We start from the raw sequence: 71667 nt of genomic DNA, 5'->3' as shown, positions 1-71667 counted from the left end.
GCTGAGCAGAGAGCCCAACGTGGGGCTCAGTCCCAGGATCCTGGGATCATGACCTGAGCCGAAGGCAGACACTTAGCCACCTAGCCAAATGAAATTTTAATTAAGGCATTTCAGTAAGTTAGTGACAGAAAAATACTGTATGATATCACTTACATGTGGAATCTAGAAAAGCACTGAACTCGTAAAAGAAAGGAATAGAATAGTGATTACCAGGGACTCAGGGGAAGGAGGAATTGGGGATACTGTTTAAAGGTACAAAGTTGCAACTAACAAATAAATATGTCCTGGAGATCTGATGCATAGCATAGCGATTATAGTTAAGGATACCGTATTATGAACTTCAAAGTTGCTAAGAGGGTAGACCTTTGTTCTCACCCCCAAAAAGAAATAATAATTATGTGAAGTGACAGCAGTGTTAGCTAACACTGTGGTGGTAAACATATTACAATATATAATATCAAATCAACATGATGTACGCCTTGAACTTATATAACGTTATATGTCAATTACATCTCAATTTTTAAGAAGACATTTTAACCTAAAAAAGTATTTTATTCACTTCATTCAGAAACAAACAATAGCAAGAATCTAAGTGTAAGTCAATTTACAAGTCAATATAAAAAAATTCATGAAAAAGGACATAATTAAAAGCCACACATTAAACTTGATGAATTTTTTCCACATCGTAACCATTGCTCTGGCAATTCAATATTCACTCTCCTACATCACTGGTTGTCTCCTCTCCACTAGAGCATTCCATCGACAGGCAAATATGCTCTCACTTCTTGTCTTTAAAAAAATAAGTTAAAAACCTCTCCTGAACCCACATGCCCCTCTAAATATTTTCTCTTATAGCAAAACTCCGGGAAGGGGTTGTCCATCTTGCTGTTTCCAGCTCATCCTCTCTCATTCTCTCTTGAAGCAATCAAATCAGCTTCCCACCTGACAGCTCTTACTCATGCCAGTGATGATCTCCACATCTTACTTGATCTTATCCTACATATCTGCAGCATGTGATACAGTTAATTACGCCCTCTTCCTGGAAACACTTCACCTTGCTTATTGGACCCCACTCTCTCTTCCCCTTTTCACTGGTGGCTCTTCTTATGCTCCTTTGCTGGTTTTTCCTCACCTTTCCTCAATCTAAACATTGGAATTTCCTAGATCTCAAGCCTTAGATCTCTTCTGTTCTGTAGTTTACTCCATTGGTCAACCATCACTGTGCTAAAAAATCATCTGTGTGCTCAGACTCTTGGTTTTCCATCTCCAGTCCTGACTTTGTCCTTTCATATCAGACTTGCATATACAATTGCCAGGTTGAAACCTTAACCTGGACGTCTAAAGGGAAGGTCTTCCTTAAGATGTGCAATGTTGGTTTCCTAATTTGTATCCCAGACTCTATCTCTAAATGGCAAGTCCATGTCTCTGGTTGCTCAAGTCGAAAATGGGAGTCACGGGCACCTGGGTGGCTCAGTTGATTAGGGGACTGCCTCCAGCTCAGGTCATGATGCCGGAGTCCTGGGATTGAGTTGGCATCAGGCTCCCAGTTCCATGGGGAGTGTGCATCTCCCTCTGACCTTCTCCCCTCTCATGCTCTCTCTCACACACTCTCTCTCAAACAAATAAATAAAATCTTTAAAAAAAGAAGTGGGAGTCACTCCTGATGCTTGTCTTTCTCTCATCCTCCCACAGTCTGGCAACAAATCCTGTCACCTCGAAATCTAAAACCTATCTATCAGGTTCACCATACAATATTCTATAAAATAAGTGTATTTATTTACCTCTATCTTCTCTCAACTAAATATTCATAAGCCATGGTGGAGGGGACATAAACTTCATTTTATTAAGCGTTACATCTCCTATTTCTGGAATAGTATCTCGCTACATCTCCTATTTCTGGAATAGTATCTGGCACATCATAGGTGCTCAATAAATAATGGCTGAATGAATAAATGAAAAGGTAAGTGAATTAAGTGTGGATTATCTTGGGTGATGATGCAAGTCCCATTTTCTGCCAAAATTCCTTCTTTCTATTGTGGGCTGTGACAGAGCTCTTTACTAAACATATGTAAAAACCTTTCCCCAACCTTCACTAATTTCCATAGCTACTGTTATCTTTGACTAGTCCATAAATTTACAACATATGTTATTTTTAACCGGAAATCCAGAACTCAATCCTACTGTAAATTAAAAAATAAAAGAGTTGCCCCAATTCTCAAAACTTCTATGCAGGAAGACCATCCAGATATTGACCTCTTTTCAGGCACAAAAGAAAATTTACAAATACCATAGAGAGGATCAATACAGGACAAGAAGAATGGAAAAATTAGCTGTCTACTATCACGTCATCCAATATTTTCCTTTTTGTGTGTCTCTAGAGCTAAGAAAAGCTGTTTCCTAATAACCCTTATAGAAATGTCAGAATAACCAGGTATGTTTGAAAAAGTATGGTATTCTTAATATTCCATCAAAACAAAACAAAAAAATGGCAAAAGCATGCAAGTATGAGAGAGTAAGAGAGGGTGACAGGAGAGTATGTGCCAGTATGCACTTACATTTATTAAATTTTTATTATTAGAAAGTTTCTAGATTATTTTTCCTCAGGAAAACTAGCTTTATGAGCAAAAGAAAACACAAAGTTTCAAAGCATAAGGTCTTACGAGTCACAAGAATGGACATAGTGAGGTCTTTCTTTTTAGGAAGTAGATTTTAGAATAGAAAGGATCCATGAGATCAAAGTATGGTACTTTCAGTGGAGACCTTGGAATATTTCCCAAACACAACCCACTATCCACTTCAGAAATTAATTTACTACTTGACTTCTTGAGATTCTCTTCCCCTTAGCTTCTAATCCTAGCCAAAAATATCTTGTTCACATATTTCTCCAAATTTAATAAAGCTATTAAATCATAAATGATTGTTAAATGATATCTAAGCACAATTTTTTTTCATGAGATTCTCTTCCCCTTAGCTTCTAATCCTAGCCAAAAATATCTTGGAGAAATTTAATAAAGCTATTAAATCATAAATGATTGCTAAATGATATCTAAGCACAATTTTTTTCCTTTTGTTTTTTTTTTAAAAGATTTTATTTATTCATTTGACAGGCAGAGATCACAAGTAGGCAGAGAGGCAGGCAGAGAGAGAGGAAGGGAAGCAGGTTCCCTGCTGAGCAGAGAGCCCAATGCGGGGCTCGATCCCAGGACACTGAGATCATGACCTGAGCCGAAGGCAGAGGCTTTAACCCAATGAGCACCCAGGTGCCCCTTTTGTTTTTTAACATATAATGTATTATTAGCCCCAGGGGTACAGGTCTGTGAGTCATCAGGGTTACACACTTCACAGCACTCACCGTAGCACATACGCTCCCCAATGTCCATAACCCAACCACCTTCTCCATACTCCCTCCCCCTGGCAACCCTCAGTTTGTTTTGTGCGATTAAGAGTCTCTTATGGCTTGTCTCCCTCCTGATCCCATCTTGTTTCATTTTTTCCTTCCCTACCCCTCAAGCCCCCCACTTTGCCTCTTAAATTTCTCACATCAGGGAGATCATATGATAATTGTCTTTCTCTGATTGACTTATTTCACTCAGCATAATACCCTCTAGTTCCATCCATGTTATTGCAAGATTTCGTTTCTTTTGATGGCTGCATAGTATTCCATTGTATATATATACCACATCTTCTTCATCCATTCATCTGTTGATGGACATCTAGGTTCTTTCCATAGTTTGGCTATTGTGGACATTGCTACTATAAACATTTGGGTGCACGTGCCCCTTCAGATCACTACATTTGTATCTTTAGGAAAAATACCCAGTAGTGCGATTGCTAGGTTGTGCGTTAGCTCTATTTTCAACTTTTTGAGGAACCTCCATGCTGTTTTCCAGAGTGGCTGCACCAGCTTGCATTCCTACCAACAGTGTAGGAGGGGTCCCCTTTCTCTGCATTCCCCCAGCATCTGTTGTTTCCTGACTTGTTAATTTTAGCCATTCTGACTGGTGTGAGGTGGTATCTCATTGCGGTTTTGATTTGTATTTCTCTGATGCTGAGTGATGTGGAGCACTTTTTCATGTGTCTGTTGGCCATCTGGATGTCTTCTTTACAGAAATGTCTGGTCTGTTCATGTCCTCTGCCCATTTCTTGATTGGATTATTTGGTCTTTGGGTATTGAGTTTGATAAGTTCTTTATAGATTTTGGATACTAGCCCTTTATCTGATATATCATTTGCAAATATCTTCTCCCATTCTGTCAGTTGACTTTTGGATTTGTTGACTGTTTCCTTTGCTGTGCAAAAGCTTTTGATCTTGATGAAGTCCCAATAGTTCCTTTTTGCCCTTGCTTCCCTTGCCTTTGGCAATGTTTCTAGGAAGAAGTTGCTGCAGCTGAGGTGGAAGAGATTGTTTCCTGTGTTCTCCTCAAGGATTTTGAATGGATTCCTTTCTCGCCTTGAGGTCTTTCATCCATTTGGAGTGTATTTTTGTGTTTGGTGTAAGGAAATGGTCCAGTTTCATTTTTCTGCATGTGGCTGTCCAATTTTCCCAACACCTTTGTTGAAGAGACTGTCTTTTTTCCATTGGGCATTCTTTCCTGCTTTGTTGAAGATTAGTTGACCATAGAGTTGAGGGTCTATTTCTGCGCATTCTATTGTGTTCCACTGATCTATGTGTCTGTTTTTGTGCTAGTACCATACTGTCTTGATGATGGAAGCTTTGTAATAGAGCTTAAAGCCTGGAATTGTGATGCCACCAACTTTGGCATTCTTTTTCAACATTTCTCTGGCTATTTGAGGTCTTTTCTGGTTCCATACAAATTTTAGGATTATTTGTTCCATTTCTTTGAAAAAAAATGGATGATATTTTGATAGGGATTGCATTAAACGTGTTGATTGATTTTCACAATATTTGCTCTTCCAATCCATGAGCATGGAACATTTTTCCATTTCTTTATGTCTTCCTCAATTTCTAGTTTATAGAACTATAGTATTCTGAGTACAGATTCTTTGCCTCTTTAGTTAAGTTTATTCCTAGGTATCTTATGGTTTTGGGTATAATTGTAAATGGGATCAACTCCTTAATTTCTCTTTCTTCTGTCTTGATGTTGGTGTACAGAAATGCAACTGATTTCTGTGCACTGATTTTATATCCTGACACTTTGCTGAATTCCTGTATAAGATTTAGCAGATTTGGAGTGGAGCCTTTTGGGTTTTCCACATAAAGTATCATATCATCTGCAAAGAGTGATAGTTTGACTTTTTCTTTGTCTATTTGGATGCCTTTAATTTCTTTTTTGTTGTCTGATTCCTGAGGCTAGGACTTCTAGTACTATGCTGAATAGCAGTGGTGATAATGGACATCCCTGCCGTCTTCCTAATCTTAGTGGAAAAGCTCTCAGTTTTTCTCCATTGAGAATGATATTCGCTGTGGGTTTTTTCATAGATGGCTTTGATGATATTGAAGTATTACACTCTATCCCTACACTGTGAATAATTTTCATCAAGAAAGGGTGCTACACTTTGTCATTTGCTTTTTCAGCATCTATTGAGAGTATCATATGGTTATTGTTCTTTCTTTTATTAATGTATTGTATCACATTGATTGATTTGTGGATGTTGAACCAATCTCGTAGCCCAGGAATAAATCCCACTTGGTTGTGGTGAATAATCCTTTTAACGTACTGTTCAATCCTATTGGCTAGTATTTTGGTGAGAATTTTTGCATCTGTGTTCATCAAGGATATAGGTCTGTAATTCTCTTTTTTGATGGGGTCTTTGTTTGGTTTTGGGATCAAGGTAATGCTTGCCTCATGAAATGAGTTTGGATGTTTTCCTTCCATTCTACTTCTTGGAACAGTTTCAGGAGAATAGGAATTAATTCTTTAAATGTTTGGTAGAATTCCCCTGGGAAGCTGTCTGGCCCTGGGCTTTTGTTTGTTTGGAGATTTTTGATGCCTGCTTCAATCTCCTTACTGGTTATGGGTCTGTTCAGGTTTTCTATTTCTTCCTGGTTCAGTTTTGATAGTTTATACATCTCTAGGAATGCATCCATTTCTTCCAGATTGTCAAATTTGCTGGTGTATAGTTCTCAAAATATGTTTTTATAATTGTTAGTATTTCTTTGATGTTGGTTGTGATCTCTCCCCTTTTATTCATGATTTTATTTATTTGGGTCCTTTCTCTTTTCTTTTTCTTTTTTTTTTTTTTTTAGATTTTATTTATTTGACAGACAGAGATCACAAGTAGGGAGAGAGGCAGGCAGAGAGAGAGAGAGGAGGAAGCAGGCTCCCCGCCAAGCAGAGAGCCCGATGCGGGGCTCGATCCCAGGACCCTGGGATCATGACCTGAGCGAAAGGCAGAGGCTTTAACCCACTGAGCCACCCAGGCACCCCTCTCTTTTCTTTTTGATAAGTCTGGCCAGGGGCTTATCAATCTTATTAATTCTTTCAAAGAACCATAAACACAAATTTTTTAAACAAATGCCAAGATAAATAAAACAATACCATATGCCACATATGTCATAATTCAGGATTCATCATTTTGCTGTAGTGAACATGCACATTGTAGAGAATTACAGCATTTTTACACAAACAGTGAGTATAGTTAAAATATCTGTGGGGGTCTTGACATGGAATGCAATTCACCTGGGGTCCCGGGATATCCTCCAGATAAGGAAAAGTGGTTTTCCCTGGTAAATTTCCATCCATTAAGTACATCTTCTGGAGTCACAATAATTTGAGCATTCTGTTCAAAAAGAGTGAAATCAAAATTATTTCTTCATATGTAACATAGACAATTCAACACTCCAATCTTCTACTAGCTCTTTTTTCCATCCCATAAATTCTGATTAGCAGAAATAAAAAGAATACCTATCCAGCTGCCTGATTAATCACTCCCTCTAGAAATCTATATTCTTATCCATAAGGAGCAGGTCGTTGTACTGAAAAACAAGAGTTTCTGTGTTGTTTTAGATTTTGTTTGTTTATTTATTTATTTATTTATGGGGGAAGGGGCAGAGGGAGAGAGAGAATCTCAAGCAGACTCCCCACTGAGCACAGAGCCCAACACAGTGCTCACTCTCATGACCTAAGCTGAAATCAAGAGTCAGACATTTAACTGGCTGAGCCACCAGGCACCCCATGAATGTTTCTGTTTTATTTGGCAATATAACAGCATGTTCATATAGTTCAGCTATAAAAGTATCCAGAGCACTCACATGCAGAGTGATGAGGGCAAAAATTGGCACAGAGATTTGAAGAGAAAGTGATCGTGGCCAAGATCTGGTGAGTTCTAAAAGAGAAAGTACCATTAACTTAGTATTTATAGAGAGGGAAACATTTATATAACATAAAATTTATATAACATAAAAAGTACACCAGCTAGTTGGCTCTTATTTTATAATCTTATGAATATTGTGCCTGACCACTTTTGTGAAAAAAATATTGCAGTTCAATAAATACAATCAGAAAGGATTACAAGAATTGTACAAAATGTACTGTTGATAAGATTTGATATCAAGTTCCAAAAAAAACAAAACTCAAAAAATAAAATTCTACCCTTTTATTGATAGAAAAAAAAAACGAAATGAACTCTTGTGAGGAACATCATAATACAAAAAAACATTTCATTTATGAAATTACAAAAACTAGGTAACAAATTTCTTTGTTCTATTACATGATTTACATCATGTTTATTTTTATTTTTTAAAGATTTTATTTATTCATTTGAGAGAGATACAGAGACAGAGAGAGAGGAGAGCACAAGAGGGGGAGAGGCAGAGGGAGAGGGAGAACCAGACTACCCACTGAGCAGGAAGCCCTATGTGGGGCTCGATTCCAGGACCCTGGGATCATGACCTGAGCCTAAGGTAGATGCTTAACCATCTGATCCACCCAGGCGCCCCAACATCATGTTACTTTTAGAAGAGGAGAATGATTTTAAGATATTTGCTACTAGGAAAATGCACTACAATATAATATCAGGAACAAAATTCACCCAAATTGACACTAACTTACCTATAAAAGACTAAGAATGTGTGCCCCATAAAAGCAAGGTTTTGTGCCTGGTTTATTCACTGCTGAATCCCTAGTGTCCAAAGCACTGATTGAGAGATGTTTCTCTCTGGTGTTAAGCCAGAGAAAAATCAAGGCCATTGCTTAACCAGCTCCAGTCCTCAGGGACCTGAGCTTATTTCTCCTTCCCTCCCATTCCTCCTTCCCTTCCTCCCTCCCTTCTTCCTGCCCTCCCTTCCTTCCTTTGTCACTCCTTCCTTCTGAAGTAGATTCAAGGAAGAAGTATCTCAGGCTGGTGATCATAAAAATAATCTCTATTATAACCCAGATAATATATAACTTTCATTTTGTTAAAGACAAATTAATCACATAAAAGGCTTTTAAGAATACACATACATTGTGTGACCTCTGATGCCTTCCTAAGACATCCATATTCTCCCTTCCCTGATCCCAATCCTACATGCAAGAGATTTTTCTAGTTGTTTTTGCTTTTTTTTTTGTTGTTGTTGTTGTTTGTTTGTTTTTAATTTGGACCTTTTAAATTTTTTTAAAGATTTTATTTATTTATTTGACAAGCAGAGATCACAAGTAAGCAAAGGCAGGCAGAGGAGGGTGGGGGGGGAGCAGGCTCCCTGCCGAGCAGAGAGCCCAACTCGGGGCTTGATCCCAGAACCCTGGGACCATGACCTGAGCCAAAGGCAGAGGCCCTAACCCACTGAGCCACCCAGGCGCCCTTAATTTGGATCTTTTAGTGAAAGTCATTCAAATAGTTTTATTTTTTCCATTTTATTTTATTTTATTTCTTTTCAATGTTCCAGCACTCATCGTCTATGCACCACACCCAGTGCTCCATGCAACACATGCCCTCCATAATACCACCAGCCGGCCCCCCGGCCCCCCTCCCCTCCAAAACCCTCAGTTTGTTTCTCAGAGTCCACAGTCTCCCATGGTTTATTTCCCCCTCCAATTTCCCCAACTCACTTCTCCACTCCATCTCCCAATGTCCTCTGTGTTATTCCTTACACTCCACAAGTAAGTGAAATCATATGATACTTGATTCTCTGTGCTTGAATTATTTAACTCAGCATAATCTCTTCCAGTCCTGTCCATGTTGATACAAAAGTTGGGTATTCACCCTTTCTGATGGAGGCACAATACTCCACTGTATATACAGACCATATCCTCATTATCCATCTGTCCATTGAAGGGCATCTTGGTTCTTTCCACAGATTGGCGACTGTGGCCATTGCTGCTATGAGCATAGGGGTACAGATGGCCCTTCTTTTCACTACATCTGTATCTTTGGGGTAAATACCCAGTAGTGCAATTGCAGGGTCATAGGGAAGCTCTATTTTTAATTTCTTGAGGAATCTCCACACTGTTTTCCAAAGTGGCTGCACCAACTTGCATTCCCACCAACAGTGTCAGAGTGTTCCCCTTTCTCCGCATCCTCTTCAACACATATTGTGAACTATCTTGTTAATTTTGGCTGTTCTAACTGGTGTAATTTGGTATCTCAATGTGGTTTTGATTTGAATTTTCCTGATGGCTAATAATGATGAACATTTTTTCATGTGTCTGTTAGTCATTTGTAAGTCTTCTTTGGAGAAGTATCTGTTCATGTCTTCTGCCCATTTTTTGATGTGATTATCTGTTTTGTGTGTGTTGAGTTTGAGGAGTTCTTTATAGATCTTGGATATCAGCCCTTTGTATGTAGTGTCATTTGCGAATATCTTTCATGTCATAAAACTAATCAAAGAGATTACCGTCTATGTTCTCCTTTAAGATATTGATGGACTCCTGCTTCACATTGAGGTCTTTTATCCATTTCAAGTTTATCTTTGTGTATGGTGTAAGAGAATGGTCAAGTTTCATTCTTCTACATGTAGCTGTCCAATTTTCCCAGCACCATTTATTGAAGAGACTGTCTATTTTCCACTGTATATTTTTTTCCTGCTTTGTCGAAGATTACTTGACCATAGAGTTGAGGGTCCATATCTGGGCTCTCTACTCTGTTCCACTGGTCCACATGTCTGTTTTTGTGCCAATATCATGCTATCTTGGTGATCACATCTTTGTAGTAAAGCTTGAAATCAGGCAATGTGATGCCACCAGTTTTGTTTTTCTTTTTCAACATTTCCTTAGCAATTCGGGGTCTCTTCTGGTTCCATACAAATTTTAGGATTGTTTGTTCAGCTTTTTGGAAAATGCCAGTGGAATTTTGATCGTGATGGCATTGAAAGTATAAATTGCTCCAGGCAGTGTAGACATTTTAACAATATTTATTCTTCATATCCATGAGCATGGAATGGTCTTCCATCTTTTTGTGTCTTCTTCAATTTCTTTCATAAATGTTTTGTAGTTCCTTGAGTACAGATCCTTTACCTCTTTAGTTAGGTTTATTCCCAGGTATCTTATGGTTCTTGGTGCTATAGCGGAACCAGCATTTGTGTCCTAGAGGCAGAAAGACTCCCCAAGATCACAGAATTTAGAAAGACCTCGAGACTCCTGATTATTAAACTGGTGAATCATAATTTTAGACAGGAGCTCTTGAGAGCAGCTAGGGGGAAGAGATTCCTTACCTACAGAGGAAAGTCCATCAGAATAAGATCAGACCTGTCCACAGAAACCTGGAAAGCCAGAAAAGGCTGGCAAGACATATTCAGGAGACTAAATGAAAAGAACTTGCAGCCAAGAATACTTTATCCAGCAAGGCTGACATTCAAAATGAATGGAGAGATAAAGAGCTTCCAAGACTGGCAAGGTTTAAGAGTATGTGACCACCAAGATGGCACTACAAGAAATATTAAGGGGGAGTATATAAGAGAAGAAAGAACATATAAGAGAAGAAAGATACAGCATCCATTCCTGATTAAAATGATTCAAAGTATAGGGATAGAGGGAACATTCCTCAACTTCATAAAATCTAACTATGAAAAACCCACAGTGAATATCATCCTCAGTGGGGAAAAGCTGACAGGCTTCTCTTTGAGATCAGGAACACAATAAGGATGTCCACTCTCATCCCTCTTGTTCAACATAGTACTAGAAGTCCTAGCAACAGCAATCAGACAACAAGGAGAAATAAAAGGTATTCGAATTGGCAATGAAGAATTCAAACTCTTTCTCTTCATGACATGATACTTTATATGGAAAACCCAAAAGACTCCACCCCCAAACTACTAGAACTCAGCAATTCAATAATGTGGCAGGATACAAAATCAATGTACAGAAATCAGTTGTTTCCTATACACTAACAATGAAAATATAGAAATATAGAAAGGGAAATTAGGGAATCGATTCCATTTACTATAGCACCAAATAGTTTTAGACAGTATAGTAGAGTATCAACAAGTAATAAAATTATTCTGTGCTTTCCCTCATACTGAGATAGGACAGGACTCAACTGTCGTTCCTTTTTGTTAATTATTGTGATCCCATCATAATCTTACAGAGGACCTTGATGTGTCTTTGCCTTTCAGAATAACCTTGCGAATGTGTTAGAGCTGGCATGATTACCTCAACTCGTAGGTGACTAACAAAAGGTTCAAAGAAGGGGAGTGTGAAGCAGAAACCATGTCTGTTCTTATTACCGGTGTAAAACCTCGGCCAGTTGAACACTGTTCTAAGAGACAATCAGATGCACAATTAGAAACAAATATTTGAGCTATGACAGTTTTTTATAGTGACTCTTTTACCAAATAATTTTGAATCAGTTGTAACTTTTCACCCTTGTAACTAACTCCATTAATCACAAAACGGTCAATTAGAAAGTAGGCACTATTCACGATAAATTATGATTCATCAGTGTTCCCTGTGACAGGTAATATTTTATAACTGAACTAAACTAAAGAAGTTAAGCCTTACTGAATCGAGTTCTTGGTGAAGGAAAGTTCTAAAGGCTATAAACAGGTCTGCTCATATTTTCTGCTTTGAATATAATTTTCTACTTAAGAATAACTTATGTATCACATAGAACCACAAAAATAATTTTTGAGAAAATGGTGAAGCCCTTTAGTGGAAAATGTGAGGAGATAGATATTTTTATGAATATTTTTAGCAGATTATATAATCAATTACTAGTATGTGATTATACTCTCTATATATAGTTTGTATATAATTGTTATATTAATATAGGTCCTTAGTATAATATAATCTATTCCTAAGATTATAAGTGCCGTTAGAGGGCATATAAACAAAATGCTCACACTTTATAGGCCAGAGATCTGAGGCACAGAGAAGCAGAGTAACTTAGAGAAAGGTTTGCAACTTCTCACTCCTGATTCCAGAATCTTCCCCTTACATCCACGATATCTTGCATGTGTCTGTGCTCTGATTTAATGTCTGCATCCAAGTATCTGAACATTGGAGCCTTTTAAAGAACCCAATTTAGGGAGACTGGGTGGCTCGATCTGTTGAGTGTCTGTCTTTGGCTCAAGTCATGATCCCAAGGTCATGGGACCAAGTCCTGCATGGGGCTCCCTGCTCAGCTGGAGCCTGCTTCTCTCTCTCTGCCCCTCCCTCATTCTGCTCGTGCTCTCTCTCTTTCTAACATAAATAAAATCTTAAAAAAAAAAAAAAAAAGAACCCAATTTAAAGTGACCACTTTGGAACACCTGGGTGGCTTAATCAGTTAAGCATTGAACTCTTGATTTCAGCCAGGTCACGATATCTGGGTTGTTCAATGGAGCCCCGTCAGACTCCAGATTCAGTGGGGAGTCTGCCTGAGATTCTTTCCCTTTCCATCTGCCCCTCCTTCCCCTACACTAAAATAAATTAATTAATCTTTAAAAAAAATAAAGTAAAATGACCACCTTAAGAACACTCAAGCTCTTCTATCTCTCCAAGAATTATTTAGATCATGACCTACTTTCATGTGACTTAACTCACCAATTAATAACACTTTACTATGTCTTTTGCTTGGAAGCACTCAGGTAAGCTGGTGAAGATGAGCTACAGTCTTTTAGAGGGTAGGAGCAGAAGCAGCCAAATCTGTCAATCATGTCTTAGCATCCCCAAATTTCCTGGATGATTTTCTTCTCTTTGTGGCTATAAAAGAGAGAAATGGTGTTAAATAGAGTTCCTAGCTGGAGGAGAAAGGGGCAATGGCTTTTGATATGAAGTCAAGATGGTAACCAAGTTCCCTTTTTCTCTGTAGCATTTCACAATTGTCTCATTGAAACTGAAATGTGAGTAACAGAAGTAAAGGCATGGAAAACAGTCATTTAAATATAGAAAGATCCTTAAGATATAAAAGGGGATCATCTTTACAAAAATTTGCTACAGAGGCAGTTAATACTGTTTTTATCCTTTAGAAGTAAAAGATTCCTTTGAGACATAGATTTTCCAGGCAGCTCTTCCTGCCAAGGGTCCCATCCCAGTGCATTAATAAAAACACCTTTTTGACTAAAACAAATGACAACAAAAACTTAGAACTTCCAGAGTTTAGATTTTCATGTCCATAAAAGTGATTGATTCAGTAAGGCTTAACTTCTTTAGTTTAGCTCAGTTATAAAATATTACCTTGTCACAGGGAACACTGATGAATCATAATTTATCGTGAATAGTGCCTACTTTCTAATTGACCGTTTTGTGATTAATGGAGTTAGTTACAAGGGTGAAAAGTTACAACTGATTCAAAATTATTTGGTAAAAGAGTCACTATAAAAAACTGTCATAGCTCAAATATTTGTTTCTAATTGTGCATCTGATTGTCTCTTAGAACAGTGTTCAACTGGCCAAGGTTTTACACCGGTAATAAGAACAGACATGGTTTCTGCTTCACACTCCCCTTCTTTGAACCTTTTGTTAGTCACCTACGAGTTGAGGTAATCATGCCAGCTCTAACACATTCCAAGGTTATTCTGAAAGGCAAAGACACATCAAGGTCCTCTGTAAGATTACGATGGGATCACAATAATTAACAAAAAGGAGTGACAATTGAGTCCTATAATGATCCTGACTGCTTACTATTATTGGTTAAGTTTGCAAAACCACCGTTTTTCAGTTAGACAAATGTCATCTACTTGGGGTACTGTGCTGGGAAGCTGCTGGGGAGAGAACGGAATGGAGAAGACGCCCCGCCCCGGACGGCAGGTGCACATTGGCGGGGTGGTGGCCACATAACAAAGGAGCCACGGAGCTCAGCCACGGGAGGGCAGGAGCAGCTCCAGGCTCCGACACAAGCTACAGGACGTCCGCGTTGGGGCTCTCTCCTAGATATGAAATGATAGTAAATGAGTTAAGAAATAAAGTGCTGGAAATAACACACACAATTATTGACAGCATTTCCTCAAAGGCAGCAAGGATGGCCCATCAAACCAGAAAGCAAGAAACAGAAAAAAACGCCCTTATTTTAAAACAATTTTCTCTTAATACTGTATGCCCAAGAAGAAGAAGGAAGAGATACTGTACCTCCAAAAAGAACATGGTGATAAAGAACAGCGTTTCTGTCCTGCCCCCGCCCTGGATTCTTGCACATGTCCTTTGCAAGACTGTTTGAATCAGCCTCTGTGAAAGGAAATGTCAGCTTCAGCAGACCCAGTGTGAACGTGAGCAGAGCCAGTCTGAAGTTTAACCAGTGTTCCTCTGGCTCTGGACTTGTGTGGGTATTCACCTCTTCAGACAGTTAATGCAGCTGAAGCCAAGAGAGGGTCAGATAATAATGATGCATGATAGCCCACGGCTCCTTGAATGCCTGCTGGATGGACAGATCTATGTCACAGCAAGTTGCCACTAGCGAACTCTTTTTGACCTATAGCAACCGGCAATTTCATGTGGTTCAACCTGCCCTGCTGCTTCCTGTTCTCAGAAATTGAGGATGTGCGATGCTGGGCTGCAGAGAGCAAGTGGCATGCTCCCATGCTGGAGGCCCCCATTTCCTCAAAAGAAAAGTAGTAAAGGCTCTCTTGTTGGTTTCATTTGCAGATTAACGTTCTTAAGAAAAAAAAATAGATTTTATTTGTTTATTTGACAGGAGAAGCAGAAGGCAGAGCAGACAGAGGGAGAAGCAAGCTCCCCACCATGCAATGAGCCCCATGTGGGGCTGGATCTCCAGGACCCTGGGATCATGACCTGAGCCAAAGGCAAAGGCTTACCACACAGAGCCACCCAGGCGCCCCCAGATTGTTAACTTTCATTCTGATCCAGCTCTGCCAAAAGTTCACTGCATTCACCAACAAGAACTTTAAAAAATTCTCTAGGTTGGTGTTATACACTGAATGTCTGTGCATGCCCGCCCCCCAGTTCATAGGTTGAATCTTGATCCCCAGTGTGATGATATTTGGGTGTAGCCTTTGGGAGGTGATTAAGTCATGAGGGTGAGATCCTCACCAATGGGATGTCTGCTCTTATAAAAGACCCCAGAGATCTCCCCGCCCCTTCTACCCTGTGAGGACCTACTGAGAACTTGGCAGTTTGCAGCTGGACCATGCTGGTCCTCACCAGGCATGGAAACTGCAGGGGCCTGGTTCTTGGGCTTCCCTGCCTCCAGAACTGTGAGAAATGGATTTCTGTTGCTTATAAGCCACCGGGGTCCATGGCATCCTGTTACAGCAGCCTGAACTGACCAACACAACTGGACTCCAAGTCAGGGTGACTGCCCCCATGAAAACAAATCCAAGAGAAATGGATCAAAATCACTTGTTTCGTTGATGAAGCTGTTGAAGAAACATGCATTTCAAAGGATATGATATAAAAATGAAACTGAAATGTCAGAAACTTACAGAGGAAAAAGACAGAAAAAAATAGAAAAGTGTCAAGCTATGGTACATTTATTGTTTTGCTGAGCAATATGAAGGTGCCACAGGAATTTACCATCATTCACCTTGTTCATTTTCAGTGAGCAAGGACATGGAAAAGCATGTCTGAGGCCTAAGGTAACTACTTACGGGTTCTAACAGAAGCCTTCCATCCCTCTGGGATCACATCTGCTTGTTCCTTCCCCAAAGCCTGAGGCTCTCCAATCACGCCCAACTTCCAGTTTTGTTTTACTTCCTGGATGAGCAGCAGCTGCCCAAAGGATTCTGCTCCCTTATGCACCAGGAAAAGGAGTCTTTGTTTTATCCTTGCCTGACAACTCTGATTTCTGGGGTCTTCTTTGAAGCAGTTATAGAAGCCAGGTTGACACTGAGGGGTGGCATTGCATGGTTTCTACTGAATGGTGACCAAATGGCCAGGAGAAATAATGGAGCAATAGAAGGTGGGCATTTTCTATTTCTCAAGGCCTAAGTTGACTCTTCAAGTCATGTCCTATCCTCTTTAGCACATGGTTCTTTTATTGCACAGATCTACTTTTGAAATTTCCTCAAGGTGGAGATAACTAAATTCTGTATGTTTCTACAACTAATTATTGTTAACTTGGGTAACAGGAGTTTTTTTTTCCACTATAGTTATGAGTCTTGATGGTTTTGGGTTACGGTTAAAGACATACACTCTGCAGCCAGAAGGCCTGGGTCTGAACCACTTTCTAGCTGTGTGGTTGTGAGCAGATTATGTGCTGGTTTTCCTCATCTGTAAAATGGTGGTAATGTGCAGTAGGTCATTTCTGCATTATTATTATTGCTCAGGCCCACATGACAGAGGCCCCAGTATGAGGCCATGCCCAGTGTGTCTCTGAACCACATCTTTAACTCTTGCTGGTCGGAGGCCCACCTGTTCCTAACTACTAAATAGGTAAAAGCACATCAGTTAATCCACATTTTCGACTTTCCCACTGTTCTCTTTCCACTAAGTCTTTCTTGTTTCCTCTCTTCTATGTCAACCCAGCCAGAATGGTTTCTCCTGAAATTGTTCAAGTCCATTTCTGCTAGGTAACCCTGATGGTTTTCCTTCCAACACTACCATAGATTCTCCCTCTGATCAATAGTCCCCATCCTTGTTTCTTGCATTATTCTATTTTTTAAACTTCACACACATACAAAGACAAAACAAAAGAAAAACTTACCAAGTAGATCACTCATACATTGCTTTTAGGAATGGAAAATGGTACAGCCACTCTGGAAAAGAGCTTGGCAGTTTCTTAAAAAAAAAAACAAAAAACAAAACAAAAAAAAACTCTCCACAGCCTAGCCCCCTCCAGGAAGGCACGGTAAGTCAGAGAGGTGGGCCAGGGTCACTGTGCCTCCTATATCTTCTTGTTTTCTCCTCTGGAAGAGGAGATAGGACAGTGTAGAGAGTTTAGAGACCCCAGTGTGGGGAGAAACTATGAGATATTTCTTCCTTTTCATATGTATTGTACCAGTAACTAAAGTGACTGTATGCCAAGACAGAGAAGAAAACCTGAAGTTTTGTGTTTGTGAGGTTTGTGTCTGCTTTGAGCATGCAGAATCCCAGTCTTATGCCATAGTTTTGCTAAATGGAATTCATTTATATGGAAGATCAATTAATATGCAATATCTATTTGGGAGTTCTCACTCTTCTGAATCAGCTAACCACAGTCTTGAAAGCTGTGTTAAGCTAAATTCACTAGGGACACCTGGGTGGCTTAGTTGGTTAAGCATCTGCCTTTGGCTCAGGTCATGAACCCAGTGTTCTAGGATCAAGTCCCACATCGGGCTCCTTACTCAGCAGGGAGCCTGCTTCAATGTCTGTTTGCCACTCCTTGCTTGTGTGTTCTCCCTCTCTCTCTCTCTGACAAATAAATAAATAAAATCTAAAAAAAAAAAAAAAAGGGATACATTCACTAGCCACCGGAATGAAAGTTGTAGGCAGACCTTAACTGTCACATGCAGTTTTTTTTTTTTCCGAATTAATAATGCTGCTTTACCTCAAGAATATGCTTTCTTCCAGAACTTTGAGGAGGCAGGCAGATAGTCCAATGCTGCAGCTTCCATACTGTCCGATGATGGCGTCGCTTCCTAACGGCTCCCCCCGGCCCCTCACTGTCATGTTCCAGATCCAGAGATTGGACCCAGCTCTTAGGAACGTGGACTTACCAACAACCAGGTGACTCTGATTTTTATCAGACAAGCAAACAAAAGAGGCAAAAGAAAACCGATGATAGTGATAGAACAGAAAACAATCAAGGAAATGAATAGAGCCCCAAGTTCTGAAAGCATACAAAGAAAAGGTATTAGAATTATGTTCAAATGAAATCTTTATCTACATTGGTTTTAATTCTCTTAAAAGAAAAAAGAAAACGCTACCTGAATTCATCCCACAACTGAGTTTGTGGCTGTCACTTTTGAAATATATAATAATGTGACAATTTACCTTGAATGACAAAAACTTAAAAATGATTGGGTGTTTTTGTATTTGTATTTTTCACATGATTGTTGAGCCACTGTCAACAAGAAATATACTTTGAGTTGTTTTATTAGATCCCAGGACCCTGAGATCATGATCTGAGCCGGAGGCAGATCGACTGAGCCACCCAGGCACCCTGAGATTTGTAACTTTTCCTAATGAAGACTAAATAAGCAGGCTTTAGTTTCCTTTAATACTTTGGAAAAATATTTTTTTCAATCTAAATATATTGTTTCTGAACCTTATTCCTCTGTGGGTTTATTTCATAAACTAAGGACACATAATATCTTTTGATACCAAAAGATAACTACCATAGAAGTGGTCTTTCGATCATTCCTTTTTTTTTTTTTTTTAAAGATTTTATTTATTTATTTGACAGATAGAGATCACAAGTAGGGAGAGAGGCAGGCAGGCAGAGAGAGAGAGAGGAGGAAGCAGGCTCCCTGCCAAGCAGAGAGCCCGATGCGGGGCTTGATCCCAGGACCCCGGGATCATGACCTGAGCGAAAGGCAGAGGCTTTAACCCACTGAGCCACCCAGGCGCCCTCAATCATTCCTTTTTGAGATGATTTTATGTAAATAGAAATATCTGCCTTTTTATTTCTTATTTATTAATTATATTTAGTGAAATTAATTGTCTAGGTAGTATTATTATCCACCTCCTTGTCAGCTAGGTTTGAGAGAATATGTTTAATATATTTAAATCTTGATAAATTAATAAAAAAATAAATAGAATATTTCATTAAGGTATGATATGTAATATGTATTGCCTAAATCAAATTTCCTATGTAAAATAAATGGGTTATTTGGGGATGGGGGGAACCAAGTATCACACAATCCAGCAGTTGTATTCCTGGGCATTTGTCCCAGAGAAATAAAGACTTAAAAAACTACTGTGAATGCTCATAGCAGTTTTATTTGTTATAACCATAAAATGGAAACAATCCAGATGTCCTTAAATGAAAAACAGTTAAACAAGATGTATATCCATACCAACGAATACTACTCATCAATATATAGAAATTAACTATCGATAATGCAACATGGATCTAAAGAACATAGGCCAAATGAGAAAAAACAATCCCCAAAGGTAACATACTATAGGATTCCATTTATATAGCATTCTCGAAATGATGAAATTATACAGATTACTGAGGGAAAGAGAGGGGTGGGCACGGTCATAAGAAAGCAAGATGAGGGGCGCCTGGGTGGCTCAGTGAGTTGAAACCTCTGCCTTCAGCTCAGGTCATGATCCCAGGGTACTGGGATCAAGCCCCACTTCCGGCTCTCTGCTCAGCAGGGAGCCTGCTTCCCTTCCTCTCTCTCTGCCTGCCTCTCTGCCTACTTGTGATTTCTGTCTGTCAAATAAATAAATAAAATCTTAAAAAAAAAAAAAAGCAAGATGAAGGATGGGAACGGTTCTGTATCTTGACTCTATCCTGGTTTTGATACTGTATTATAGAGTATAGAGTTGCAAGATAATAACACGAGGGAAATCTGAGTATAGAGTAAACTTGGTCTCTGTATTATTTCCTTGTATTATTTCAACTGCGTGTGAATCAGCAATCATAAGGGGAAAAAAGTTTCAGAAAAATGATTTGTGAATTTATATATTTAAAATAAAAAAATTCCTTTTGGATTAATTTGCATATCATGTACATGACACCTTTTATTTATTGTTATATTCTACATTCAGTTTCATTTTTTAAAAAGGATCCTTCAAAGCTCGGCATCTTTGTTACATTAGAGGCACACAAATATATAAACATACAAACATACAGTGATTTCCCATGATGGTTTTGACCTACGTTTTTAGCTCAGCGTTCCTCTATCTTTACTCACATTTTAAACATTTTTGTCATCTATTTTAGTACTTGCAAAATCATAGAATGAGAAAGGGGCAAAGTTGGTTTCGTGCGAAGTGTCAGCATATATTAAAAGAAACGTGTTCGAGAGTGAAGGCAGAAAACCGCTCACCAGAGAGCCTAGAATCTGCGTTGACCTTGAACTTCGACAGCGCTGGTGGTCCCGAGCCACGTCAGAACCCCCAGTAGTGTCCTTGGGAACCCCGTCACCGCGCCCCAGCTGGGAGCGGCAGTATCGACCGCCTTCGTGCTTTAATAGTGGCCCCGCGTGGCAGCGGCGGGAACTGCAGGTGTTCAGCGGCAAACTTCGCTACTGGGCTGAGCACAGGTGCACAGGGTCAGGGTCACACTCAGTTTTCCACGCGTGGGTAGGAAGCATACACTGGACCACCCTCTGGAGTGCTCACAACAAAAGGACTTCGGGAGAGGAGGACAAGAAAGAGTTCATGGGATTCGTGAAGGCTCAATTCTGGCAATCAATGCCACACAGTTTTCCAAAATGGTTGTAGCTGCTATCATCCCCATCTCCATCACCTTTCTAATTTTTTTTTTCAGTTTTGGTAGTGTGAAAGGGCATCCCATCTTGGGTTATTTTGCCCCTTCAGGATTTGTTTTACTCCTATTCTTCCCCATCTCACTAAGAGGCATCATCAGCTGCCACACCCTCAATCAAAATCTCTGATCATCCTAACTCCTCTCTCCCCTGCCTTCACCTGAGCAGGTCCTGTTGGTTCCACTTCCAAACACATCTTCTTCACTTCATCTCCACCACTACCTTCGTGGTCCATACTACTGTCTCTCAGAGCTCCCATAAATCTTCTTCCGTCCCTGCTAATCTGCAGCCCCTCTCAAGTGCACAAGCAGAGACAATGATCTTCCTGAAAAATAAATCAAATTCCAGAATCCCCTGCTGAAAAGCTTGCTCCCCCTTACCTCCTCCGTTTACTAGATTTCAGCCACGTGGGCCTGGGTGTCATCTCCGACCATGTCAAGACTTTTTTTTTTTTTTTCTTTTTGCATGTCAAGACCTTTTGCATGTGCTAGCGAAGGCTCTCCCTCAGGATGACTGCCTCAGTCTCAGCCTTTAGGTCTCAGTTCAAAAGCCTCCTCTCCCTGGAGAGGCCTTATCTAAATTAAGACCCCACACCAAGTTACTCAGTCACTTATCCCGTATCACCACATTTTCCCTTCATAGCAACTCTGTAGGACAATGAAAGATCCTGGTATTTACTTATGGTTTGTCCATTCCACCGGAATCTAAATTCCATAAAAGCAGAGATTGTTTATTTGGATCACAGCTTAATTCCTAGCGCCTCCCAGAGGGGTCAGTTCAGAGAAGTCATTCAATAGATATTTTTGAATTAATATATAGATAAAACCATTTCTTTTATTTTTTTTTTTAAGTGTCCATGTGGCTACTACAGCAGGAAAACACATCAGGAGGTAAGAGAATAACACAGAGAGATTCACTCATTTCAAGCCACAGCATGGATTTCACATGAAATCATATGAACCCGTTCCCTAGAATACAAGAAACAGTCCTGTGGACTCACTTGCTCTGGGAATGGAATACATCTACCAGAAATATGTTAAAAAACAAAAACAAAAACAAAACAGGTGGTAGAACTCAAAGAGGGAGATTAAGTGAAATGGATGTTATACTAAGCACTGTTTATAAATCCAGATCCTAATTCAAAGTATGTTACAAAAATGGAAGTCTAATGTTATGCCTCTTACACAAACAAAACTTCTAGAAGAGCTGAGAGTTTTTGCATGATGGGAGGCAGGAATTATGCCTTTTAAATGAGAACAAAAATCTTAGGACAGAGAGAAAGCATGCCTTTAAAAAACTGATTTCACAGTTATTCTATACATTTTGAGTAATCTTTATATTACTTTTAAGCATATCAAATGAATTCATTTATTTCCCTGTTAATAAACAAAAGGTAGATTCACAGAATTAGTGCACTTAAAAAGTAAACAAAGGAAACAGGAGACCTAGAGTCAATAACCCCTTCAAGGCCAGATTGGATCACCTCAAAACACAAACTTTTGCTGATTTTCAACTGCTCTTCTCACACTTAATGTTGCAAATGTGGCTGGTCTAGCAGGCCAGCTTTTTAGGACAGTCCAACACAGGATTATCCAAATATAGGTTGAGACTGTCAGGATGCTGGTATACAGTCCGTGGAGGTTTGTGTGTAATATTAAGAAAACCCCTTCAACTCTGATGTTCAAGGCCAGGAGCACCCATCTCCCAATGGGTATTGATCCAGGATTCTTAAGGCTAGATTTCGTTAGGTAAGAGGGAAGTCCGTTCCTCCTCTGTGCCCAGAATATTTTGGAGTTTAGATCTGCATTGAAAGAAAAAAGAGGAGAACCTCAATATTTCTCATTTAAAAAAACAAACAAACAAACCCATCTCTACTTTTCCCCCTAAATGCATCTATCAAATAATAAGGCTTCGGGTGCCCAGAAATCTGCTGACTGGAAGAATGGATACAGAATGGTTATTTCTTTTCCACTCCCACAGGCTGACTTTTAAAGGGGAAAAAAAAACCTCAAGAGTTGACCATACCTTCTTCTCCGTGAGTGCTCCCACAGATAAAACAAGCCCATCGTTAGTCCCTTGAATACAATTAAAGGGACTGGTTAATGTCAATTCTCCAAGTCACACATCTCCACAAATGAAAGGAAGGAAATGAAAGAAAAAGAAAGGAAGGTGAAAACAACAGACTAATTACTCACACTTGTCAGAGCCCAAAGACCTTGGATAGCAGCTGCCCATTCAAAACCAATTTTCTCATACATAAATCCACCCAGTGTTGGTCCTATAAAAGCACTAACAATGAAAAGGAGAAAGAGTATTAAATAGCATTTAAAAAAAAAAAAAAAGAATTACTTCCTAAAGGTGACACAATCCCTCAATCATACATCTTCATTAAATTGGAACTGTAAGGGGGCAGTCTGGGTGACTCAGTCAGTTAAGCATCTGCCTTCAGCTCAGGTCATGATCCCAGGATTCTGGGATAGAGTCCAGATTAGGCTGCTTGCTGGGCAGGAAGCCTGCTTCTCCCTCTGCCTACTGCTCCCCCTGCTTGTGCGTGCACTCTCTCTCTCTGATAAATAAATAAAATTCTAAGAAATACATAAATAAATTCGAACTGTAAGTATTAAAGACAAAAGCCAATTCCTGGACAGAGCTCTGGGTGTGAGAAAACAATTATATTTGATAATGATGACGTTCAAAAATTTTAAACAATTCTAAAATTATAGTAACTGCTTCTGAAAAACTGGTGCCTTACACAAGAATGTTAAAAAGGAGACACGCCCTCAAAAGAACCTTTATATTATTCTCTCTATTCTTCTCAGTATTCATATTGAAAAGAACTTAATTCGGTATTCATTTATTGAGATACACTACTGTGTCAGTGCACAGTCATCCCTCAGGGATAGCAAAGAGTCAAAAATAGACGAGTGAATGAAGAAATGAAGACATCTTTAAAACTTGAGACATGCTCCTGTTAGAGGAACTTGGAAAGATCATTTAAAAAAAGACAGAACACGGGACCATTTTGATGAGTTCTTAAAACTGCTGGTAAAACCACTGATCTTAAAGGCAGAGCATGTGGGTTAGGACTCCAGCTCTAGTCTAAATGAATTAGGTGCCTTTCGGCAACTCATCAGACTTCTCAGTGTCAATTTCTTCATGGAAGTAGAGACAGTATTTTACATCTGACGGGTGTAAATGAAGGGGCTACTCACCCAACTGACCACATTGCGCTGGAGAGACCCGACACGAGTCCAACAGTACTTAATCCCTCCTCAAAGCCATTTTCGCTGCAGAGACAGAAGAACAGATCTGTTATGAAAAGGGAAACCTACATGAAGAAAGCAAATAGTATGTGACAGTTAAGTTAAAATAGACCAGAAATGATCTGAACAAAACCGACAGAGAGAACACTCCATTTCTAAGATGAAAAGCTAATCCAATTTGAAGGAATTTTTGTATTTATGTTGACTCCATGGTTTTCTAAAAATAATTTTATTGCATATATAAAGCATGATATCGAGTCATGACCCATTTGCATGAAGTCTCATAAAAACATAATTAACGAAGAAATTCTTAAAATGAGATGAACATGTAAAGAGAGTAATGGGAAACTTTAAGAAAACCCAAAGGCAGCTCCTTATTGCTTGGTGAATTGTTGACTTGAGCCAACAGAGCTCACATTCTTCTCCCTGCTCCCTTGGTGTTCTTCATCATGCCTCCTAAACAAAAGACTGGTGGTCCAGTGACAAATGCCTACTGTGATACTAGGATTTATAATAAATATATATTTGGTCTCCCTCCTGTTTCTGGCATACAGCCACCCCAACACCCTTGGAATTTCCTAAGTGAGGAAAGCAATTTCAAGTGCCTTTGGTCATGTTAATAAGGTGAACCTTGGGGGCTGGTTGGCCAAGAGAGCCAAGCATGTGATTAGAGGGTTAGAACCTTTGGACCCACTCCTGGAAGGACCCACTCCTGGAAGCCCCCACCTTTGAGGAGGGGAGAGGGGCTAGAGGTTGACTCCATGGCCAATGGCCATTGATTTAATCAACTGTGGGTATGTATGGTATGTCCCTAAAAACCCAAAAGGACAGGGTGAAAGAGTTTCCAGGTTGGTGAACCAGAACGCTTCCACATGCCAGTGTGTGGGGTCCCAAACCCAACAAGGACAGAAGCTCCTTTGATCAGGACTTTACCTTGCACGTCTTTTCATCTGGCTGTTGATTCACATCCTTTAATCTCTTTCACAATAAACCAGTAAACTCTAATGAGTACACTGGTTTCCTGAGCTCTGTGAATCACTCTAGCAAATGAATTGAACTTAGGAAGTTTTCATGGGAACCTCTGATTTATAGGCCAGTCAGAAGCACATATAACAACCTGGACTTGGAATTAGCAGCTGCAGCACATGGCAGCCTGCAGGACGGAGTCCTTAACCTACAGGATGTGACCTTCTCTCCAGTTAGATAGCATCAGAATCGAGTTACACTGCAGGACAGTTACACTGCAGAACTAGCTGGTTCTGGAGAGCTGCTTGGTAGTGTGAGACCCCCACCCCCACCCCCAAAGCCCCCAATGCACTGGAAATGGTACTAGAATCATTTTACCTGGTGATCGTATGCCCTTGTGGGGACCTTCTCCGTGAGAAGGAAATAATGCTGAGGCCTTTCCATTGTGGTCTGGCTTTTCAAAATTCTGTGGGTTCCTAGGCATAAACCAAGCCAAGCCTCTACCCACAGCTCTACCCACAGCTCATGTGACCTATCACTGTGTTAACATTACCATAGATTGTCATCTATAGTGTTACGGCATACACTATTTATAGCACAATATTGTGTGACATAAAATCATCAAGATTTGGTCTTTTTTTTTTTTTAAGATATTTTATTAATTTGACAGAGAGAAATCACAACTAGGCAGAGGCAGGCAGAGAGAGAGGAGGAAGCAGGCTCCCTGCGGAGCAGAGAGCCCGATGTGGGGCTCGATCCCAGGACCCACTGAGCCACCCAGGCACCCCAAGATTTGGTCTTCTGAAAAAAAAAACTCCAACATCCTAGAAAACTGAGAAATTCAAGAAAGCGTGTGACGCTCCCTACTATTCGCGACCCGGCTTCTCAAGCACAGAAGGGACTTACTAAGCACAACTGAGGATCTCCGGGATGGTTGGAATTAAGCTCATTCCAGCAGAGATGCCGTTCAGGACTAGGATGAGCACCAGCAGCCAGAGCTGACTGCAAAAGGGTTTTGGAGAAAGAAAAAAAACCAAGCAACATTAGCATGTGGACAGGCACAAAGCCTCCTAGTAGGGAGGGCAGGCTGAATCCCAGAGCAGCTTGTTTCACAGATGACGTGACCAGTCTGCCTCATTGCCATTTTATCCCACTTCTTTCAGTGACAGCACCCTTACAGCCGGGGTGGGGGAGTGGGTGGATATCAATTCACCACGATATCTCAATTTCTTTGGTCACACATATCCCATGCTCAACATGATAAGAGATTATCAGCGTGTCTAATCTAGTCAGAATTGGCTAAATGTTCATGCAGCTCCTTCAATCACTTGGGTTTTGAAATTCAATTGACTGACAAAAAAAAAAAAGGCCTAGAAGGGAAGTGGTAAAGGAACAGACAGGAAACTAATTTTGTTCCACTTCCGACAGTGTGCCATTTACTTAATATCCATTTCCCCACTGAATCCTTGCAGCATTATCCTGCCAAGCAGCACACACTGTGATCAGATAAGAAAACCAAAGCTCTTGGAAGCTAATGATTTGCCATTGCCGGAGTTCCCGTATCTAGTAAGTGGCAAAGGCTGGATGCAAACCCAAGTCTGAAAGGACCCTGAAATACTTGCTGGTTCCCTGTCACACTTTATCCCAGGACTACCTGAAAACCTCTAAGCTCCCTGTATTTCAGCAAGTATATTACATTTAAGAAGTTCTAATGAGCCGCTACTATGTGCTAAGAATGAGACAGAAACAAAAGAAAGATTTGATCCCAGTCTTAAGGCTCAAGAAGGAAGAGAAAAAACAAAAACATATTGTAAGAACTATCACCTAAAAGTAGGTAGCAACAAACACTGTTTTTAAAATAAAATACAAACAAGCGTGCAATTAAAACTCAAAGGGAGAAGCTTTTTTCCTCACTAGATACAGATTTTAGGCATTTCTTTTGGCTAGCTCCTAGCAATGTAAAATACTGCCAGTCTAACGAACAATTCACTGGAGTCCTAAATCAAGGTAATTATTGAAGTAATAAGGTTCAAAATATGAAGCTATGCCCTCGTCCCACCAAAAATTTCCTTAATCGAAATTAATAGAAAAAGGAAAAATGTTACCTTTTAATGTGCAAGATGGGGATAGGTCCTAAGAGCATGTAGCATACTGCCGTGATGATGTTTCCCCAGACCAGAAACCATTTCCTTAGATGCTGGTAAAGAGAATGAGAGTCCAAAAAAACTCTGAGAGGTAAAGTTCCTCCATAAAGGAAGCATATGCAAAAAAAAAAAAAAAAAAAAAAAATCATTGAAGAACACAAGCCATGACATGAACAAGATCCAAATACACTGACGAAAACAAAACTTTACATTTAAGAGAAAATAGGTAGATGGTAAACAGAAAAGCAAGGACAATATACCTCAAGCTAGGGAGTTTCCTAGGAAAAGGATTCCTTGGGAAGGGAGCATATTATAGATTTTGCACACGATGAACAATTCCAAAAATAACAATTTAAAAAGCAGTCCCCACAACGAACCACCTGGTAGATGCAATACATATTCACATTATTTTAAAAGTACCCAACAGAATTATTCCTTTTAAACTACTTGAACACAGGCAGAAAATTCTAGAGGCAAAGTATCTGCTCAGTGAGAGAAGAGGGTCTTAAAACCGAGCTCCAAATATTGTTTAAGACCCTTGCTTTTTGTCATTCAGATTACCTAGTAATCTCCGTGTAAGTTAAGTCTTGATAAATATTTATGTAAGATTAATGAGGAGGGGAAATGCTAAATAAATAAATATATATATATATACAAGCAAGCACTAAAATCACAGAAGCTGGAGATTTGGCTATCAGTACTTATTAGCACTGTATACCAATCATCTGGATTGAATGGTTTAGACCTAGGCAAAGGAGAACAGAAGGGATTTTCTACCTGGATGGTCACAGGACAACCAATGTATATTTATGTAGCCAATCCCTTCATTCCCACAGAAAACCTGAATTGTCTCCACTCAAGCTTCCCTAGTCCTAACTACTTCTGCGATTCTGCCCTAATTTTTAAGGCCAATTCGCGTTATTTTACATCAAGGGACTTTTTCCTTTAGAAAGTCAAATCCAATAGTTAGTCAACAGCTTCAACGCAGACCCCATTTCCCCTCAGAGGAAGCAATTAAAAGAGAATTTTCTCAGAGTGACAGGTTGGAAGACACTAGAACCTCACCATCGACTCCAAAAATTGAATATAGTAGAATTTTAAATGTTCTTGCCCCCTCAAAAAAAAAATTAAAAGATAATATAGAGGTGATGAGTGCATTAATTAACCAGATGGAAGGCACCCTTTCACAATGTATTCGGATCCCAAATCACCATGGTGTACACTTTAAATATCTTACCATTTTATTTCTCAATTATATATTAATAAACTGAATTTTTTTTTAATTGAGTATCAATTCTAATCAATGGACCTTTAGAGTTCCAGAAGTACAGCTGGAAAGCCACTGGCCTAAATATAGAAAAGCGATTATTAAATGAAGATTCAGTGTACGTACTGGTATTTTATCACTCAGCAGACCAAACAATGGTGAAGAAATGGAGTAGGATAGAGCCAAGCCCAGGAATACCAGTCCCACATAACCAGCTGGTAAATTAAACTGTAAAAAAAATTTCATATTAGAGTTATGTTATTAAGTCATTTTTAAAATAAACATAAATCTTTTCTAGCCACCTCTTCAGTTCTTGTTATCTATCATGAGCCCACTACTACCACTAAGCATCTTTCCTGATTTTGACTTACTTGTGTAAATGGGCTCCTTTTTCTCTATAAGGGGAAGAAAAAAAGCTAACCAGAGGTCAAAAGTCCTAGATGTCTTGCTCTATAGCATTTGATTTTGAACATATAATTTTGCTTCTATGAATCATAACATTTTTTACATGTAAACCAGAGCTTCAAAAACTTTAGTGTGCATTAGAGAACTACCCAGAGTACTTTGAAGAGGTTCTTAGACTTCAGCTGTAAAATTTCTGATTCAAAAGGTATGGGATGGGGCAGAGAATTTGCATTTCTTACTCTTTTTTTTTTTTTAATTTTTTTTTCCATTTTATTTTTTCAGCGTAACAGTATTCATTGTTTTTGCACAACACCCAGTGCTCCATGCAAAACGTGCCCTCCCTATTACCCACCACCTGTTCCCCCAACCTCCCACCCCTGACCCTTCAAAACCCTCAGGTTGTTCTTCAGAGTCCATAGTCTCTTATGGTTCGCCTCCCCTTCCAAATTTTTTTTTTTAATAAACATATAATGTATTTTTATCCCCAGGGGTACAGGTCTGTGAATCGCCAGGTTTACACACTTCACAGCACTCACGATAGCACATACCCTCCCCAATGTCCATAACCCCCTCCCCCTCTCCCAATCCCACCTCCCCCCAGCAACCCCCAGTTTGTTTTGTGAGATTAAGATGGGATTGGGAGGGAGACAAACCATAAATGACTCTTACTCTTTTTTTTAAGTAGGCTCCACACCCAGCATGGAGCCCAACATGGGGCTTGAATTCAGGACCCTGAGATCAAGACCTGAGCTGAGATCAAGAGTGGGACACTTAATCTTCTGAGCCACCCAGGTGCCCTAAGAATTTGCATTTCTAACAAGCCACAAAGTGATGCTGACTTCCCCAAGACTAAAATGCACTGGTGTAAAAAAAACACTGAGGATAACAGTTATCCCATTTATTTCAAAGGGCTGCTAATATCTAATTAAAGAATTGATGATGTGATGCATTACAAAACGCTTTTAAAACAGTAAGCTACCACACAACCCTGATACTGTTATTAGCATGATATAAAAACCTTTTTTGGTTCACTGAGTTGTTCCTGTTTTCCTTAACTAATTTTCCTAAGCAAGCTCATGAGATTTATATATGAGTCCATATATGTTTCAACAATTTTTGTAACAAATTAGTCCTTTTTGAAGATACTAGTATGAAGGGGGCACGTGGGTGGCTCAGTTGGTTAAGCAACTGCCTTCGGCTCAGGTCATGATCCCAGGGTCCTGGAATCGAGGCCCACATCGGGCTCCTTGCTCAGTGGGGAGCCTGCTTCTCCTCCCTCTGCTGCTCTGCCTGCTTATGCTCTCTTGCTCTCACTGTCAAATACATAAATAAAAATCTTAAAAAAAAAAAAAAAGATTCTAGTAGGAAGAAAAAAGGTCAGCGGTGTCTTCTGATTTTATAACTGGGGGAGACAGGGTGGAAATGTCCTACCCTAAAAGGCTAGGTGACGAATGACAGGACAGTAAGCTGCCAGTTCAAACAGCTGGTGAGAAGTCAGAAGAAGAGCAACAGGATAAAAATCTTTTGATAGAAAAAATAGGAAAATGTAAAGATATATTTAACAAATGTATTTGGAAAATAATATTTATAAAGATTTCTGATAAAATACACATGAGCAACTTGGATTTACCACAGATTGGTTACAATATTTTCCCCTTATTTAGGCAAAAATTCTTCAGAGGATAGAAAAATGACTCTTGAAGAGATAGATACACTGTTGATGACATGAATGGCATTGTCATCATAAACACAAAATATGTTTCTTATTACCTCACAGATACTCAAGCAAGATACTATATTATTTCCTAAACATTGGGTCAGGCACTAAAATCACAGTCTCCATGTTTATCTTTTTGCGTATCTCACATACCCAAAACTGTCTCTAGTGACTTCGAGGAACTGTGTCGGGTAACTGTGCTTTTTGAATTCCCAAACCTCACATATCGTCAGTGTGGGATGCAATTAGAGTTCTGCCTTTATAAACGCATATTAATTCTTCAGTATAATTAACTACCAGACTTAGTAGTACACTTTATCACATTATTAATAATCTCTTTTCCAGAAATAACTAAGAGAAAATTTCTATAACATCCAATTTTTAAATTCAACATTTATTTTCCAGCACTCAAAAAAAAAAAAGAAAAATAACCGAGAGAGACTCTTGATTCCTCTCTACCATCCCAGATTAATATATTCCATAGTCATTTCATTGTATGTATGTAAAAGTCTAAAAAGTACGTGGACCCAGAAGGGATCTGTTAGAGAAGAACATCAAATGAGCTACAGAGTACCCCAAATGTCTCACTGGAATTCAAACAAGTAGAGGAAAGTATCCTTGTTAAGCAGCCAGACCTGTGATGACTCGAGCAAGACCTTGAAAAAGGAGACCAGTATTCGGGCCACTTAGTGAAAAGCTTCTGTCGTTCACCCTGAATCAGACCCCTAGTCAAAGGGATGTCACAGAGGGAAGGTACAGGCTACGCGTGGGTGCAGTTCTCACAGCCACTCAGAGCTCATTCCACAAAGCAGAACCCAAGAGCAAGCAAACACACCCACTTTTTACAGTGCAGAGCTCTTTGACAATCAGGCTACCTACCTTCTCCAGAACAAAGAGAGACAGAGTAGGATCAAGGAAGCCAAAACATGAGCTGAGTGAGTTGATGACGAAGGCTATGAGCGCGACCTTGGGTAGAGTGATCAGTTTCCAGAACGAGTGTTTGCCTGGATCAGAGTCTTTGGGTAAAAATTTGAAGAAGGAAAAAAAAAAAAAATCAGAGTAGTTTACAATGTCAACCTATTTTGAAAAGTAAAATTGGTAAGGCCATCTTTATTTGGTAATCAAAATAACTGCACCTCTGAGTTTGCTTAAAATTGCTGATTATCTATATTTGCATATAAATTATTCAAACCTAGGAGCCACAATGAGTTTTCTTAAAAACAATTTCTCAAATTCATAAAGAATCAACTGGAAGCAGAGTGTGAGAAGAGAGGGTCTTCAGTTATAGGTTATAACTGAGAAGCAAGTGAGGCCTCCCCCAGATGGGACGGAGAATATATAAAGTTATATTTGGTGCAGGGGAAAAGCCAGAAGCTTTATCAAGGAACAATGTGTATGCTGAGAAGGAATCTAAGTTCACCAAAGAGCACAAGAAAATTTTTTCTTTTCTGATGGCAAAGAAAACACCAGATTGAGAGGTGTGCTACTGAATCACACATAAATTACACTGGCCCTCAAGGTCAACTGCGCCCACCTAAGTTCCAGTATCCCCTTGCAGGAACTCAGCTTCTTCACTGTTCCCAGCAACAGGAATGGTTATTTCCAAGCCTCCAGTCACATGCTCTGACTCCTTTCTTTTTCTCCTGCTAATTTTCAAATTCTATCCACTCCGTAAGGTCTGGTTCTGGTCCACAAATTTTACCTTTCTCTGTTTCCTACCGCACTTCTGGAATCTACCATACCTTTTAGCACCTTAACTACATTTTTTTTTTTTACTATTGTTTACTACCGTTTGGTGATTTTCCTATCATCCTGTTAATTTACTGAGCAAAATCTTTGCAAAATGCTGGGCAGATAAAGGCAAAAAAGACAGAGCCAAGCCCTGACCTCACAAAGAAGTTACAGGAAGGAGAGGAGAAAGCTAGGATGTAACTAGGAGGGAACCTTTCATAGCATATGAGAGGACTGCCTTAAACAAACAAACAAAAACAAGGAAAGCCATTTAAAGAAGGCTTCCCGGAAGTATTGATATCTAAGTTGATGCCCTTAAGATGAGGTATAAGATGAGGATAAGATAACCTAAGTTGATGAGCTTAAGATGAGGAAGCCAAGGATAAGGAAAAAATAAGCCAGGCACATTATTCCAGGAATGGCACCTTCCAAGACTCAAAAATCAGGAAAACTATTCTGTGTTTGAAGAAATGAAGGGAGAGTAGCAAAGCTAGTGGATGGAGACTGGTGTAGGGGACACCAGCAGCATGGAGAGAGATCATACCGTGGAAGCATGTTTGTGCAAGACTCTGAAAAACACACTTAAAGCCTGAGAAATCACTAGGGAATCCAAACAGGGGTAGGAATCAGATCTGTGGTTTAAAGAAACCTCTCTGTGGCCTTGTGGGAAATGGAGACAAGGGGACCAGTCGGGAGGCAACCACAGTGCTGGGGCAGAGATGATATTGGCCAGGTGTGGACAAGGAAGCTCCTTGAGGGTGAGGATCAGCACTTGTATATCCTTATTTCTCCAAAAACACCTGTCATGGTTCATTACTTAATTCTTGGAGAATAAGGATCCAGTATGGAGCAAAATAACAAAAAAAAGCACAAAGGATGGTTCAAGGATTTTGAGCATTACATTTAGAACTTGGTCAAGATCCAAGGGATAAAGTAAAGCCATGATGTTAATTTCTTATTTATTAGCTAAATAGTCAATGGTGAACCAAATGTGAGCACAGTCCAGGACACTCAACTACAGAAAAGTGTGCAGTTAGACTCAGAGAGAGGACAAACACCACCATGTGGCTTGGGGTAATAGGGTCAGCAGGAAGAGACTTCATTTGGTGTGGATTTTGAATAGCTTATTAAAGAGATTCATTAGTCACCATTGAGACATAAATTATAGATCAATTTTAATTGGTTATATTTATTTGCATATAAATGGTATTATTGGATTTCTGGTATAAGATAAACTATTATGGCAGAAATGATCACCTTCTCTAAATCCAAAGCAGGGAAAAATGAGAAAGCACAATGAGAATACATAAGAGCATCCAAAGAAGCAAACACATAATGAGTTTAATTAAACTGTGGCAGGAGGCCAAGCAACGAAGACCTAGCGTGATACCTGCTTCATGAGACACATGGCAGAATCACCGGGGGAGCTTTCCCAAGCTACTCGGGTACTCTCTCTGCTCCCCACAATTCTGACCTATTCTTTTAGAGGGACATGACCCCCTGATTGATGATGCTGCCACAGGAAGCTACTGTTAGAGGTGTTACTTATACAGCATTTAGCTGGATGATCAAGAAGGTTCAGAAAGACTTCCCAGAAGAGGTAATGCAGAGTAAGTTTTGAAGAATCAGGAGGGTCAGAGCAAATGGGAAAGGGAGAGATTTCAGACCATGTGACTCCTCTACTACAATCTCACAACAGGTCCTCCTGGCTTTCAAGATAAAGTTCACGTTTCACGGATTTAGAGATTTTTAATAAGAGGACTGGCAGGTCCATGACTGTTTTAGAAATATTTCATGAGAGTGGTACAGAGAGAGGACTTGGTGGAGATACACAGGATAAGAGATAGAGAGAGAGAGAGAGAGAGAGACACTAAAGTTGACTCTTAACCCCCCAAAGCTAGAACCACACTGTCTGTGAGTCCAGAAGGAGGTAAAGGAGTGGGGTACAATTTACAGGGCACCAAATTCTGCCAATATCATCAAAATAAAAGAAAATTTAATTTTCTAGGTTCTATCCATAAGCTCTCCAAAAACATTAATTTTAATAAGTACTCCTTCACGGGAACCCCTAAATCTTTATTTATAGTCTTAACATTATCAATCTCAGAGTTTTTTTTTAATACCAGCTTTTTTCCATTCAATCTAAACAGAAGATCCCCATAGATAAACAGCAACGTTGCCAAACCCTTTTGTTCACAAAAATATAGCTAACTGGGATTTTGTTAAGTTCAGTGAAAATGCTGGGAGACTTTAATGGAGGAATAACAGAAATGAAGAGAACTAATTGTCAAGAAAGTAGGCTGGTGGCAGTCAGAAAAGGCTGCAAAAGACACCACGTGGTGGGGGAAAGGGGGAGACAAAGAGAGCAGGCCAGGACTCCAGGAGTAAAGATGCAAGGAGGCCAGTCTAGTGCCTCACCACAGAAGTTCTAAATACCCTGTCCTACCATGAATGAATAAACAAAGTCTTTTTTCCCTCTACAGTGGGGTAAAGGGTTGTCAGAACTGCTTTTCCCACTGCATGAGACTCTGACCTGGTGTCAGTGTCTTGATTATCAGCCCAATGTTATCTGTGAACCAAGCAACCAGGATGCTCGACCACAGAAACCACTGTCATAAGCAGAAACGACAAGCACCACCTTGCATTTCAGGGCGTAGTTCTTCTCTAGAAACTTTCTCTAGCTCTCTCCTCTCCAGCCTTCAAGTTAACTCTCTAGCTCTGTTCCCCTCATCACCTGATAAAGGTCAAATGCCAGTGATGTTCCTAGGCAATCTCACTTATAATAAAAATAGCCCTTGCCTGGTAAATGTCATTCCGTAGAGTCCGTAGAGAAGCAACTCAAAATGAACGATGTGTACCTGATGAGGACACCAAGCTTGGTGCCCCCCTGAGTGTGCTGACTTAGGCATGTCCCTCACGGTGACACTTGCAGCTATGTCCGTGGAGCTGTTGCAGGATAGGTTGACTCCTATGGGGCATAAAGCTTTGAAGCCAGGGTGACCCCCATTACTACCCGATGCAGCTGTGTGTTCTCACACTGGCAGCTGGGAGGGCTACTGGGAGAAGGTCTGACCTCGCTGTCCTGCCTACCGGCCTTCCAAGAAGATACTGCCATGTGTGGCCTTTGATAACTTGTCGTTCCGAATACTTAATTAAGTCCAAGAAGACCTCTGGTGGGCACTTCACAGGGTGATGTTTTATGATGAGAAATTAAATATTCGACAGTTCTAAAGGTCAGAACCAATTTGTAATACATAGAAATTCATATAAACTGCCTACAGCAACATTTCTGGAAAGAGAATCAGTTCTTTCAGGGTGTGCCATAAATCTATTATTGATTATATAAAATAAAAGTGAGTATTTGTGAAATTGGCCTCCTACAAAGGCATAAATATACTTAAATTTCAGACTCTTAAAGTGAGTAATAAATGCGGTCTTACCATAATTCGGTAAAATATACATGTTGAGTGGTACCATCAGCAGAACTATGCATCCCAGCAAAATAAAAGGCATCTCATAGCCAAAGGACTGATACAAGAAGCCACCTAAAGGAGGCCCTAAAACTAGTCCCAGTCCAGAAAAAATCTCAAGACTTCCCTAAAAATGGGGGGGAAAAAGAAAATTGAGTCAATATAATCTGTTTGAAGAATTAACAAGTAAAGATACCATGAACCCCATTTGAAAAAAACTCTATCCATGTCACAGTTTACACACACAAACCAACACAAACCCAAGATGAGCCAAAAACTTAAACATACATATTGAAAGCATAGAAATTCTAGAAAAATAAAATATGGCAGGCTTTTTTTTTTTTTTAATTTTTAATCCCTATGGTGGGGAAGTTTTTCTAACTGCAATATAAAACTCAAAAGACACAAAAGAAAAAGATGCATAAATTGGATTACATAAAAATATGAAAAACAATGGATGGTTAAGTATATCAAAAGACAAATGAAGAACAGGGGAAATAAATATTGACAAAGAACTACTTTCCCCAAATATATCAAGAGAGCTAATACTAATCAATGGGGGGAAAATGAACAATCCAATAGGAAAATGAGCAAATGCTGTAAGTAGACTGTTGACACATAAAATACAAGTAGCTCTTAGGCATGTAAAAGAAAGCCCATCTTCACTTTCAAAAGAAGTAAACGGTTAAACCACAAGATACCAGTTTTTACTAATCACCCATCAAATGCTCTGCTGCCAAGAAAGTGAGGAAAGCATCCCATGCATACACTGCTGGTGAATGAATGAACGCAGGAGGGTCATTTGGCTCATATTCTCTGACCCAGAATGCCATTCCGGGAACTTAATTGATGGACACAGTCGTAAAGATGTGACACGGTATACGTATAAGCTTATGTGTTTGTAGCACTGTTTGTACCAGCAAAAGATGTAGGTGATCTAAACATTCACCAACACTTTGAGTAGACCATGGATGTACGTCACCTCCATATAGTGAAGGACTATATACTGCCACTAAAGGGAAGCCAGAGTAGAGAACTCTTCATGTATAGGCACAGAAAGAGCTCCGAAATGATTTCACTGTTAGTATAACAGCAAGGCTCTAAACAATGTGGAGAGTATCCTACCACTAGCATAAAGGAAACAAAGGGGAAAGAATCACGTGTGCCTGTGTGTATGTGCGCACATGCACGCCTGCGTGTGCACTTGCACACACGCCCGTGAACACATTCATACGTACATGGAATCGCTCTAGAAAGAACCTGTATTCTCTGTGGCCTCCTGGGAGACCAATGTGGGACTGCATTCCTAGACAACAGGTGTGTCCATAAGGTGAGGAAAAGTAATATATAGAATACATTCACTTTATTCTATATTTCCTTTGGCAACTTCTGAATTGCATACTATATAAAATTTTTTGTTAAAATTAAAATAAAACTAGCTTTTTCCAAAAGCTAGGAAAATATTTTACTCTTAAAAATCTCTTACAGAAATTGCACCATTTTAAACCAATCTAGTCTTTGAAGGTGCTAAGCAGAGATTGTGGCTAGCAACCTTGCATTCTGAGACCTCACAGAGGACACAAAAGTAGTCCATTGGTAATTTCAATTTCAAAAAGAATATAGGAATTCTACATTTCGTCATAAGGAAGCCGTCCACATCCACTACCAAGTTAGCTGTGTCAGCTTTAGGCTGTAATTTTTATATAGAAATGGTGTTAGCAACATGAATTTCCCCTGTTGACCAGAAAATCAAAGTGACTATTGCTGTCATCATAAGAAATTCCTTGGGTGGCACCTTCCAGAGTGTTCCACAGAAGAGCAGTTTTTTACCAGTCAAAAAGTAGTTCCATAGTCAAGTTGAGTTGTGGAAAATTAAATAAAATATCTTTACTACAGGATTTCTCAGAGCCTTAATACACTCACTCAAGTGAACGTTGGAGGACAGCACAGGTACACTCCATTTTACCCCCAGAGCCTCGTTTTACAGAGCCTGTCAGTGGCCTCGTGTTCTTCTGAACCATTTTTGAGAAATGTGTTTCTGGGAAATGTAAGCAGTACATCACTGCCTACCATATGGCTACAGAACCTAAAATGAGCCTGAGCAGCCAGCTAGCTATAGATATAGATAATCAATAAAAAGTGGGAATAAATACGGGCACCTGGGTGACTCAGTTGGTTAAGTGACTGCCTTCGGCTTGGGTCATGATCCTGGAGTCCCAGGATGGAGTCCCGCTTCAGGCTTCCTGCTTGGCGGGGAGTCTGCTTCTCCCTCTGGCCCTCCCTCTTCTCAAGCTCTCTCTGTCTCTCATTCTCTCTCTCAAATAAATAAATAAATAAAATCTTAAAAAAAAAAAAGTGGGAAGAAATAACTACCTACACAACAAAAATACTAAGGGCCAAAACTACAGTATTAATAAGGGTAAATAAGGACATTCTTTTTTTTTTTTTTTTTTTTTTTTTAATTTGACAGAGAGATCACAAGTAGGCAGAGCAGCAGGCAGAGAGAGAGAGAGGGGGAAGCAGGCTCCCTGCAGAGCAGAGAGCCCAGTGCGGGGCTCAATCCCAGGACTCTAAGATCATGGCCTGAGCCAAAGGCAGAGACTTAACCTACTGAGCCACCCTTATGCCCCAAATAAGGGCATTCTTAGAACTAGGCTGAGGAGGCCCTAAAGTTTAAAGGACAATTATTCCTTCTGAGGGCTGCATTTGGTCTGATATGCAAACCACAGGTCCTTCCAGAGTGCCTGGGTCCAGAGGAGAGAGCCATAAGAGAGCCTGCTTGGGGTCAGAGGCAGTAGTCAAGAGCTGGGACAGACATCTGGTCTGTCACTAATACTAGGTACCCGGCCAATATATGGGAATGTATGTCAATCAAGTTCTGGATTTGGGGAAAAGTAAGAGAGCAAACAAGGACTGCAAGCTCTCTAAGATTCCTTCCATGAATCTGAGAAAAGTAAAGGAAGGCCTCAAGCTTGAATGAAGTGTCTGACTGCTAAGGAACTGTCTGCTGTTGCTCGGTCACAGTCTGGGTACAGAGAGACAACAAAATACTACCGGTGAGCTCATTTTGTTTGTTTTGTCTTTAACGGTAAAAAAGAATATTTAGTTTGAACCCCATTTACCTGTCAAATTGCTCTTTCAGGGGATCGTAAGTGTAGGAAGAGACCTAAACAAGACTGATGGTACATTTGCTGACAGCCTGCTGCTGGAAGTAGTAACTGGGGTAAAAGGTAACCAAAACACACAGAAAATAGGAAAAAGTAGATCTCAAAGAAAGTGTTAACTTGGAAAAGGTGAATATTTTCACATACGCTAAGAGGAAAACAAGAAACACATATGAAATACATACCAACACCGTAGCCACATTATTTGGAAAAGCCTTTACGAGAATGGAAAAAGACGCAGTTATTGCTGCCGCAAAGCTGACTGCATCTGCCACTCTCACTAGAAAACACATAGCAATAAATACTGGTCCATCTGGAACTTGATCCAATACACTAAAAAAGAACAAGACAATTCTCAAATGCCAGGCTGGTTTTTATTGTTTTTCCTTTTTATCTCAACTCACTGAAAAGAATCGTATCTCACCTACAGTTCTTATAATAAATCTCTTTAGAGTATGATTTTTTGGGGGCATCTGGGTGGCTCAGTGGGTTAGGCCTCTGCCTTCGGCTCAGGTCATGATCTCAGGGACCTGGGAACGAGCCCCGCATCTGGCTTTCTACTCAGCGGAGAGCCTGCTTCCCCCTCTCTCTGCCTGCCTCTCTGCCTACTTGTGATCACTCTCTCTGTAAAATAAATAAATAAAATCTTTTAAAAAAATGCTTTTTTAAAGTTACTTTGTTGTACTTTCAGTAGAAGGCAATTATCTCTTTTTTGGTTAACAATCTGCGTCACATAACGACAGTTTCATTGCCCTTGTGTGCTCCCGAAACTGGTGATACTAAATTGGCTTTTTGAAATATGTAGAATCACTCTGCTAAGAACATAGGTGAAAAAAAAGACTTCTTGGTCTCAGGTACCCCTCAGTGGTAGAACTCAAATCTTCAAACAAACAAACGAACAAAAAAAAGGAATGTGGAAAACAGAAGACCATCCCCCCTTCAAAAAAAAAAAAAAAAAAAAGGAAAGAAAGAAAAAGGAAGAAAAAAAAAGAAAAAGGGGGGGAGGGACAAAAAAAACCCACTTAGTTCTTAGTTTGATATGAAGGCTTTCTGATATTACTCCATCATCTTACCATACTCTTTCCATGCTGCTATACTCCCCAAGTAATTGTGTAGGCTCGTTCACATGATTTGCCACCAAACTGCTGGTGTAAGGACTCTAAGCCTTGAGATTTCTATAGCTATTTTACCTTTGGCACCTATTTTTCTCTTTTCCTGGAAACAGCAATGAAGGGAACCATTCCGAACGGAGCACATGACTCAAGCCTGGCCAATCAGAGTGTCCCCCTTCCCTTATTGCCCCGGATGCAGGGATGGGTCACCAACAAGATCAGGCCAGTGGCTCCATTCTAAGAATCTACCGAAAGCTCAGGAAAAGTGGGAAGCTACTGAGGATTCTCTGAGGACTCTTGCTGCCACAAGGGGACACCTTGACCAAGAACAAAGCACGAGAAGAAGAAAGCAAAACCAGGAACTTGAGAAAGATTTCCAATGACATTATTTTAACATCTGTCTCCTGATATGCTTTGGCTGATTCTTTAATGCACTTGGCGCTTGAGCCAAAACATATCGTGTGACTCAGAAAAATGAGTTAAGTTTCTGTCACTCACACTCATAGCCCTGATGAACGGATTCAGAAGCCACCTAATGATAAGTCCTTAGAAGGCTCTTTCCTGCATTGATCCTATCCTCCAAACACCCAATTCCCTTTACCAATAGCTACATGCACGGCTGTAAGCAGGCAATCAATGGTACCGAGTGATTTAAAGAATCCATTAAAATTTTAAACTGAAGATAAATTATGAAATCTGTTCAAGTTCCCAAACATATCAGAACATGACTTACCCAAAGAGAATTGTAACTCCTCCTGAGACAAACATTCCTGCTACAAACATAAATTTTGCTCCAATTTGTACAAGCTAGAATAAATGTAAGAGAAGAGTGGTAAATTGATGACTGTTACAAGTCCACATCCACATAAACAAATCCACTGCATCAGAAAATATAAGGTTTGGGAAATATATGTACAATTAATATAAGATTATAATAATTATTTAATGGAATGATAATATCCATTGCTTGCAAACATGGAAGAAGTGAAAAATCAATCACCCATTATGATAAATGAAATAACTCGGTCAGAGAAAGACCAATACCATATGATCTCACTCATATGGGGAATTTGAGAAACAAAACAAATGAGGAAAGGGCAAGAAAGAGACAGAGACATAAACCAAGAAACAGACTCTTATCTATAGAGCACAAACTGATGGTTACCTTAATCACCGTAGGTGATGGGGATTAAGGAGTGTACTTGTTGTGATGAGCACTGGGTGTTTAATAGGAAGTGTTGAATCACTATACTGTGCACCTGAAAACTAATAGTTACCTAACTGGAATTCAAATAAAAACTTAGAAAAAAAATTAATCAACCTTAAGAATGGAACCATCAATACTTCGCATAATTCATAAAATATAGTGATGGCTATTTCTGTATCGATGGAAATTCTAGACTTATAGATTAGAATAACTCATTACACAACATATTAAAAATTAAAGTGTTCATATGAATTTTAATACTTACATATTTTCCAAACACCAAAGATGCCAGCAAGTCAAACAAAGCGTAACATCCAAAGATCATACCCGTAACTGTATTGCTGACTCCTTTCTTTTCAGCCTTTAAAAACAGAAAAGGAAACAAAGTTTGCAAGACAAACTTTCATCCATGTGGAAAGATGGAGCTATTAGATCAGGGCATTGTTTTCTTGTAACCCTTATCTGTGTAGCAATTTTAAAGATTTTCATTTTAAAATAAGCATAATGGGGAAGGAAGGGAAACTATAGTAAGACCCAGTCTCTGACATGAAAATTATTCACTCACCACACCCATAAAGAATTGTTAGCTTTATAATCTTGAGAAAGAAAAACAAAGCTGGAGGCAATGCATTTCATGATTTCAAAAATAAATTCCAGGGGTGCTTAGGTGGCTCAGTCCGTTAAGCATCCAACTCTGATTTCAGTTCGGGTCATGATCTCAGGGTCGTGAGATCAAACCCTGGAGTAGAGCTCTGTGCTGGACATACAGTATGCTTAAGATTGTCTCTCTCCTTCTCCCCCTGGCCCTCCCCCTTCCCACACTCACGCCCATGCATGTGCACTCTCTTAATTAATTAATAACAAAGCTGAAGTAATTAAAACAGCATGGCACTGGCGTAGACAAACATATGGAATAGATTAGAGAGCCTAGCAATAAACTCACACACATATGGTCAACTGATCTTCCACAAGGATGTCAAGGACAGGCAGTGAAGAAGGATAGTCTCTTCAACAAGTGGCATTTGGGAAACCAGACATCCAGAAACAAGAGAATGAAATCAGACCCCTATCTTACACCCGCTCACAAAATCAACTCAGAATGACTTAAATGTAAGATCTGAAACTGTCAAACTCCTCAAAGGAGGGTGCTTCTTGACATTGGTGTTGGCAATGATTTCTTGGATTTGACACCAAAAACCCAGGCAATAAAACCAAAAGTAGACAGATGGCATGAGAACTCAGCAATCAATAAGCCAAGAAGAGAGACCTAAACAGACCCCTCCCTCACAGTCCTCAGAAGGAACCAACCTTGCTAACATCTTCCCAGACTTCCAGCCTCCAAAACAGTTAGACAAGGAATTTCTGTTGTTTAAGTCACCCCATCTGTGGTATTTGTTATGGCAGTGCTAGCAAACTAAAACAGGTACCTCAGTGGGAAGATATCATCAAAGGAGTCAATAAAGATATGGAAAGAACATACATTGGTCAAGTCACATTATCCATGTTGCTTGCTTAGTCGATCTGGTAAGTATTTCAACCTAGAGCCTGGCATTATTGATATAATGGCTTTGCACTAACATTTATTTATTGGACCCTCACTATGAGGATCGCTATTAAGTGCTGTTGTGCATGCTTTCTTACAAGAACTGGTAAGGGGTGCACTTTTAGCTGGCCCCATTTTATACAAGAGGAGGCAGACATGCAAAAGTTACACCATCATGGCAGCCATGACAGTTTCCATGTTGCGCAGGTTCCCACATATGCTGTGGACATGGGATGGTGACTTCAGATATTTCAGAATCACATTCTATGGCAGCAGCTAAATATCACTTTTGAAATGTGAAGGCTGCTTCACATTAGAAAACCAAGAATAGCTATTAAAAGCAATTTCTAGTTCACATGTTGTCCTGTGACAAAGAAGGAGGGTGCCAGAAAAAGGATAAGTAGAAATAGGAATCCTGCACCAGAATTTAAGAAGGGCCCAGTTTCGCCTTTGTCTAATTAGCTCTAGGTAATAGGAAGGATACATGCAGGAGGGAAGGTAAGTTTTGCCTGTACATTTGGCAATCACAAGGCTTTATTTTAATAAGAAATGAAAAGAAAGAGCCCGATCTTTATATCTAGACCTTTTAAAGTTAGAATGCTTTCTCCCTTCCTCTGTCTTCTTTCCTTCAGCCTTCCCTCCTGAACAAAAAAAAAGTAAATCAAAAACTTAAAAGTGCAGCATAGGAATATCGTCAATAATACTTCAACAGCTTTGAAAGGTGACAATTGGTAACTATGTTCATTGCGGTTAGCACTGCATAATGTATAGAATTGTCTAATTGCTATGCCGCAGACATGAAACTAATACAACAATGTACATCAGCTCGATGTCCACTTCTTTAAAAAAGATTGGAAAAAATAATAACAAATAACAAAAACAGGGGCTCCTGGGTGGCTCAGTTGGTTAAGCATCTACCTTCAGCTCAGGTCATGATCTCAGGTCCTGGGATCCAGCCCCACACTGGGCTCCCTGCTCAGCGGGGAGCCAACTTCTCCCTCTGCCTACTGCTCCCCGACCTCATGTGCACACGCTCTCTCTCTCTCACTCTGCTCTATCAAGCAAATAGTCTTTAAAAAAAATAAAATAAAATAATTAAAAACCATGTATCTGTAGTCTGGTTTTCCTTTGTATTCCACTAAGAGGAAGCTAATACTGCTCTGAGTTCCAACTGAGCCAGGAAACACTCCACTATCTTGTCGTTCCAGTTACTCTAGTTCTCCTCTACCCTAATTCCGAGGCTCTACCCCTCATTATATTTTCTGAAACCCAAACTTGATCAGGCTACTCTGTCTTGTTCAGACATCCCTGATAACTTCTCGCTGACATCCTTGGCCTACATGGAAGGACCCTTGCCTTCTAGCTCCCCCTGCCTCTGCAGATCTGCTGCCTCCTGTTGGACTTCCCTCCAGCCCAGACACATCAAGTTGTCTGCTTTCCCCAAGAACATGCTATTTATTTTGCTAAGCCCATGACTATCCAACCTATTTCTTTCCTACAACACCTTTGCCTCTGTTGTTCACCTCGAGAACTACATTTCTCAAGACTTACCTTTGGTCTATCCCATGAAGTCCCTTTCAGTACTATCCCTTTGCCTCCCTTCCCACCAGCACACAGGACAAAATTAACTATTCCTTTCTCCAGAGTCTCTTAACAATTTGAAGAGCCTTTTGGTAAAGGGTGTCCAAATACTCTGCAACTCATGTTTTTTTTTTTCATCTTTTGTCACTCCCAGTGGATTGACAAGAGAGGGACATTGTCTTATCTCTTTTCTGCCCTAATGCATCCAATGCCTACATACCCTAGAGTGGGAACCCATTAACCCTTCCACTCCCACTCAGTAAAGAGAACTAAATTGGGCCAGTCACTGAATTTCTGAGTCTTGTCTTCATTGGCAACATGATGAGATTCTCGCTAGTCTCCTACTCCCTTATGCAGTAGCTGCAGAGACCAAATGGGATAAATGTGTGGGAAAGCACACTGAAAACTAAAAAGCACAGTATAGGTACAAAGTTACATTGTTCTTTTAGCAGAGAAGCCATTTCCCTCCTGGTTGGTAACACACAGAATGAAGGACTCCATGTTATCAAGGCAATGAGAGGACTGAGAGTACAATGAGAGCTAAGATTTGGGCAAAGAGTACAAAGCCAGTACACTTCTTTCATGGTACCTCCCACCCACCTCCAGATAAGGGATTCTCTACGAGTTAATTCCCTTTGAGTCTGTCATGAACCATAAACCCACATAAAAGGCAATGATTGGAAGGAACTAACCACTTTAAGAATTCCTCATTGGCACAAACCATTGCTACTAGATTCCATAAGAATTTCAAGTTAAAGAAAGGGGATTTAATGGGACCATGTCTTCCTAATTCCAAAATATTAATAAGTTAAAAACTCCAGGAGACAAACTTCCTGTCTCAGCATAGACCTTTTGCAATAATGCCAAAATCTCAACTACTCAGAGCATCCCCCTTGTTTCAGTTGCAGAAACCAAAGATTTATCAAACTATGTGGTAAGAGAAGTAATCCGCAGATGGTCAGTTATATTTAGGTGAGTTATCTCCCAAGAAGGTTTCCTCTCTGACTGGATTTTTTTTCCTCTGGTATCAAATATTCCACCAGAAGTCTTTCTGTTTACTAAATTTCTATGCATCATCTTTACTAAATGCAGATTTTTACATTTTACACACCACAGAATGAAATAATTCAAAGTGCCAGTTAAAAAATTAAAATTCAGAAAAATATAAAAATTTCTCACCTCCTTGGGGAAAAAGGGTCCAAGGATAGAATAGCACATCATAGAACCCAAGTTAATGGAAGCTGCTGATATCAGTACAAAGAGCTGTTCTCTTGAAAGCTGTCTGGATGTCTCTCTTGCATTTCCTGGAGGGTCATCACCTTAAATGCAAACATGCTACAATTACAGGCATGTAATTGGGACTCCTGACCAAAGTTCGCAAAAGTCACTTCTGTGGACGCTTAAGATAATATCTGCACAGCTAAGGGTTATTTTGAGTATAGCACATTTGATCAAATGGAACACAAAACTTGTACATCACTCCCATTTCGAAAACGTATCATTTTCAGGGCAGAATTTATCAAACCATCTGATCTGTTTTGCCTTCACTATTTCTTCCACTTCTAGTAAATTTCTTCAAGAAGGATGAGGCAAAAAAGAGCCCTCCAAAGGGTACTGCTCTCTAAACTATAATGTAACTTCTCAAGTTACTAGCTTCATATGTTACATGGACTCAAAATGTTCTAAGCATGTCAAGTTAGCTGTTCAGTAAGCATTCTAGGGTAGTATTGAAGTCAAGTGGAGTGTAAGTAGGAGAAAACAAACTAAAGCATTCAACTGGTGAATGAACACTTACAATGGTATGCTGCTGGAAAGACAAGTCCCACAAATCTGTAAATCAATACGTATTTTACACTGATTATTTCAGTGATTTTTTCACTTTTGCATTGATTATTTCAATACTTATTTCCAGGGCTAAGTGCTCATTTAGTTTTAAAGATAACAGGTCAATTACTCAGTTTCAAATATTCATCAAATCTATCAGCCATTTTAAATTCAATGGCTTGGAGAAAAAGGAAATTTAAGTAAGAAAACTTCACTTGGTCTGCTCTACGTTTCAGAGGCTGCCACTGCAGCCTAGGGGGAAAAAATCTGTTCAAGATGAGGAAGTCTCAAGAATCTTTGTAAAACTTTCTGGAATAGATGAGGAAGGGAACTGAGAGAAAGTTAAAAGGGGGGCGCAACAGTAGGTGCTCCAAATGTAATGCTTTACCTTTGTCAAATGCCATACTGATTTGAATGCATTCCCAAACACAGGATATTTATAAGAGCAGCGCTACAGAGGAGAAAAGTCTTCAGAGACCTCGCCCTGGCCCTGAACTTCAACCCCTCCCAAAGAGAGAAAAGCTCAAACCCGAAGACCCGCTCCCCCACCCTCCTCGCCAGGCCCCAGCCTTTTCGAATCCCTCCGAAACAAACCAAGCTAAAACTAATTCAGTCGTCGATAAAGGCGACAGGACCCACGTCACCACGGGGTGTCTGTCCGCGACGCTCTCGGTCACCTCTGGGGAGGCGTGGGCCCTCCGGGTCCCCCGACGAGTCCATGAGCGCGACGCACGGTACTCCCGCGCCGCGGCTCCGGGGTCCAAGCCCGCGCCCTCGGACTCGACCTCACAGGAGCCGAGAAGCTGGCGGCGCCTGCTCAGCCAGACCCTGGCATTGCCGATTCCCCGCGGGCAGCGGTGGGCCGGGAGCTGCCCGCAGCCTGGGAGGATACCTAAGCGCTCCCGAGGCGAGGCGGGGGCGGGGCGGGGGCGGGGCGGGAGTGGAGCAGCTCTTTGTTAATTTAAAGACACAGGCTACTATCATACCCCCAGCCCGTGGATAGGCTGTGCTTCCCATTCTGTGTGGGGCGGGATGGGGAGAGGACTACCTACATTCCAGGTAGGTGAACCCCGTGGCCTAAAATAAGTAAAATGTGTTTCCACTAGAGGTAACAAGGGAAGCGTATATGGACACAGAAAAGATAAGCTACCCCCTTACCGGCACCACCACAACTTGAGGGCGCGGACACACACATACACACACGCAGGCTTCACTTAACTTACCCTGATTTGTTATTTGGGAACAGTTAACGTCTGAGGCCCGAGAAATTTTGGTTTGGGACCGACATAAAATTTAAAAGACTGCTGAGGGGGCGCCTGGGTGGCTCAGTGGGTTAAAGCCTCTGCTTTCAGCTCAGGTCATGATCTCAGGGTTCTGGGATCCCTCCCCGCATAGGTCTCTCTGCTCTGCGGACAGCCTGCTTCCTCCTCTCTCTCCCTGCCTTCCTCTCTGCCTCCTTGTGATCTCTGTCTGTCAAATAAATAAATAAAATCTTAAAAAAAAAAAAAAAAAAGACTGCTGAGTTGCCACCTTGTTTCAGGCATTGTGAATTTAAAGACGAATGAGCCCCCATCCAGCCTCAAGTACCATACCTGTATCTAGCAGGTAAAACAGGCCCCTGTTAATAATGTTATGATGTGACGAGTTTTGTAATGTAGAAACATACTGGAAGGACTCTTTACTTTGGCTAAGTGAGGCCGGGATGGCTTCCTGAGGAAGAGATGTTACCTCAGGTCTTGAAGTTTATGCAGAAATTCCTTGGGTAGGTAAGAAGAGTCTTTAGAGCCATTCAAAACAGAAGGATTAGGTCTAGCCCAGATTCCTTCAAGTGGCTTTCCAGAATCTTTATTATCTAACACCCACTGGTTTCTCCAATCTCATTTTACTCTACATTCCCCTTCCAATATAACATCAAACCATAAAAGAGAAAAAAATTTTTTTTAAGATTTTATTTATTTATTTGACAGAGAGAAATCACAAGCAGGCAAAGAGGCAAGCAGAGAGAGAGGAAGGGAAGCAGGCTCCCCGCTGAGCAGAGAACCCGATGTGGGGCTCCATCCCAGGACCCTGGGATTATGACCTGAGCCAAGGGCAGTACCCACTGAGCCACCCAGGCGCCCTGTGATTTTCTCATTTCTATTGTCATTTATTTCCCTCTATCCTTATTCCCATCCCCTGCATCAACAATTATTCTTGCATGCTTTTAAAATTTTATTTATTTTTTTTAAAGATTTTATTTATTTATTTGACAGAGAGAGATCACAAGTAGGCAGAGAGGCAAGCAGAGAGAGTGAAAGGGAAGCAGGCTCCCCGCCGAGCAGAGAGCCTGACGCGGGACTCGATCCCAGGACCCCGAGACCAGCATGGGGCTCAAACTTACAACCCCAAGACTAAGAGTAGCATGCTCTAACCAGTGAGCCAGCCAGACACCCCATTCTTGCATATTTAAATACAAATCTTTTTGTTTGTATATATTTTCATAAAATGTCTATTCTTATTTTGCACCCATCAACTTTTCATTTATATAAAGTGTATTGTGGTATAGATCCATATTCCTACCTTTCTCTCCACTTCTATTCTCTGCCTCCTAGCTTCCCTTCACATGATCTATGTGACAGGAGAGTATATTATTGTATTAGTTTTCTGGGATTGCTATAACAAAGTACCAAAAACTTGGTGCCTTAAAACGACAGCCTTGAAGGCCAGAAGTTCAACATCAATTTCATTGAGCCAAAGTCCAAAATGATCTCAAGATCTTTAACTTAATCACATCTGCATGGACCCTTCTTTCAAATAAGGTAACACGTTCCAGAGATTGGGATGGGAACATATCTTTGGGAGCCGTTATTAGACTACCACAAGCATCCATTCATTGAAGTTTTATATACTCATCATAGTCATATGGACACTATAGTTTCCACAGAAACTATGGAAACATTTTTGTTTTTTGTACTAACTGAAGTGGAATATTTTGTTTAAATGCTATTTCCTCAGAGAAGTTCATTCTTGGATGATCTTTATATTTGACGTAGAAATATGCAGACAGAGTTGTTATCTTTCAGCCTCTTTAGGACATGGTTCTACTATTTTTGGTGGCTATAATTCCTCAAGAGAAATCAGTATAATTTTGAATGTTATGTACCTTTTTATTGTCTTGGCTGCTTTTGGGGATTTTCTCTTGATCTTTGAGTTTCAATAGTTCACTTATATGTGTCTAGGTATGTGTGTAGTTGTTTTCAAATTTTTATTTAAATTCTAGTCAGTTAACATACAGTGTAATACTGGTTTCAGGAGTAGAATTTAGTGGTTCATCACTTACATGTAAGACCTAGTGCTCATTACAAGTGCCCTCCTTAATACTCATCACCCATTTAGCCCATCCCCTGCCCACCGCCCCTCTATCAACCCTGTTTGTTCTCCCTAGTGAAGAGTCTCTTATGGTTTGCTTCCCTCTTTTTCTCCCTTCCTCTATGTTCATCAGTTTTGTTTCTTAAATTGCGCATATGAGTGAAATCATGTTATTTGCCTTTTTCTGACTGACTTATTTCTCTTAGCATAAGACCCTTTAGCTCCATCCACATCATTGCAAATGGCAAAATTTCATTTTTGATGGCTGAATAATATTCCATTATATATATGTGTGTGTGTGTGTGTATGTGTGTGTGTGTGTGTGTGTATATGTATATATATATAGTCACATCCTCTTTATCCATTCATCAGTTAATGAACATTTGAGCTCTTTCCATTATTTAGCTATTGTTGATAATGCTGCTATCAACATCAGGGTATGTGTGGCCCTTCAAATCAGTATTTTTGTATCCTTTGGATAAATACCTAGTAGTGCAATTGCTGGGTCATAGGGTAGTTCTATTTTTAGCTTTTTAAGGAAGCTCCGTACTGTTTTTCAGAGTGGCTGTACCAGTTTGCATTCCCAACAGTGTGAGAGAATTCCCCTCTCTCCACATCCTCACCAACATCTGTTGTTTCCTGTGTTGTTAATTTTAACCATCCTGACAGGTGTGAGGTGGTATCTTATCATGGTTTTGATTTGCATTTCCCTGATGATGAGTGATGTTGTGCATCTTTTCATGTATCTGTTAGCTATCTGGATGTCTTCTTTGGAAAAATGTCTGGTCATGTCTTCTGCCTATTTCTTAATTGGATTCTTTGGTTTTGGGGTGTTGAGTTTGATAAGTTCCTTATAGACTTTGAATACTTCCCTTTATTAGATATATCATTTGCAAATATCCTCTCCCATTCCATAGGTTGTCTTTTAGTTTTGTTGATTGTTTTCTTCACTGTGCAGAAGCTTTTTATCTTGATGAAGTCCCAATAGTTCATTTTTGCTTTTGTTTCCCTTGCCTCTGGAGACAGGTCTAGCAACAAGTTGCTGCTGCCAAGGTCTAAGAGGTTGCTAGCTGTGTTCTCCTTTGGAATTTTGATGGTTTCCTGTCTCACATTTAGGTCTTTCATCTATTTTGAGTTTATTTTTGTGTGTAGTGTAAGAATGTGGCCTACTTTCACTCTTCTGAATGTAATCATCCAGTTTTCCCAACACCATTTGTTGAAGAGACTGTCTTTTTTACATTGGATATTCTTTTTTGCTTTGTCAAAAATTAGTTAACTATATAGTTGTGAGTCCATTTCTGGGTTTTCTATTCTGTTCCACTGATCTGTGTGTCTGTTTTTCCACTAATACCATACTGTCTTGATGACTACTGCTTTGCAATATAGTTCAAAGTCCAGAATTGTGATGCCTCCAATTTTGCTTTTTTTTTTTTCAAGTTGCTTTGACTATTCAGGATCTTTTGTGGTTCCATACACATTTTAGGATTGTTTATTCTATCTGTGTGAAAAATGCTGGTACTATTTTGACAGGGATTGCATTAAATGTGTAGATTGTTTTGGGCAGTATGGACATTTTAGCAGTATTTGTTCTTCCAATCCATGAGCATGGAAATTTTTTTTTTCCATTTCTTTGTGTCCTCTTCAATTTCTTTCATAACTGTTCTATAGTTTTCAGAGTACAGAACTTTTACTGTTTTGGTTAGGCTTATTCATAGGTATCTTAAGGCTTGGGGGGCAATTGTAAATGAGGTCCTCAATTTCTCTTTTTGCTTTCTCATTATTGGTGTATAGAAATGCAACAGATTTCTGTACATTGATTTTGTATCTTGTGACTTTGCAGAATTTGTTAATCATCAATTCTAGTAATTTTTTGGTAGAGTCTTTTGGATTTTCTACATAGACTACCATGTCATCTGCAGATAGTGAAAGTTTAACTTCTTTCCCGATATGGATGATTTTTATTTCTTTTTGTTGTCTGATTACTGAAGCTAGGACTTCCAGTACTATGTTAAATAACAATGGTAAGAGAGAACTTCCCTGTCTTGTTCTTGATTGTTAAGAAAAAGCTCTCAGTTTTTCCCTATTGAGGATGGTATTAGCTGTGGTCTTTCATATATGCCCCTTTGTAATGTTGAGGTACGCTCCCTCTGTCCCTACTTTGTTGAGTGTTTTTATCAAGAATGGATTCTATGTTTCATCAAATGCTTTTCCTGCATCTATTGAGAGGATCATATGTTCTTATCCTTTCTTTTATTAATATGGTATATCATGTTGAATCATTTGTAAATATTGAACCACCACTGTAGCCCAGGAATAAATCCCACTTGATCATGGTGAATAATTCTTTAAACATACTGTTGGATTTGATTTGTTAGTATCTTGTTGAGGATTTTTTTTTTTTCATCCATGTTCATCAGGAGTATTGGCCTGTAATTCTCTTTAGTGAGAACTTTGTGTAGTTTTGGAATCGAGGTAGTGCTGGCCTCATAGAATGAGTTTGGAAGTTTCTTTCCGTTTCTATTTTTTGGGATAGTTTGAGAAGAATAGGTACTAACTGTTCTTTAAATGCCTGGTAGAATTCCTCTGGGAAGCTATCTGGCCCTGGACTTTTGTTTGTTGGGAGATATTTGATTACCGATCCAATTTCTTTGCTGGTTATAGGTCTGTTCAAATTTTCTATTTCTTCCTCTTTCAGTTTAGATAGTTTGTATGTTTCTAGGAATTTTTTCATTTCTTCCAGATTGCCCAGTTTGTTGGTATATAATTTTTCATAATATACTCTTATTATAATTGTTCATATTTCTGTGGTCTTAGTTGTGATTTCTCCTCTTCCATTCATGAATTTATTTATTTGGGTCCTTTTTCTTTTCTTTTGGATAAATCTGGTTAAGAGGTTATCAACTTTATTAATTCTTTCTGAGAAGCAGCTCTTAGTTTTACTGTTCCATTCTACTGTTTTTTGCTTGTTTGTTTCTTTATCATTTGGTTTTACTCTATTATTTCCCTTCCTCTGCTGGCTTTAGGCTTTATTTGCTGTTCTTTTACTAGCTCCTTTAGGTTTAAGTTTAGATTGTTAAATTTTGAGACTTCTTGCTTTTTGAGGTAGGTATACTTCCTTTATTGCTTATACTTCCCTCCTAGGACTGCCTTTGCTACATTGCAGAGGCTTTCTACCATTGTTTTCATTTTCATTTGCTTCCATGTATTTCTTTATTTCTTTAATTTCCTGGTTAACCCGTTCATTCTTTAGTAGGATGTTCTTTAACTCCATGTATTTGTGGGTTCCGCAATTTTTTCTTTTGGTTGACTTCAAGTTTCATAGTGTGTGGTGTGAAAATATGCTTGGTATGATCTCAGTCTTTTTGTAGTTGTTGACGCCTGATTTGTGAGCCAGTATGCGATCTATTCTGGAGGATGTTCTATGTGCACTCAGAAAGAAATGTATTCTGTTGCTTTAGGATAAAATGTTCTAAATGTGGTGACGCCTGGGTGGCTCAATCCTTAAGTGTCTGCCTTCGGCTGGGGTCATGATCCCAGGGTCCTGGGATTGAGCCCCACATTGGGCTCCCTGCTCAGTGGGAAGCCTGCTTCTCACTTTCCCACTCCCCCTGCTTGTGTTCCCTCTTTCGCTGCATCTCTCTCTGTCAAATAAATAAATAAAGTCTTCTAAAAAATGTTTTAAATGGTCTGTTAAGTCCATCTGGTCCAGTGTGTCATTCAAAACCATTGTTTCCTTGTTAGTGTTTTGCTTACATGATCTGTCCATTGCTGTAATTGGGGTGTTAAAATCCCCTACTATTATTATATTATTACCAGTGAGTTTCCTTATATTTGTTACTAATTTATACATTTGAGTGCTCTTAAGTTGGGGGCATAAATATTTACAATTGTTAGATCTTCTTGTTGGATAGAACACTTTATTATGATACAGTGCCCTTCTTTATCTCTCATTACAGTCTTCGGTTTAGAATCTAGTTTGTCTGATATAAGTATGCCTTGTCCAGCTCTGTTTTCACATCCATTAGCATGACAGATGGTTTCCCAACCCCTCACTTTCAATCTGCAGGTGTCTTTAGGTCTAAAATGAGTATCTCATAGGCAGTATCTAGATGGGTCTTGATTTTGTGTGTATGTGTTTTTTAATCCATTCTAATATCCTATGTCTTTTGGCTGGAGCATTTAGTCCATTTACATTCACAGTGATATTTGATAGATATGAATTTAGCACCACTGTATTACCCGTAAATTCATTGTTCTGGAGATTCTCTCTGTTCCTTTCTAGTCTTTGTTGCTTTTGGTCTCTCTTTCCCACTCATCGTCCCCTTTAATATATCTTACTGGACTGGTTTAGTGGTCACGAGCTCCTTTAGTTTTTGTGTGTCTGGGAAATTCTTCATCTCTCCATTTAGGGACCAAGCATGGTGTGGACCCGTGCTTGCTCTGTTCTTGCCCCATCGTGGTTTGTCTCAGAATAGCAGTCCCAGGACTGCACAAGGACTTGCAGTTCATGGTAAAGCACAGCAAAAAGCTAGCTTCCAGGTTAACTGCCCTCAGGCACCTCTTCTTGTATGCTAATGAATGGGGCAGTTCAGTGGAGTCCTCCCACTCTTTTGTTCCTGAGAGGCAGCATCACCTCTCCCAAATGGACTCCAAGAAGGAAAACTGTCTTTCCCAGCATGACCCATGGTTAGCCTAGGAGGATGCTTCCACTCCCCAGCCTCTGTCCTCCAACTCCTTTACAGGAGCACCACTGGGCCCCCCAGACTTTACCCTGGTGATGATGCAGACTTCTAAAACTTCAGACTTTCAGCTCTGCTGCTTGTAAAAACTTGCTATAATCAGCCCCTCTCGTTTTCCTAGTAAATGGTTTTGGGGAAGTGCTTTTCTTATGCAATCCTGCATATGCTGTACCTGCTCACTTGCTCTCTCTCTCTCTCTCCTCTCTATGATCAGGGCTCCCTCCTCTCTATAGTACCCACAATTCTTTTCTCCCCCAAATCCCATCACTGTGCCTCCTACCTTCCATGATGTGACCTCTTTTCTCCCTCTAGTTTTGCAGGTAGTTCTCTCAGTCCTCAGACTGATTTCCTGGGTGTTTGGAATGATTTAATAATTATCTAGCTGTGTTCAAGGGAAGAGGCAAGCATAAGGTCCTCCTATTCCTCCATCATCTTAACTCCTCCTTCTGTATTTGTATTTATACGTCTTGGGGTTCAATGAGCTCTTGAATCTGTAAATGTATGTTTCATGAAATTTTGGAGGCTTTTGGACATGATTTTTTCCAATATTTTTTTCTTATTGCATTCTTTTTCTCCTTCTGGCACTCCAATTGCATAGATGTTAGAAATATGCATTTAATTATATGTATGTTAGATTTTAAAAATTTTATCCCACAGATAATTGCAGCTCTATTCACTTTTTTCAATTCAATAGTTTTTCTGTTCTTTACATTGGATAATTTCAGACTGATCTAGCTTAAAATTCACTGGTCCTTTTGTCATCTTCGGTCCACTGCTAGGCCTTCCAATAAATTTCTTCCATTTTATTTTTAAATTTTCAGATTTCTATTTATAGTTTATGCTTTTCCTATTTGCTCATTCATGAGAATTATTTTTTCTTACATTCTTACACACATTTTCATAGCTGCCTTAAGATTCTGCTAATTTAAACATTTTGATTATTTTAGATTCAGTTTCCACATTGCCTTGTCTCTTGTGTAAGAGTCATGTTTCCCTGTTTCTTAGTATATGTAATAATTTTATATCATATCAAGGACATCATGAGCAACACATTGCATGGACTCTGAATTCTGTTGTTTTCTTTCAAATAATATTGATTTAAAAAAAAAAAAAAAGGCATCAAGAGTTAAGCTGCCTGAACTTAGAGTTTATATATTTCCCACGTAGGAAATTGCTGGGCATTTGTTGAACCTTGGCTACATTCCTAAGAATCTGCCCCATGTATGTGCAGTTTAAAAGCCAGACATTTAGACAGAGTTAATACATAGAGTAGTGGTCTTCCTTTTTCAGGGTCTCTCCTTTTTGGGGATTTCCCCCGAACCTCCATTTCCAGTAGCTGTGATTGCTCTAAACTCTACCCTTTGGTCCTCCAAGAAGTAAAGCAAAATTTTAACAATTAGTTGCCTTATGTGGCCCTGACTGGGGTCTGTCCTTATACTAGAAGCCATAAAAATGGGAGGTTGGCCACTGCCATTCTTTTTTTCAAGGGTTGACTGCCATCCTCACCGTGCTGCCTCAGTTCTGTCTATTTTTGGTTACTGTTCAGTCTTTAGGTAGTAGCTTGACATTTTTTAGGCTTATATTTGTTATCCGCAAGATGATTTGTCTTGCAAAAGCTCCTAGTAGTTGTGCTGTATTTTATTATGTGCAGGATCGGGTGAAAAATCTCCATATAGTAAGTTAGTTTGAGAAGAACTGCCTTCCTTATGAGACTTCATGAGCTCCTGTAACCAAGATCCCTAGAACATCCTGTTTCTACCATTGCTCAAACCTAGCAAACCCTTGAATCCTCTGAGCCATATAATAGCTTATTAGTAGAGTAATTTTAGTTACTTATTTATTTATTTGAGAGAGGAAGAGAGCACAAGCAGGGGAAGCAGCAAAGGGAGAGGAAGAAGCAGACTCCTTGCTGAGCAGAGAGCCAGATGTAGGGCTCGATCCCAGCACCCTGGGATCTTGACCTGGGTTGAAGGCAGCTGCTTAACAGACTGAACCACTCAAGTGACCCGATTCTTTTTTTTTTTTAAGATTTCATTTATTTATTTGACAGAGAGAGATCACAAGTAGGCAGATAGGCAGGCAGAGAGGGGGAAGCAGGCTCCCTGCTGAGCAGGGAGCCTGATGCGGGGCTCCATCCCAGGACTCTGAGATCATGACCCAGGTGCCCCTCATTTTTTTTTTTAATGTTGGCCATAGATCAATCAGTTGTATGCAAAGAACCATAATTGATACAGTATTATCCAAATTTTCTACAATGAACATGCTTTCTTATCCTAATACAAGAAAGCAACAACTGTCATTTACAAATTAAGAGATCATCTATAACTTGGATACACAGGAGGAAAGTTGGCATCAGCCATAACTCAGTGTCATGTGCTGAAGTCACATGATATGAAAAAATGAATACAGTAGATTGCATAAGTGTTCAGCACTTACTAGAAGTTAAAATTATTGTTGCAAAATGATAGCATAGCATGTCCAAACCAAAAGAGTCTTTAAGAGCATCTTATTCAATTCCCCACTACATTTTGCAGATGAGGCACTTGAGGATCATTAGACTAGAAGTATTTTGACAAAGACTACAGAGTCAGAAAATGATAGAGAGGTGGAGTCACATAAAGAATTCTTGGATCATCAGTCTGCCCTTTAACTTCTTTGTTTGGGATTAGAACTGGTTAGGTGACTAAGACATTTTTCTCTCTTTAATGTAGCTCTAGTTCTAAGGACAAAAATGGTCCTGGTTTTATTCCATTTGTTCTCTAATAAAAACTGCAGTTATCAAACACTTTTTAGAGCATCAGGACCCCTTATTCAAAAGAAATGTAACACGGGGGGGGGGGGGGGGCTGGGTGGCTCAATGGGTTAAAGCCTCTGCCTTTGGCTCAGGTCATGATCCCAGGGTCCTGGGATCGAGCCCTGCATGGGTTTCTCTGCTCAGCAGGGAGCCTGCTTCCTCCTCTCTCTCTGCCTGCTTCTGATCTCTGTCTGTCAAATAAATAAATAAAATCTTAAAAAAAAAAAAAGAAATGTAACACAGATAACAACAGATCTAGTCTAGAGAAAGCAGCATTGGGGTCTTGAGCCCTACACACTTAGATCCTCCTTGTATCCCAAGTGAATACATTTAATGTGAATTTAGGGTTTCTTCTATTGGCCACTACTCTTTTTCATTTACAAATTACCCATGTTGCTTGTTTATTATTAGTTTATTCATAAATCTTTATTACTTCTGATTATCTTCCTCAGTATGTTTAGTCCCCACCAATTCTGAATCTGCACTATAGCAAGCAGCTACTGCACGCAAAGAACTCTGGGGAGCATCTGGTAGCAGTAACAACAAGGACTGAGAAAACTTATGCGAGGTTTGGGACGCTTGGGTGGCTCAGGCGGTTAAGCAGCTGCCTTAGGCTCAGGTCATGATCCCAGGGTCCTCAGATTGAGTCCTGCATTAGGCTCCTTGCTCAGAGGGGAGCCTGCTTCTCCCTGTGCCTGATGTTCCCCCTGCTTGTGCTCTCTCTCTGTCAAATAAATAAATAAAATTTTTATTTAAAAAAAGACTTACGGATAGAGGAGAATGACACAAAACTATTAGCTATAAACTATTAAATTATTTACATAGGCTTCATACTGTTTTTTGATCATCTAGCCCCATTCTCTCCTACAACCATTTCCTCCTTAATAAACTAGGTTTTCCAATTAAAGTCCTTACATATTAACTTTATAAGCTATGACCAGGTGTCTTTATTAATTTATTCCATTCTTAGTCATCTCGTTTCTTATTTTCTTCATTCTCTTCCCTTTTACCAACTTTTCTTTCTTCTTTGATTCTTCCCTTGATATAATAGGATTCTATCTTCCTTGGCCTAAACCTCTCTTCAGCTACAACTAAATTTTCTGCAGTATCTTTAAAACCACATGCTACATAAGCCAAGACTAGACCTGTATTACCCTGAGCTACAGCAGGATAATATTTCCTGAGTTTTCTCCTATTTCTTAGCTCCTATTTCCATGGATTGAGTTTATTTTCTTACTCCAAAGGTAGGGACATTTAAAACTTTTTAAAATTAAACGTGGTTTTCTTTTTTTAAAAATATTTTATTTATTTATTTGACAGAGATCACAAGTAGGCAGAGAGGCAGAGAGAGAGGGGGAAGCAGGCTCTCTGCTGAGCAGAGAGACCCATTCGGAGCTTGATCCCATGACCCTGAGATCATGACCTGAGCCGAAGGCAGAGGCTTAACCTACTGAGCCACCCAGGTGCCCCATAAACATGGTTTTCTTTTAAACATTGGTTTTCTGGGATGCCCCAAACCTCCCACTAATTCACAAGAGATGTTGATTTATCTCGCTCTAGTTCTATAGTTTTCAACATGGCTTTCTTTTAGGTATGGCATCTACTCAATTGCCTCTTTATTTTTTTTTAAAGATTTTATTTATTTCTTTGACACAGAGAGAGAGATCACATGTAGGCAGAGAGGCAGGTGGGGGGGGGGTGGCGGGAAGCAGGCTTCCTGCTAAGCAGAGAGCCAGATGCGGGGCTCGATTCCAGGACCCTGAGCCGAAGGCAGAGGCTTAACCCACTGAGCCATGCAGGCACCCCCCCCCACCCCAGTTCCCTCTCTAAACTTATTTAATATGATGTGTTCACGCAGTACACATCAGTCTAGTTATTCCAATATGCAGGTCACTGTATTTAGTGCTGGGCGGTTTAAGGCAAGAGAAAGTAATACTTAAGAACTTTCCAAATATTTGCTTGCTTGCTTGCTTGCTTTTAAAGATTTTATTTATTTGTCAGAGAGAAAGCGAGAGTGCACTAGCAGGAGCAGCGGCAGGCAGAGGGAGAGGGAGAAGCAGTTTCCCTTTTGATCAAGGAGCAGCCCTGGGGCTTGATCCCAGGATCCTGGGATTATAACCTGAGCCAAAGGATGCTTAACCCACTGAGCCACCCAGACACCCCTCCATATATTGTCGTATCAAATTCTAAATAACTATAAATAACTACATCCACAGGCAGAGTGGTAAACACTTTAAATAACCATCCCATTTAATCCTCACAAAATTGTATAGTATTATCGATTTTGCTGGCTCAGAAAAATAAGTAATTTGCTCAAGGCCACAAAGTGAGCTGAAATTTGAACTCGCTGGACCCCATCACTCCAAGATACAAAGTCTTTAATGGACATTGGTCCAGCTTCTCTTCCCAGCTCTGGTCTTTCAAGTAAGCTTGTTGTATGTAGTTTAACTCGAAGATCTTCTTTATCATTTATTCTGTCCTACATCTCTTCTTCTGGCATCAGTTTCAGGCTAAATTGTTTTCCCCTGAAATACATATGTTCAAGTCCTAACCCTCAGCACCACATATCAAGACCCTATTTGGAGGGTTGTTTTAAATGTAATTAGTTAAGATGAGGTCATACCAGAGTATGGGTGGGCCCTTAATACAAGGTAACTAGTATCCTTGAGGGGCCTGGTTCATTCATTCAGTTAAGCATCTGCCTTCTGCTCTGGTCATGATCTGAGATCCCCTCGGTGGCCTCCCTGCTCAGCCAAGAGTCTGTTTCTCCCTCTTCCTCTGCTCTCTCACCCTGCTTGTGCTCTCTCTCGCTTTCAGATAAATAAACAAAATCTTAAAAAAAAAAAAAAAAAGGATAACTAGTATCCCTATAAAAAAGAAAAGTTTGGACACAGACCGGGAGAACATCATGTGAAGATGGAATTATGCTGCCACAGCCAAGGAACACCAAGATTTCTGGCAAAGCTCCAGAATTTAGGAGCAAGGAATGAGCAGATTCACCCTCACAGCCTTAAAAGGAACCAACCCTGCAGACTCCATGATTTCAGACTACTTGCCTTCAGCAATGTGAGTCAATAACTTTCTGTTGTTTAAGTCACCCAGGTTTTGATACTTTGTTATGGCAGCTGTAGCAAACTAATAAAGTATCTACTTAGATAAGGAATGCAAATTTCTACTGTTGTCTTTTTCTGCCTAAGACTGCAATATTCCCTTTCTCCATCTACCCAGCTTTTTAGCACAATGAAGTAGAATCAGTTGCATTGTTCCCAACATCAGATGTGAAGAGTTATTGGATTCTATGATCATCCACATTTGGGCAATCATTCAAATGGATGAGGGGTTGGAAGCATAAGCTTTGAAGTCCATTGGGCTCAAATACCAGGTTCTGCATTTACTAGCTGTGTGATCTTGAGCAACTAAGCTTATTTCCTTACTTTGTTAAATGAGGCTAATACCACCACTACCACGTAAGGTCTCAAGGACAATCAAGGAAGAAAACATAATAATTTAGCACATTAGTTGGTAAATAGGAAGTGCTAAACAGAATTACTTACTGTTATTTATTGTTCCTAAAACAAACTTTAGAATTTACCTTTAGTGGGTATTTTAGATACACATTCGTGTACTTTCTATAAGTATTAAAATCTACTGGTATAAAAATGACTCTGGCATTTAGTCTCTAAGTAATATTATCTTCAACCTTTGGCAATATCTAAAATTGAGAGGAAGTAACCTTAAGCAAGTGAACTAAGTACATTAAGTACATTAAGAATCCTTGAATCACCACTGTGTCCCTTAAGTTCATTCCTAGGATTAGAAACAGCTATGTAGGGGCGCCTGGGTGGCTCATTTGGTTGGGCAACTGCCTTCGGCTCAGGTCATGATCCCGGAATCCCGGGATCGAGTCCCGCATGAGGCTCCCAGCTCCATGGGGAGTCTGCTTCTCTCTCTGACCTTCTCCCCTGTCATTCTCTCTCTCATTCTCTATCAGATAAATAAATAAAATCTTAAAAAAAAAAAAAAAAACGAAACAGCTATGTATTAGAACTTCAAAAAATATATATATAGGTCTGGTTCTAAGGAAAGAGATTTACAACTGGTAGAAAAGGTATTTATAAGGTGAAATAGTAAGGCATAGGCCCATGATATTTGAATCTACATAATAGACTACCAGCTGCTAGAAGACAGAAATCAGCAAAAGCAAAAAGGTACTTAATTGTTTTCCCTCTGCACAAATACACTGTTTGGAAATTATTATTTTCCCCTATTATGTTTCTTGAGTTTTTACCAAATTCTCTGCCTTCTCTCTAAGATTTGTTTTGGAGGCTGGGGGGAGAAATCTAATATGAAATCTAATGCTTAGCACATTAACTTTTGTCAACTTCAGGTAATTAGAAATTGCTGAAACCTCCACATTCTCTTTTGAAAATACAAGTGTGCTATGGTAACTTCCAAAAAAGCCAAGGAGACATCTGTGCTTTTGCCCTTACTCTCTCCTCGTCTTAGAACACCCTCTCCTTTTCTCTCATGCTCCCGGTTTAGAACCCTTTCATTTGCTGCTGTTGTTGTTTTCCCATTTCAAATGTTGCCACAGACTCAAATCCATCTTTATCTTTCCACATCATCTCCACTCTCTAACCCTCATGCCACTTTTGAAGTATTTTAATCTTGGGTTTAAGTCTTAATCCGACCACAACAGTGAGAGCGGCAGTAATAAATTTCATTCTTATAAGCTCTGGAGCTTTTTTTTTTTTTTAAAGCAAATGTTCAATAGGTAATTAAATCAACAAATACGTGAGCAGCCTTTTAGGACGAGTCATGAATAGAATGAAAAAGCTCCACATTTTAAAAATGAAAATCTGTAAGCATCCAAAATGGTAAAAACGAACTATATACATTTATTAAAATTCCAATATATCTCTATTGTTCTGGTTAATTCTGTCCCGCACGCATGTTACTCATTTTTGTTTTCTTCACAGCACTCACTGTATCCACGGTCCATGTCACTGTATCCCCGGTACCGGCACTTATCAAACGCCTAATTGCTGACTGGCCTGGAGACTTGTCAGGAGAGGAAGTTCTAAAACAAAAAACAAAAAACAAAAAACAAAAAAACAAAAAAAAAAGAAAGAAAGAAAGAAAGAAAAAGAGACCGTACTGAGAATTGAGAATGCGCGGCCGTGTTTCATATATTTGCGTTTTGAAACCGGGGTAGGAGAATGGTCACTAAATGCAAAATTCAAAATGCTGCTTCTGGTAATAGAGTTCTAGGGTCCTCAGATTCCATTTCTAACTCCGCCAGTCCTGCATGGCAAAAGTAATGCCGGATGTCTCAAAGACTACGTTCTCATCACTATTATTCCGGACCCAGTTCCGGTGTCTGGCATATCGTAGGCGTGAGTGCACCTACTGAATCCCGATTTGCGCGGGATTACGAATTTAGGGGGCAATCTAGAGTTAGAAAAAGAAAAAAAAATCGTTAGAACCAACTACATTTAGAAACCGTAGCCAACCACCTAAGGTTGCATTCTACTAACGTATCGCCGGTAAAGTGGAATTTTACCATGTGCTTAGTGTTGAAAACGTGCTGGCTTTCGTTTCATAACAAATGTGGATCACCCACAAAACACATTCGCAGACATTTAGAATGGCTTAGAAGAGACGGGAGAGCGTGCCACGCAGGAAGGCCCAGTTGGTGGGGTCGACAAGAAACCACAATGTAGTGTGACAAAGATTCAAATGGACTCGGCGAGTAAGCTACGGGTCCACGGACCTAACGAGACAACACAGAGGCGCGCTTGGCCCCTCTTGCGCTCCGTAGAACGAGCTCTCTGGGCCTCCGTACACCACGCCTCCGGCGGGGAAGGACGGTGTGAGGCTGTCCGCGTTGGTGCCTGTTGCGTGTGTCAGTGATCGGCAAAGCAGAGCCAGAAGACTAGGAATACTCTCGTCTCAAAACCACCTCAATCCGGAAACAGAAATTCTCGAGGCCCGGCACCACCAGAGCCACCTCTTTCAAGAAAGGGAATGCACATGCGCGTAGGGGTCCTGGGAAGCCCTTAAATACCGTCATGCGGACGCACACGATCTCTTTCCCTGCCGCCGCCGAGTCGCGCGGAGGCGGAGGCGAGGGGTGAGTTTGGACGAGGTTGGGGTGGTGCCTGTGGTGCTTTTACTGCTTTTGGCCCGGCATTGGGCTTTGGCCGAGCCATTTATATTTAGTTACCTGATTTTTCCTTTTTTGTTTTTGTTTTTGTATTGTAGTGCAGTCAAGATTCGGCTACACTCGTAATCCACCGCCATGGCCGAGGAAGGGTGAGCCCAGGCTCGGGGTCTGGTGCCGGCAGGGAATGTGCATTGAGCAGGGGATGCGGGTCAGGGTAGACCGCGTGGCGCCTTAAGGGCGTGTGATTATTTAGTCTAGGGTTTCAGGCGTTCGGGGAGTTTACTAATGGTTTTGAGTTTGTCGCATTTCAGCATTGCTGCTGGAGGTGTAATGGACGTTAATACTGCTTTACAAGAGGTGCTGAAGACCGCCCTCATCCACGATGGCCTAGCACGTGGAATTCGCGAAGCTGCCAAAGCCTTAGACAAGTACGTGTATCAGTCTCAGTACGGTGGGTTGTTGGAACCGGAACAAAACTGCAGCCGAGGGAAGAAAGCGTGAAGTTCATGGTGTTAGCGCAAGAGTTCTGAATGGCATCCGTCCTACAGGAAACCTAGGAAAAGGTATCAGAACTCAGATCTATATAGCCTACGAAGTTTGTGAGTTTCTGTTTGGAATGGGAATGAGTATTTGATTTTTTAACTAGAGTAAGACTACAGTGTTTGAATGATGACTTAAATTGTCGGATACCCCTTCACTCTTTTTATGAGTGAAACATAACAGTCTGACAAACCTGTAGGTTGTGGAGTTAATTTCACTTAAAGGACTGATAAGGAATCTTCATTTGGCAGTTAGCAAAAATTGAACTACCGAGTTAAATTAGGGAATTTCAGGCTAATGTTGCAGAAGCACCTGGACTTAAAATTGAGAAAGTAGTAGCTGTAAAAATAAAAAAAAGATTTTGTAAATCCATTTAGTTCTTGGGCTGGTTATAGTGGCACAGCAGTTGCAGGTATTAACTATTGGAGCTGAATTTTAGTGCGCTTTTAAGAATTTTTTAGTCAGTAAATTTAAGTTCATTCAGCTCACTTTGGTGTAGATTGGTCACTTGAATCCACTGGAAATAGTACTTATTGAAAGCCCTTCGGGTCCTGGTGTGAGTCCTCTGCACTATTTGTACAATGGCAGTGCTGCCTATACTAATTTTCTGGGCCAGTAACAGGTAATAATTCTAATAGTAATTTGTGTTTCACACAATATGTAAACATGTCAGTGGCTTGCAAGAAAGGATGATACTGCTTTGGCCACAAATTGGTGAACTGATTCTTCATAAAAGTAGTATTTGGGGGAGTTAACTGGAGGCTTAATTTTTGTCAGTGACTGGATCTGTGCTATTTAACAGGTTCTTTAAACTGAAGTAGTTGAACAGTGGGGTGTTGCTTGTGTTTTGCCAGTGTAGCGATTGCAGAGATAACTCTGTTGTAAAGTTCTTTTTCAGACCCGAGTTTTAGCTTATACTGGGTTTGCATTTCAGGCGCCAAGCCCATCTTTGTGTGCTTGCATCCAACTGTGATGAGCCTATGTATGTCAAGTTGGTGGAGGCCCTTTGTGCTGAACACCAAATCAACCTAATCAAGGTAAGTTATTTATTTGACTTCAGAGATGCTTCAGCTTAATGAAAATTGAGCCAGTTAGGATTATGGCTGTATTAATGCTGTTTATCTAGTTAGTAAATTTGTAAAGAAAGTGTTCTTGCTTTTTGGTGGTGTGAAAAACATCGCATAGGCTTGATACCTTGGACTGTGTAAAGCTAGTTCCAGAGATGTTCTGTTCCTGCAGAATTAACTGGTAATTTTGGTGTTGGTATAGAAGTGAGGTAGAGTGCTTTTAGGTGATCTGATGCTGTACATGATGACAACTGGCTCCCTCTACTGAATCGCCATGAGGAAACTGCCATGTCACCCTATCTGACTACAGCAATCTTTAGGGCCGATTTATTGTCAGTAGCATTATTGTCTGCAAATACGGTGATTTTTTTTTTTTTTTTTTAATTTCTCTTCACAGGTTGATGACAACAAGAAACTAGGGGAGTGGGTAGGCCTCTGTAAAATTGACAGAGAGGGAAAACCCCGTAAAGTGGTTGGTTGCAGCTGTGTGGTAGTTAAGGTAAGTCAGTATTTATCTCTGGGATGAAGGTTTTGCTGGGAAGCGGCATAATTCAGTGTAGAATTTTAGTTGTGAGGAATGTCAAAAAGAAGAAATGTGTGATTTTGAACACTTAAAGATGTCCTTTTCTGCCTTTGAGAAAAGGAAAATAGGCTGTAATTAAGCCAGCCAATTAATCTGCTTACCTGAATGTGTTTCTGCAGAAATTTAGAAAATGCTGGCAATAGTAATGCCATGTTACGAGCCTTAAAGACATTGAAGTCCTTAAGGTCCCTGAAAATGGCTATAAGAAATTTTAATGATGGAAACATTTTCAGAAATAATTTTGGGTAAAGCTTCACCAAAACCAGTGCTAACAACTTGGTAAGAGTTTTCTAAGCATTAATTTAAAAAAAAAATTTTAATTCTCTTTTAGGACTATGGCAAAGAGTCTCAGGCGAAGGATGTCATCGAGGAATACTTCAAATGCAAGAAATGAAAAATAAACTTAGTTCTTGTTCCACACCTGGTTTGGTTTTTTTTATTGGGGGGGGCACTAGAATAAGGTCTCTTAGTTAGCAAGAGAGAAGATAATCATTGTAGAATTAGCAGAATAACTAGAAACATGCTGTTTGTTTCCTCCTGGTTTCTAAATGAAAGCCTACTCTAACAGTAGTTAAAGTGTTAGCAACTGAAAACAGGATGACCTAAGTAACAATAGCCTTACAGTGATTGTGACAGCCAGGGGTTAAGTGTGCTGTTTGTAACAACGACAAGACTGCCTAGGACCTAGAGAAATGGTCTGAGGCTAGTCAAGTGTGGGTGTTACTTTGCATTCTGGCAACTTGTCAGCAGATTGAAAAAGCCAGACAAGTCAATAGAAAATACTAGGTAGGCAGGATTGGATTTAGGCTGTGGGACCCACAGTACAGGATGTCCAGAAAGTGCTTAATGGGCATGTCCATTGGAAAAGGTCAGGGTGTTCAGGATGTGGGTTATAACCCTTGGTACTGTCTTAGGCCCAGAAGCAGGATATGCTTCTCTATGCTAAAGTCTCAGTCTCCACCAAGAGAGTCAGTAATGACCCATGTATTTCGGGCCTGGACCAAGTTGGTACCAGCATGAATTAGTGAGCCAGGTAGGATTAATGGAAATGTTAAAATCGAAGTCCTTGCTAAATTGCTGCTAGAGGATACTTAGAATTTCTTTCCTCTAGTTTTTTTGGTACTGCTGTACAGTTACCGGGGTAACTAAAGCTGACTGGAGCCAGATGGTTTTGAATGTTTACTTGTACAATGGTGAGTATTTTTCTGCATGTTGGGAGTTTATAGTTTTAAGCCTTCAATAAAACTTAAATCTAGGTAATGTAGCAACCTCTAACATCACTAAAGGCTGCTTATTCTCTGCATGGTATCTGCTGTGGTGGAGTGAATGGCTTCAAGAGTCCTAGAGCTACTGTAGTCATAAAGCCTTAAGGATAGTTTCCTTAGATACTGTATCCTGGAGTCCATCTGTCAACATTAAATAACCCAAGCTATCTGCCATTTATTTGTTCATTTGCTTTGAATTCTGGTGCATATCCACATCTGTGAGGCAAGTAGTTGTGAGGTGTTGATGGTGTTTGGGAATTCTGTAGCTCGTGCTAGGGAGGATAGCTGAGTATAGCACTTGGCATTTCCATTTTGGAAAAACAAGCGGAACTGTACCTTCCACTGACCTAAATCAGCATTAGGTGTTTTTGGTATTTGCGTATCCACTGATCCCTCAGGTCATTCTAAGGAATACTGTGCCTTTTACTATATCTACTTTGTTGTGGCTGTTCGACAATACTCAAGATGGTGGTTTCCATCCTCAATTGCTTTCTCTAAAATATCAGTCTGGTCCCTAAAACTTCATGGTCAAACAATAGCTTTACAGCTTTTTGGTCTTCACCTCTTGGATTTTCTAGAGTTTTGTCCATAATTTGAGCACTTTGCCACACTTCACCTCTTCTGCCCCTTTCTCCCTTTCCACTAGCACCAGAGTTCTGTGGCTGTGTTTACTTCGGTGCAGCCTTCCTGGGACCTTTCTGTAACTTCTCTAGATTTCCTTTTTTTTTTTTTTTTTTTTTTTTTTAATAAATCAGGAGTTCCCTGTTTTAGTTTTGGTCAGTTCGAGGCAAAGGGTGTGCACTAGGGGGCACCCTGTGAACACCCACTTGAACCTCACAAGTTTTGTATACCTCAAAGTGAACTTGAAGATTATTAAAATGTTTTCAGTTAGAGGAAGGTAGTTAATGTATAGTGTATCAGGCTTTGCACCAAGTTTACATCTACACCAGTTTTCAAGGCAAAGGCATCTGGAGTCCTCTGCTCCTGCCCCCACCTTGTATAAGCCATCACAGACTTCACTCACTGCAGTAGCTGCTCAAAGAGCTAATGCTGTGAGTCAGTGCTCAGTTGGATTTAACATCCATGCTGCTCTCACAGTTGTTACACTTGAGCTCTTTCTGCCTGAACTGCAGGTTTCTCCACTGAACTGTCTACTCATCCTTCAAAACCCAGTTCAAATGTAACAGCCTTAATGGTTTGGATTTGTCTGTATAGTTTATATGGGATTCACAAGGGAGCTCATCCATACTAAAGTTTAGCCCACGCCAAAGCAGGTGTCATCTGAGCCAAGCACTTCATACTGTTCCTGTGGTCAGTGAGACTTGGGTGTTCCTGTTCACTTCAGCTATAAGAAACCTCCAGTCCAAGTAATCAATTTTCCTTGTCCTTAACTCCGTTTTTGCTTTTTAAAAATTTTGCTTGGTCCTGGTACTAAAATTTCTATTACATGTGGTTTTGGTAAGCCACTTTAAATGCTTTTTTAAAAAAACCCCAGGACATCCACAGTGGATTTACAATAGGGTTGTATTAAGTTGGTGTCTGTTAAAAACAGGTATTTGTTCATTTTCAACTGGATTATAGAGGCAACAGAACCATTGTGTACGCAGAGTTTGAGATTGTTCAATGGATTGTTCAAATAAGCTTTTAATGTCTCCATGTACTCCTGAGGCCCACAGAGAAGGAAGGTGAGGATAGATAGTCAAAGCGACAGAAACAAGATCAAAGCTTTCGTCGCTCCAGATGGATGATGGGACAAGCAGAGAGGGATAAGAGACATTGTCTCCCAATCCTCAAAAGCTCAATCCACAAGCCAGAACATTGAGGCAGTAAAGAGCAGTGGAGGCATCACGGCCTGGCTAAGGAGGTGTCCAAGATGGAGGCTACCAGGCTCAGAGAACCTACAGGGTGAAGTGTGATATAAATGCTGGGGCAAGGTGCTGGGGGCAAAGGGGTCGTGGAAGTCAAAGTTGAAAATTAATCTTTCATAGAGTGGTCAGGCATTTGGGACTTAGGCTACATATTAATGCATCAGAGTGTTCAGAAGGATTCAGACTGATGCTCACTCCCCAGAGGGAAAAGTTTTGGTGTCCTTTAAAAAAAAACAAAACAAAACATGGCTTACACTTCAAATAGCACAAGCACACCTAAATTCAAACTCTTCTTACCAGTAAGGTATTTCAGTCAACTTTTTATCTAAACCCTGTACTACCTAGCCACAGTCTACTGATCGAAGTTGCATTACAGTCTCGGTTTTGCTTGGAAAGTCTTAGAAATGAGGGAGGAAGGGGATCCTGAGGGTTCTTTATCTACACAAAAGGGGCAATTTTCTCAGCATTTTCCTGGTTTGCATGAAGCATCCCTTAAGAGAATTCTGCTTTTCTTCTTTGACTCCATAGTCCCCATCAGCACTCCATTCCTAAATGATTTCCACAGCAAATTGGCTTTAGACAGGGCAAGTGCCAGAGAGGAGAGAGAGAGAAGTACTTTTATAGGTAGAAACTCAAATCTCTTTCAAGTCTCTGAACTAAACTGGGTTGTGAAGTATGTAGACGTGGAGGCACTGGTGATCATCCCGCGGCCCTGCCAAGCCAAGACTTACCGTTAACTTCCCCGTTTTTGATGATAAAGGAGAAAAACTACAGCATTAATTAAGAATGCCCTTGGTGAAGAGTACACATTTATAGACCAATTACAAAGGAAAGCATGATTATAGCTATTGGCTTAATTATCGCAGGGCTATTAGAACATACTTGGAGGGTTAAAGTAGGTGAATAAGTAAAACGTACGATTACAGAATGGGATATTATGGTGCCTAAAAAACAGTATGAAGGACATCTGCTCATACACTTTTTTTTTTTTTTAAGGATTTTATTCATTAGACCAAGAGCTCACAAGTAGGCAGAGAGGCAGGCAGAGAGAGAAGGGGAAGCAGGCTCCCCGCTGAGCAGAGAACCCAATGTGGGGCTCCATCCCAGGACCCTGAGATCATGACCTGAGCCGAAGGCAGAGGCCTAACCCACTGAGCCACCCAGGCGCCCCTGTTCATACACTTTTAAAGCAATATTCAAAATGTACAATAGGACCACGTGTTGGGGGAAAAAACCAAAAAAAACGAATATAAGGACATACATCAAGGTTTTAGTGTTTTCTGAAAACGTGGGTATTTTGGTTTACATGTTGCTTATTTTTCTTCAATATGTATTGTTTTTGTAGTAAAAAAAAATTTAAAGAAACGAGATAATGGTATAGGGCTCTCTCGGGGTTAATATGAAGTGCCAGTAATACAAAAATTTTTAAAAATGTGAACAAATGCTTTTATTTACTCATCTAGTAAAATAGCAGTTGGGTAGAAGGCTGGTTTAAGAAGGCTGAAGTCAGGCTTAACCAGCAGAGGGCAGTAAGAAGCTGGTACCTGGTGGGGGACCTACCCAAAAACAAGCCATAAAAGTGCTAACTACAGTTCTCCCTCCCACAGCACGTACACTAAAATTGGAACAATGCAGAGAAGATTAGATTATGCCTCTGCACAAGGAGGACATGCAGATTCATGAAGCAGCACTAACTATAGCAGGCCCCCGTAGGAAAAGCTTCTCCTCCCAAACTGAGGTAAGATTGTTGGGCTTTAGTTTACTACTTCTAGTTACATTTTCTTTTTGCCCTAATGCCAAATCCAGGATCCAAAGCTGATGAGGTCGTTTTATTATGTGCTGGGAGGCTGTCAATAGAGGCGACTGTGGTTATTTTATATACAACTAAGAAATTGAAACTCTGCAACACATTCCTAGAGAAAAAGGTTTAGGTCCGTATTGTATGCTTCTTTAGACTCCTTTTCTTCCACTACAGTGAGATTTCTATAGATTTCTATCGGAAGGCCAGAAGGTTTCAGAGCAGGCCGATTTTGGGAAATGGGCACAATCCAGAGTGTGTTAAGGTAACATGTATTTTGGAGATTACAATCCACACTGTTCTCTCCGTGGAAACATTGACTTTGTTCCATGCAATGTTTGAATAGTGTACTTGGTGTGGTAGGCACTCAGATATTTTCTGTTGGGTAAATAGATTTGACCTGCCTATCTAGTAAGTTAGTTAATTTGTGGGTTTTCTTCTCAGGCTTAAACCCCCCAGCCTCTTTTGACACTTCAAATTCTCATGTTCCTTTTTTTCTGGCAACAACAGTGAATCTCTCAACCTGGGCCTCTTTTAGCCTAGCACAGTGCCAAACTGTCATAGACTCCCTTCACTCCAGCTCCACTCCAGGGAGCAGGGCAGAGAAATGTATCCTACCGCAGTATGGGGTACAGAGTCTGGGGTACAGAGGCTCTAAGAGTCTGAAAAATCATTTTAAAAGCCACTTTGAGACCTGGGAACAGTAAAAAGCACGTGAATTCAGTGAAACTATTTTTACATTGCAATAATTTATTTTTGAAGCCTATTTATTAAGACACATGCCAACAGCACAGTATTGTACAAGTGATGTGAATTAAACCTTACACAAATGTAGTATTTGTCTTTTTATTTTTCCTTCTCTCAACTCAACTGCCCCTAACTAGAATTTACAAATGGATATAAAAATCCTGTTTGTACCTGGTTGGCTTGTTAGCAAAATACTGAGTGAAAGGCCTGTGATATTTCACAGTGCTGCCACCAGATTCAAAGGAACAAAATGCACATAAATAAATAAATAAGAGATTCAGAAGGGGAAAATAAAATATTAACATACAAAAGGCTACAAATTAAAGGCCCCGTGTTCACTTTTGGATTTGACGCTTGGATATACTTGGTGAGTTCCAGGGGTCAGCAGATGTTTTGCTAAGTGGGTGCATGTTGTGTCTTGCTGGGGGGTACTTATCTACACTTGGTTTATAAAGTGATGCAGTTATGCTGTTATTTCAGGAGGGACTACATGTATAATTTTTAAGAAGCAGTTAGAACTTTTTCTTCCCCTACCCCCACAAGCTGCATTTTAGAAGGCAGCTGTGCTCACCAGCTGTATTTTGATATCATCCAGTTCAAAAATTTTATATTCTAAATTTCAGTCATGTAAAGAATCTAGAAACTTTACTATGAAACATGGAAATGGTAACATGCATAAAATGAGCCA

The 71667-nt window shown here is 40.0% G+C and overlaps 2 protein-coding genes and 4 non-coding genes across 8 annotated transcripts; 5 read left to right on the top strand and 1 right to left on the bottom strand.

Moving 5' to 3' along the window:
* Positions 1-19551: 19551 nt before the first annotated feature.
* SLC18B1 (solute carrier family 18 member B1) lies at positions 19552-46955 on the bottom strand. Of its 3 annotated transcripts, none has more exons than XM_046006345.1 (14): positions 46704-46955; positions 45420-45559; positions 41382-41477; positions 40643-40716; positions 38983-39130; positions 35604-35760; positions 31312-31448; positions 28437-28538; positions 27005-27096; positions 25806-25901; positions 23883-23957; positions 22866-22959; positions 22696-22745; positions 19552-22471 (listed from the first exon to the last, which is right to left on the bottom strand). In XM_046006345.1, exons 2-14 carry the CDS (start codon positions 45459-45461, stop codon positions 22405-22407), a joined length of 1230 nt encoding a protein of 409 aa, XP_045862301.1. In that variant the 5' UTR covers positions 45462-45559; positions 46704-46955; the 3' UTR covers positions 19552-22404. The 3 variants fall into 3 exon arrangements, with proteins under 3 accessions (XP_045862301.1, XP_045862302.1, XP_045862300.1); XM_046006346.1 differs by having other exon boundaries at positions 46659-46793; XM_046006344.1 differs by having other exon boundaries at positions 19553-22471; positions 46742-46955.
* Positions 46956-62941: 15986 nt separating this feature from the next.
* Positions 62942-65721, top strand: LOC123941246 (40S ribosomal protein S12). Its single transcript, XM_046004186.1, has 6 exons — positions 62942-63078; positions 63210-63260; positions 63423-63539; positions 64586-64688; positions 65116-65217; positions 65633-65721. The coding sequence occupies exons 2-6, from the start codon at positions 63247-63249 to the stop codon at positions 65693-65695; spliced, it is 399 nt and encodes a 132-aa protein (XP_045860142.1). The 5' UTR covers positions 62942-63078; positions 63210-63246; the 3' UTR covers positions 65696-65721.
* Positions 63772-63844, top strand: LOC123942925. The gene has a single exon (XR_006818547.1). It is a non-coding gene; the product is annotated as a small nucleolar RNA SNORD101 (small nucleolar RNA).
* LOC123942941 lies at positions 64953-65029 on the top strand. The gene has a single exon (XR_006818563.1). It is a non-coding gene; the product is annotated as a small nucleolar RNA SNORD100 (small nucleolar RNA).
* On the top strand, positions 65379-65508 carry LOC123942938. The gene has a single exon (XR_006818560.1). It is a non-coding gene; the product is annotated as a small nucleolar RNA SNORA33 (small nucleolar RNA).
* Positions 65722-70025: 4304 nt separating the features above from the next.
* LOC123942905 lies at positions 70026-70133 on the top strand. The gene has a single exon (XR_006818531.1). It is a non-coding gene; the product is annotated as a U6 spliceosomal RNA (small nuclear RNA).
* The last annotated feature ends 1534 nt before the right edge of the window (positions 70134-71667 follow it).

The sequence above is a fragment of the Meles meles genome, chromosome 5 (genome assembly GCF_922984935.1).
Source record: "Meles meles chromosome 5, mMelMel3.1 paternal haplotype, whole genome shotgun sequence".
Taxonomy (NCBI): Eukaryota; Metazoa; Chordata; class Mammalia; order Carnivora; family Mustelidae; genus Meles; species Meles meles.
Note: the sequence above shows the minus strand (reverse complement) of the source record. Positions and strands in the feature narration are given on the sequence as shown.

Excerpts from the sequence above, each read along its gene's own strand:
- SLC18B1 (XM_046006344.1), bottom strand. The coding sequence starts at position 46,784 with ATGGACTCGTCGGGGGACCCGGAGGGCCCACGCCTCCCCAGAG. Across the intron at positions 45,560-46,741 it reads GGGCCCACGCCTCCCCAGAG|GTGATGACCCTCCAGGAAAT; the intron begins GTGACCGAGAGC and ends TTTGCATTTAAG. Across the intron at positions 27,097-28,436 it reads TGCTGAGTGATAAAATACCA|CATCTAAGGAAATGGTTTCT; the intron begins GTACGTACACTG and ends TCTCTTTACCAG.
- LOC123941246 (XM_046004186.1), top strand. Across the intron at positions 63,540-64,585 it reads GCTGCCAAAGCCTTAGACAA|GCGCCAAGCCCATCTTTGTG; the intron begins GTACGTGTATCA and ends TTTGCATTTCAG. Across the intron at positions 65,218-65,632 it reads GCAGCTGTGTGGTAGTTAAG|GACTATGGCAAAGAGTCTCA; the intron begins GTAAGTCAGTAT and ends ATTCTCTTTTAG.